The 72,089-nt window shown below is 40.0% G+C and overlaps 1 protein-coding gene across 2 annotated transcripts; it reads right to left on the reverse strand.

Moving 5' to 3' along the window:
- Nucleotides 1–11,088: 11,088 nt before the first annotated feature.
- Nucleotides 11,089–46,447, reverse strand: Galnt3 (polypeptide N-acetylgalactosaminyltransferase 3). Of its 2 annotated transcripts, none has more exons than XM_036183240.1 (11): nucleotides 45,768–46,447; nucleotides 32,230–32,847; nucleotides 27,870–28,042; nucleotides 24,718–24,867; nucleotides 22,769–23,003; nucleotides 22,205–22,322; nucleotides 20,544–20,744; nucleotides 19,400–19,531; nucleotides 19,126–19,227; nucleotides 13,448–13,600; nucleotides 11,089–12,618 (listed from the first exon to the last, which is right to left on the reverse strand). In XM_036183240.1, exons 2-11 carry the CDS (start codon nucleotides 32,742–32,744, stop codon nucleotides 12,496–12,498), a joined length of 1,902 nt encoding a protein of 633 aa, XP_036039133.1. In that variant the 5' UTR covers nucleotides 32,745–32,847; nucleotides 45,768–46,447; the 3' UTR covers nucleotides 11,089–12,495. The 2 variants fall into 2 exon arrangements, with proteins under 2 accessions (XP_036039133.1, XP_036039134.1); XM_036183241.1 differs by lacking the exon at nucleotides 45,768–46,447 and adding an exon at nucleotides 39,691–39,740 and having other exon boundaries at nucleotides 11,617–12,618.
- Nucleotides 46,448–72,089: the final 25,642 nt, after the last annotated feature.

Genomic DNA, 72,089 nt, shown 5'->3' on the forward strand with positions numbered 1-72,089 from the left:
CTGGAAAAAAAAAATGTGGACAACTGAAAATTGGAGTAGGAAGAAGGAAATTTTATTAAGATTCAAATGAAAATGCTGGACATGAAAAAATTCAGCATCCAAAATGGAGAATTTCACTAATGATGTGCACATAGTGAAACACAACATAACACACATACACACACACACACACACACACACACACACACACACACACACACACGATTATCATTAGCAATAGGTGATATCAGTGGCAGGTCTGAACAACAATATCAAACATCTTTTACCCAACTAACATTATAGAATTCTGCATTGAGTCTTCATGAAACACTGAGCAAAACCGATCCCATGCTGGGCTGTGAGATGCCTCAGTAAATCTCATAATGTTAAAGTCATGAGAAGTATGGCACCTGACCACAACAGAGCTGAACTGGAGACTTCAGAGACTAGGGAGTCAGAAGTACTTGCTTATCTGGCATATATGAGAACCATCAACCACAATATTGAAAAGACACTAAAAGAGATGTAACCAAGGAAACTGGGCAGGGAGGAAAATATCAGCCCATTACCAGAACTAAAGCTGTTTCTACTCAACAAAGTCATGGCCTTTTATATAAAAGAAAATTCTGAAGCCTCTATTAATGAAGTCTCAGGACTAATAAGTTCAGCAAGGTTAAAGAAGTTTGGCCAGTGTGTAAAAATTATTTTCCTTTCTATACATAGGCAATGAATACTCCAAAAATGAAAGTAAGAAAATTTCATCTATATTTATGACAGAAACTATTAGAGCTGGTCATTTTAAAGAAAAGAAGTGCAAAATTTATCATCTGTAAACTCTACACCATTGATGGAAGACACCGGATACCACAGTAAGTGGAAGAGTGTGCACCATTACCCATCCGAGGATTTCCCGTGCAACTGTGGCAGTTAAGACACAGTGACATTGAGTAATGAGACCTGCCCAATCACAGAGCAGAGTCCACTGGCTCTCAGAGGTAGCCCCGCTGGAGAAGTTCACAAATGGTGTCAGGAAATGAGATACCTTCATGAAAAATTAAATAAGGACATCTCAACACCCTCGACCATTCCATGCAAAAGTTACTTCAACATGTATTGCTGACTTCAAACGAAGGTGAGGACAGTAAAACATCTGAGGGCAACACAGAAAGTGCTGCATTCGCTGCCTGAGGACACGGATGTGCTAGGAAGAGTACATAAAGCACAGAACATTAAAGAAAATCAATGAATTTTTATGGAAATTGAGACATTTCAGACATGGAAGGGCATTGTGAAATAAACAGGCAAATTCTAGGCCAATATGCAATTCATATGCCTGTATTTAGAATATATAAACATCTATAGTAATAAAGAAATTTCCCCAAATAAGTACTCACAGAAATCCAACTTAAACATGAAAATGTACTCAAAATCATTGTCAGATAAATAAAAATTAAAACCACCACAAATACCATTCCATACTCACTAGACTATCTAAAACCAAAACCTGAAAATATCGAATGTTAGCAAGGGTCTTGGATCCCTAGAAGCTGTGGTTGGTGGCAGGAATGTGAAATATCTTAATTATTAAAAAATTGAAAGGACTTTTTAAAAATTGTGTACATGGGATCCAAGAGCCTGTTCTGAGGTGTGTACCTTTTTAAAAAGTGAAAACAAACTAGGCATGCACTGTAGTCCCTGGGCTTCAGAGGTAGGAGGAGGAAAATTGGGAATTTAAGATCAAGGTCAGCCACGTAGTACACTCAAGGCCATCCTGGCTATAGAGTCTGTTTCACAAATGACAAACAAAAATGTGAAAACACATTCACAATAAGGTTTGTCCTTAACTACTTATAGTCCCTATCCTCAAAACATCAAAAAAAAATTTAAAGAAAAACAATACAAATAAACAAAAACCTTGAAATATCTATCAATGGAAGGAGAGATTGTTAAAGTTGAGAGGCTTTGGAACAACTGTAATGGAATATTACTCAGCAGTGAAAAACAAGAAAGACTGTAAGCAGGCAAAACCTCATGGATTAATCGCAAATGCATTATAATTTCTAACAAAAATAGATATAAAAATATACAATGTATGATTATACTTAGGTGAAAGAAGTAATAACAAACACAAATGTATGCTCAGGGGTGTCACAAAGTAGTGTCTTTCTGGGTGAAAAATTCAAGTCCAAGGAGACACAGGACATTTTCTAACAGAATGGATTTCAACTTGGGTGACAGTTACAAATATCTATAAGCCCAAATTCATCAAGTTGAATCCTTAAAACCTGTGCATTTTAGCAAGTATGATTCATTGTTATAGACATCAGTTTTATGAAAGCACAGACATCTGAAGGGAGGGAGTAAAGCAGGAATATGCTCTCAGCTGCTGTTCAGCACTCATGTCCCCAACATGGCAGTGGTAAGGTGTGCAGGACCTGCCATGTTTCAGAGTTCAAGGTGGAAGCTGGCTAGATGCTGGGAGCAGCTTTCTGGTATGCTGAGTGACATTGACTCTGGAGAGTTAGTGCTCATGAGAATGAGCTGTTGACTTGAGGAAAAGAAGGGTCCCTGAATCCCACCCAGGTCTCCTGTCTCATCTTGTGTTCTCTCTCTCCTGCACCCAGAAGTTCCTTCTCATTTTTTTCCCATGTTGTGACCCAGCTACAGGGAACCTCATTGGTGGTTGAACAGATACTGATGGCTGATCTACGTTCAGCCTTTATATTTATTCATCTGGAATCTAGCGAGAAAGCAAGGAGGCAGCAGGGAACACATTCTGGCAATAGTTAACTCCAGGATCCAGTCACAGTGGGCTTGGAGACAACACTCAGGAGCCAGTGACAACTGGGCCACGCCCAGGAATGAGCCAGGTGCAGAACACCCATCTGGCATTTGATGGCAGATGTAGCAATACCCTCAGCATTTAAGATTCAAAGTGGTTTATTCTGCTCTATCCTGTCTGCCCATTCTTTGTGTTCTTCCCTCTGGGGTTCCAAATTGTTCTGTGAACAACTCAATATTCTTTCAGCAGACTCTTTTTCCATGTAAATCATCCAGAGTTCATTTTGATGCTGGCGCTAAGAACTCCGATGGAAAACTACAATAACAAGCTCACTAACTTGTTATTGCAAGTTAGTTACTACATGCATGCCTAGAAATAGACATGATGTCCCTCCTCATTAATGAGACTTTAGGGCTAAGTAGAAGGTTCTGGATTTCCTGGGGAATGGGGTGGGGGCAACTCTTTCGTAACATCCTGGATTCTATTCACACTTTGAAAGAAAGACACTTTTATGATTAATATCATCTTTTAATGAGGAAGTAGTTTTGAAAGACTTACTGGAAAACTGGACTTAATACTCATTCACATAATAGATGACTTTTAAAGGGACACCTTAAATCACAACATTACAAACTAGAGACAGGCATTCATGGCTAGGCATCCAAGAGCATACTGTGACTGAGACGGATGTAGTTACTAAGGAAACGGTAGCCTTTGCTATGTTGTTCTTTGAAGAGTGTGAAGACATGCTCAATGTCCTAACTTTTTCTCTTTAGAACTTTGTACTAATTATTTGTTGTGTGTGTGTGTTCAGGGTGTGTGTGTGTGTGTGCACACGGCGCTAGTGTGGGGGCCAGAAGACAATTGAGAGTCAGTTCTCTCTTTCTACCATGTGGGGCATGGGAGAGCAAATTCAAGTTCTTAGGCTTGGTGGTGGGGGCCTTTACTGGCTGAGCCATCTTTCTAGGTGGGGCCACATCTTTTCTTACCTCACCTTCATGGAGATGGCTTTCTCGTTAACACAGAGGCAAGTGCCTACACAGAGTAAGGCAGTGATTCCAGATGGCAGCAAGGTTTAATATAGGCCTAAGCATGGTAAGCAAATGTTTGTATTTGCTCTGCCCATGACCTTGGACTATACGGCCTTAAGGAGATCTGCTTCCTGCTGCTGTAAGGAGTTGGAGAAGGGTCACATGCCCCCTTTGCTCCCTGCTCCTGCCTGCGAGGTGGATTCGCACACGGTCAAATCTGAGGACGACTTCTGCTGTCTACTCTGTTCGGTAATCATGAGTGTATTTCCTCAATTTATATCTTAATATAAATTCCGTTACCCATTAAAAAAAAAAAAAAAAAAAAGAGGAGAGAGGTGGTTCAGTGTTTAAGAGCACTGACTGATGTTCCAGAGGACCCAGGTTCAGTTCCCAGGCTGTCCGGTGTCTGATCAAGCCAGGATTAAAAAAAAGAAAGAAAGAAAAAGGGTGAAAAAAGGCCCACGTGACTCTTCTCTCTTTCCTTATTAGAGGTCGCATACAAGGGCAGGAAGCACCACCTCCTTTGGGTCCTGTATAGCCCAAGGTCATAGGCAGAGCAAATATCACTACAGTAGCACAGAGTGGTCTGTCCTGACGGGTGTTGTTTTGGAACCGAAAGATGCAAAGGATGCTGTTATAAATACAGTCAGAGAAAAGAAGTACAAGTTCAAAACAACAGAGTTGTCATAGAAAGGAGGCCACTTCTGAGCCTGGAGCACAAGCTGAGAAACGTGGCTGGAGAGGAAGTAGGCAGGGTTACACCAAGCACAGAATGGCCACACACAGGCCAGGGAGGCTAAGATAGTCAGGGCACTCAAATGTCTCTTAGAACATGGGAGCCACTGGAAGGTTACAAAAGTGGCAGACCAATGCCTTTGTCTTTAAAAGGCAACTCAAGTTGTTGTGAAAAAGAATCAACTAGAGGATGGCCAGGAAAATAATCACAAAACTGCTGGAGATCATCTCCATGTACAGTCTGAAGCAGGGCATTAGGGATACATGGAGAAGCTCCTGGTGCTGTAGACACCAGAGATGAGTTTCATAATGAGGTTGTGCCGATTCTTCTAAGTAAATGAAGGAGGCGCTGGGTTTTCAGTTTGGCAAGAGGTTATGGAAGAATGGGTGTTTTCATTAAGAATATCAAATTCTACTTTTCCTTCCTTCTGACTTATTCCAACCCTCCTAAGAAAATGACAGCGAAGATGTGTAAAAATCAAATCCATAGCAAGCAAGAGCAAGAAAGGGAGTGTCTCCGTGACAGCACCATGGGAAAACAGAAGGCAAACCAAACTGAAAAGGGACCAAAGGAGGTGAGTCCACAGCTACTGCAAGACCACAGAGGAACTCTGTGATAACTAGTACCCATGGAAGACACAGCGCAGGCAAGAAGATGAGCTACAGGTGTGTTGACTGGTAGACCCCCTGGGTCCTCTCTCAGACTCAAGCAGCCACCCCTGGATCCCCCCCACACACCCAAGCACTCACTTACAGATGTACTTGGTTTGAGGTAAGCACAGGATGTGGAGGACAGGAACTATGTGGTCTCTTTTCTTGGATGCAGGCATGTCTACACTTTCTAGGTAAAGTATTAGGAGATTCTCCTTGGGAATTTGACTAGTCAATGAGCTCTGTTCCCATTGCAAAACTTTGTATTGAGATAGACAATTCAAAATCACTAAACATTTGAGGAAAAGTAATTACTCTGAAGTGTAGGGAGGAGAACAGAGATAGTGGAAGTAGATGGAAACTTTAAAAATCCACCACTGTTAATATACTTACAAAGAAAAATAAATACAGGGGATGTGATATTTGCATAGCATGTCTGAAGACCTAGGTTTGATCCCCAGTACACACACACACACACACACACACACACACACACATCAAACTCTCATTTCTAAAAATGACTGAGTCATATACAAGCAGCATTTGAAATGGTAAGGTAAAAATGAAGTACTTAGTAAAACGCATACTGGAAAACAAAATTAAAATACTCTTTATCCTATTCCTTTGATGATGTGGGATATCAGTGAAAAAAGTTACCCAAATAGATTAGTGAATCAACAAATGAGGACTCAAATAATATTTCCAGAAAGAAACCAAGAATACAAGAGATTAAATATTTTGAAAAATTTCCAGAAGGTATGTATTTAAAGGGTACAACAAAATGCATGGTCATATGAGAATTCCTTCAGGACACTGGGACAACTTTAAAAAATCTGTATGTCTTCAAAGAGGAGAAAAATAAGATCACTACAAATGATCAAGGATCAAGACACATTCAACTTTTTAATATCAGAATTTAGAAGATGAAATGAAACGTTCAGCATGATATAAAGATTTCTAACCAAGAAATCTAACAACTAAAAATATTTAAACATCAGTTATCAAACAAAGTATGCATCCTGGTCTTTTCCTCCAAGGGGACTGTAAGATGCACTCTTTTGAAATGAGGAAGTAAACTGAAGGGTGAAGAGATAAAACCCACGAAACAAGAGAGAAAAGGAAACTTACAATGCAAAGACAAAGAGAAATGTGTCATCCAAGGAAAGCAGGTATCTGTGTGCAGGGATATGGAATGAATGTATTTTTTATATATCAAGGGTTCAGTATTTCTGCATCCCATAATATTCTGTGATGGAAAATCAAACATGGGAATTGAGGGAAGAGAATTATTATAATGGAATACTGAAATCATTCTGTATAAGAATGAAAAGTATGGCCAGGCACAGATGTATACAAATGTCATCCCAGCACTTGGGATCAGGATTTCAAGGCTAGCCTCAGTGACATAGCAAGTTCCAAGCCTGACTGTGATAACTAAGACCTTGTCTCAGAATAAAGAATTAATTTAAATAAATAAATAGACCAGACTAACATGTAGACTAGAGGAGCGGTAGGCAGGAGGTTGCAAGTTGTATAAGTGAATTAGGTAGAGCCTGTAATCAGAAACTATGCTCTTCAATTTAACAGGACCCTAGACCTTAGTAGGCCCCAGATCATAGCACAACCGACTTCATGATAGAGGTGCCATTCAGGTCACAAAACTCACCAAGTAGACAGTTCCACTTGCCAAAACAAAAAAAAGACCTAATCCATCTGTGTTATTTGGGGTTTCTATTGCTGTGAAGAGACATCATGGCCACAGCAACTCTTATAAAGGAAAAACATTTAATTGGGCTGTCTTAAATTTTCAGAGGTTTAGTCCAGTATCATAATGGTGCAACATGGTGGCATGCAGGCTAACATGGTGCTGGAGAAGTAGCCAGGTGTCCTTCACCTTGGCTTGCAGACAACAGGAAGTGGTCTGAGATACTGAGTGGTATCTTGAGCATAGATGAGACCTCAAAGCCCAACCCCACAGTGACCTACTTCCTCCAACAAGACCACACCTACTCCAACAAAGCCACACCTCCTAATAGTGCCTGCCACTCCCTTCATGGAGCATTTTCTTTCAAACCACTACACCTTAAAAGTCCATAGTTCTGAGAAGGTCTGTGAATGTACCAACCTTGCTTTTTGGCTTCTGTAGTTCTGTTTCTGGCCCACTGTTCCTGTTAGCTGAAGTGTGTCAACCAGAATATGGTTTTTAGCTTTCACCATGAGAAAGACTCAGGGCTACACTGGGAATCTGAACACCCAGTGTAGTTGCCAGCCAGCTAATAAGATGTTCTGTTGGCTTAAACCCATGTCTGAGCAGTCTTTTCTGATAGATACCACACAACATTCAAGAATTAGAGAAGAATGGTCACTAGCAATAAGTGGGTGTGTGGCTGAGAGGAGAAAATGTGGCAGTCTAGCACTGAGAACTCATGATACAGGAGCCATGGAAATGGGTTATGAAGCTGCCCATGAAAAAGAAGAAATAGCAAAAACAAACAAATGAAACTAAAACAAAGAAATAAGAACCAGAATATTTCCCTGATGGATAGGGTGAGTTCATTGAAATGACCATGAATTCACAACTGGTAGTAGCACAAAGGAGGAAAGGGTGAAATATCCAGGTGGCATGGCTTCAACTAAAGAATGGTGTTACAGGGTATTTGTCCATTGTGTAAAGATGTATTGTTGAGATTGTTGTAATGAAAAGCTGAACAGCCAATAGTTAGGCAGGAGTTATAGGCAGGATTTCTGGGGAGAGAAAGGAAGAGGAGGGGGAGTTAGGTGCACAGGAGACACAGAGAGGAAGCAGGAGGTGCAAGATGAAAGAGAGGTAACATCACGTGATAGAACATAGATTGAGATAAATGGGTTAATTTAAGTTATAAGAGCTAGGTAGGAACACGCCTAAGCTATAGGCCAAGCTTTCGTAATTAATAAGAAGTCTCTGTGTCATCATTTGGGAACTGCCTGGCAGTTCAGAAAAAGACTTGTTACAGAATGAAGTTATTCCCAAGCCTAGCCATAAAAACCAAGAGAGTGGCAGCAAAAAAAATAAAATAAAACACTCCTTCCTCTCTAGAAGTTGAAGGTACATCCTTAGCAGATGTTCAAGGTAAGATAAGGAATACAGTTTTCATGTAAAGTGAGTTTCCTGAACAAGAACTAAGAGTAAGACTTGGCAGAGGAGAGGGTCCCTGGAGGGAGTGAATTTATCAAGTCAGTACAGAAAACAGAGGTAGGAACTGCCAGGAAGCCATGGTGGTAGTAACAGAGGTAGACAGAGATTAATGTCTGGTGATGCCTGAAGTAATAAGGATGTGAAGAGATTACCTTGATGGATGATTAAGAGGGGAGGGCAAAGCCCATTGTGGGTAGCACATTCCTAAGTAGGCAGGCCTGGGCTGTATAAGAAAGCTCTCTGAGCAAGCCAGTGAGTGAGTCACTGACAGAGGTCTTCTGTGGTTCCTGTCTACAATTTCCTGCCTTGAGTTCCTACCCAGTCTTCCCTCAATGATGTACTGCAATCTGGAATGTCCTGCTCTCATTGCTTTGGGTCAGAATGATTTACCACAACAACAGAAAAAGTAACGACAGCACATGCCTACAGGCCAACCCAGTAGACAATCCCTCATTGAGGCTATCTTCCTAGGTAATTCTACGTTGTATCAAGTTGGCAACTAAACTAATGCCATTTAATTATCACTAAAATTTGGAGCCAACCTTCTGTCTTTGGCTGATGGAGCCATCAGCTTCTCATAGAACTTTTTTGCTCTGAAACATCATTGTGCTGTGATGCCATAATTATGGGATGACCACACTACTAGATTATGATCTTCATGAGACAGGGATTGTTATAGTGTACATTACTAGTACCTAATGCTTAATATGGTCAGTGAAACAGAAAAGATGTTTCATGAGTATTATTAAAAACTAGAGAGCATTGTGACAATATGTTTCCCTGTGGCAAAATCCCGAGAAGAACAACTTAAAGGCAGAAATCCCTATTCTGACTCACACTTCAGAGGTTTCAGATCATAGGTGTTGGCACCATCACTTTGCGTGTGTAGTAACCATGTGTTGGAACATAGATCCTTACCTCAAAGCACCCAGGAAACAGGGGGATCAAAGGGGACTAACACTCCTTCCAAGGGCACACAAAACCCTAGTAACATCACTTCCTCTCATCACACCACACTTCTACTGTTCAAACTACCTTCTACTAATGGTACAGGTCCGTGATGATGCTTGGGGGCTTCCAGCCCAAACCCTAGTACTCTGTGTGCAAGAGAAGGGGGATCACTTCCTCAGGGCAACTGTGACGACGGTAGATAATTAAAGTAGTGAATATATAAGTTCATTAAAAAAAACTATATGAAGCATTTTAATTGAAAACATGCATGCATATACATACACCTTTCATTTTCTTCACACCAATCCCCTCACACACATGCTGCTGTAGGGCCAAGGCATTTATTAGAGTATGAGTAAGTTTCCAAGAGCTCTGAGTATCTTTCACACAAGCCACACTGCAACCACAGTGTCTTAATGTATTTATTTCTGTTGTCATTAAAATGAATTGTAAGCTCACAACTCACTTTAAAGCCAACAAAACTGAATTTCTCCTAAGAATTCCAACTTGTTTTCCCAGAAATAATGACTTTTTTCCATTTGTGTTTATTTTGTTTTATTGAGCAGGGTCTTTCCCTTGGCATAGGCTGTCCTTAAATTCTCTATGTAGCTGAGGTTGACTTTAAACTTCTCATCATCCTGCTTCTATCTCCCAAGTCCTGAGATTATAGGCAGGTGCTAACATGCCTGTTGTTAATGTGGTGCTGGAATTTAATCCAGAGCATGCTAGGTAAGTATTCTTCCAACTGATCTACATCCCTAGCCCTTCATGTATGTTTTGATGAATAGATATGTGCGTTCCCTGGTAACACAGTAATGTAAAATTCATCATAACCAGCAGCTTTAGTGCATTATTTTCTCCCATGGGCAACTAAGTAGGCACTTCTCAACTTTTGGTGCACCTGATCATGGAAATGACCTTGACCAGTGCAAGATACTGGACTCAGTTCTGATGGCCTCTGGAATGGTCCTCTGGAATGAAGGCACCATGCCAGGTCTTCAGCAGAAACCAGACCATTTGCCCTGTCAGCTTCAAATTGAGCAAGAGTTCCATAATTTTACACTTGAGTGCCGGCAAATCATGCAAGTGGATGACAGCCAGACTCTATGATTTACTGTTAACACTGTTCCAGAACTCAAGGTAGTTTAAGAGGGAATCTCCCCACAAAGGGCCAATCCCCAATCAAATTGCTGATATGACACTTGAGTAACAGCTTGAGGTGGTTGTATCAGGTAAGGACATTTCTTGTATATATATTTAACATGGCCACAACATAACCCAATTTAAAAGACTTTACTTGGACCACAAGGTACTAACACATGGCTATTTGTGAGGGTCTGCGTATTGGTTTCATTTTTAAAAACATGTTTTATTCAAGCTCATTTATAAAATATCATTGAAAAATTGCTCTGTTTTGTATTGTTTTTAGAGATAAAGTAAGTGTTGAGAGCAGGTTTTGCTCATGACTATTTAAGTCTAGTGGAACAAACCAAGGAACAGAAATTACACTTCTAAGTGGCAAAATACAGAATGCTTAACATGTCATTATTAGCTATAATAATAGAGAAGCATGAATTACAAATGGACTACCAAAGTTAAAAGGTAGGAAGTCATCTCAGTCATACAAAGTAACATGGTGGCATACTGTTTCAAAATTGTGTCTTTCTTTCTACCCTAAAAGAGACAGCTGAATGGCAAAGTCTTACACCCTCTGTAACTTTTGATATAAAGTTAGAAACGTGACAGATGCTCCTTGAACTGAAAACTCGGCAAAGTAACTGCTCAGAAAATGTGGAATTCTTAATTCAACTTTTAAAAATTAATTGATGCTTTGTTACTTAATTAAAGCTCTAATACTAGGAAGTGTTTTCTTTTGTACAGCTGAGACCCTACTGGTTTTAAAAGTTAAAGCAAATTCTATTTTGCTTCTGAAATAATACAAGACCTCTCTGTATAAGATGGCCAAAGAGGAAACGGTGACTTCCAAACATAATTGTATGAGATTATTAAAGAAAGTTATCAGGAATTAATGTAACTACCAGCACCTTCGTTCCTTTGTTCCTCTCTTTACACCTCTGTCGCAGTTTGCATTTTCCTTCCAAGGATCTGGGGCTCCACAAACAGCAAGCAACTAAAACCTAGTACAGAAACCAGATGCTTCCTCTACCCATGATCAATTACAGATTTTACCCCAAACTGGACAAAATTGAAACAAACGTTTGCAATAGTGTTCAGGGTTCTTTTTTATTGTGTTTTCCACATAGATAAAAGTAAGGCTATTTTTTTAATGAGAAAAATCCATGTAAAGACATTCTATATAATGAATCAATAACGACATTTAGAATTGAGTCAAGTATATTGAAATTCAGTATTATAAATATTCAAGATCAGTAAATTTTGCTAAGAAAATAAGACTACTGGAAAGGAAAAAGGAACCCTTGTAGCCATAGCTAATAATTTATAAAGTTTTTTGTCTTTTTTTTTTTTTTAAAGTGCTCTGGGAAAACACACAATGTAGCCACTTCAGAAAAGCCATTTGGGGAAGACGCCTGTGCATCAGGAGGAGTGGGCTTCAGATTAAAAAAGATCTGTAAATTTTCCAAAAATTTCAATGTTAAAAATAATCCTCTCCTTTTCAACGTCATGTTCAAGGAAATATTTGACACACAAGTAAACAGAAGACAACAGAAGTTTACCTGGATTTTAAAATAATAAATTCTAGATCTATAAAAATTTCCTGGTGTGTACAGAAAGGCCAATGGCTGACCTTCATTGATCCATTTCTATATAGTTATAAAAATACAGTATCAAATCTTTTTCTATTCCCCCTAAAATTAGGGGAAACTTTAAGATGTGAATGTGTGGATGTAGCTATGCATATCCCCAAGTGTACAAACACACATCACTTTGCTAGGAAAATTATTTTCTTCATACTGTAAACATCTCTCTTCTATATCTGGACATTTCAGAATAGTCTTTGGTATTTCTAGTTGCTCTGTTTCCAGACAGAAACCCCCAGGATTTCTGCAGCAGTACTACATAGACATCTTAAGACATAAATAAGGAAAATGCACTTGGAATAAGTTACAATTAGCTGCTTTTGCATAATTTTCAACAACTACAGTGTATGCCTAGTCACAGTTTTATGAGGAAGAATATGTCCTTCTCAACTCCTTAACTTTAAGGAACACTTAATTGTTTTGGCTAAAAATCCATTTTTGGAGTATGTCTGATGGGTCACATGGCACTAAGTGTGGATGCTCTCCACTTGCTGAAAGGCACATTTTAAATAATGGATTATATAGAAGTTGATCCTAGGAAAAAAGAAAACACACAACATATATTAAGTTTCAAGATTCACAGTTAAAAGATAAATATGAAAATGACTTTATGGTTTCTCTAAAAGTAAAGGAAGATTTGTATAACAAATGTATCTGATTCTTAACTTTAAATCTAAGATCAACTAAAGCTCATAAAATATTGATGAATTTGCTTATAATAATATAATTCACTTTACTGCTATCTAGTCAATGCAAGACATCTCAAAAATGAAGAGGGAAATAGAGAGCCAAACCTGAAACACATTTTCAAACAAGAAGCATTCCACTGATATTCAAATGACCAATTTCAAAATCAGAAAAACCAGTCACATGATATACTACTATTACACAAAACTAGTTTTAGATAAAAATTACTATAATCAAGCTAAATCTTAAACATTTTAAAGAACAGTCAATCTGCCATATATTCTTTTGATTCTAGATTAAATTAAAATGTACTAAAATGGGGGAAGACATAATTAGCAATTTTATGTGAAAAACACTTTTTGCCCCTTTAAGGAACAAACATGGTTTTCAAAATCTATTATTAAAAAAACAAACAAACAAACAAAAAAACAACTCTGAAAAAGTCAGGAATAAGGTACTAATTAGTAATTTATAGAGGTTTTTCACCTGGATATGCCAGGTTTCAACTTTATTAGTTGTTCCCATGGGTACTTAATCCCCAGATATATTCTCTTATCACATAGGCAGACACATAATAGTAGTGGAGCTATTGAAAGGGAAGAAATCCTGATATATAGCACAGTAAAACAATTAGAGCTACTCAAAGTGAACAGAAGAATTAGCTGCAGGCAGTCACCTTCTGAATCTCCCATATCTGTTCTCCGGGGGCGACTGTCCTGTGACCTTTATAGACACAGGCCTTCAGCTGGACGACACCCTGAGTAGCATGAAGACATAACTCCTTCTGGATGTTGTGCCGGATTTCACGCTGAGCAGAATACTCAAAGTACTGTGGGCAGGAGAGTGTTGTGGTTGACAAAAGCACCCATGTGCCCAGTTGCAAAATAAGACAAGATGAAAACCAACCAGCTACCCCCTAAATAATAAACTCAGGAGTTCTTCAACAAGCACAATAAAAATATCAGAAATGTAAGCAGGGTTGTTATGGCTTTTGTCTATTACCAGCAGGTATTACTTCCTAAATATGCTGCTGCTCCATCCTTTCCAAACTAGAAATTGGAAATTACGAGGCCAGCACAAGTGTACTGCAGGAAGCAGCCTGCAAAGTTCTAGCAAACAGTTAACTAGCTGCTTCTCTCTCCCCCATAATAATCCTCTTATTCATCTCAACTAAGTCATTTTCCCTAGACTACAAACATAATGGACTTTCAGAGTCTGTTTCTGCCCCTGTGAGATGAGTAGCTGTGGTCCCTGACCACAGGGTTACTCAAATCACTAAGTGAATGGGTTGATAGGTGTAGAGCACTTGCAGCCAAGGTTGACGCATGGCCAGCACTTGGTACACTGTAGCTCTTTACTAATGTATCTCTCCATATCCAATGAATGACCCTCTTAGATCTGCTGAATTTTCTTCTCTGATGGTATTTCATTCATGCTTTCTCCTCCACCCACATTTCTTGGACTCAGATTCCCAGATTCTCAGTATACTGTAATGCCAACCTCTGACCCTATGATGCATCAATCCTGTCAGCCGCTTGGGAGCCCTCTAGCTTAGGTTTGATATGCTAACAAATTTGCTTAACAAACATCCCCTCTGTTGCTCAAGGCTATCCTCCTATCTGACACATGCAATGTTCGGGACGCACTCACTCAGACAGCAGCCACCGCCTCAAATGTAGTAGAGGATGCTCATTTCCTATAAATCTACCACTAAAGAATAACCTGAGTTCACTCTATTGTCAGGCTGTTGCCTGGAAATCCTGTGACCCTTTCCTGTACTGCTAACTCCTTTTCATTCTTTAAGGACTAGATCAAGTATTGTTTTACCTCTTTATCTCTCCAGTCTTTTTTATTTGGTGGAAAACTATAACTTTCAAGGCTTCCATAGGACAGCAGCTTATTCTATACTACTAGGATTGTATGTGTAGCTAGTTGGATTCTCTGTGAGCCAAAGCTAAACACTGTATCAACAAATAATATTCACTGCCGTGACAGGTACTTTACTGACTGAACTATTGTCCCAGCCATATAATAACATGCATTATAAATCAAATATGTAATAATGTTGGCAGTCTAAGGATAAAATGAGTTAACATAACTGATTTGCAATAATGCCTGTTAGCACTGATATTCATTGAGTCCTTATTATGTGCTAGGTAGGTACTGTGCTAAAGCAAACACTGCATAGACATTAACAGAATTCAGAGCCTCCATCCTAAGCTCCTTGTCTCAGTCTCATGCTTAATTTCTCTTCTCCTGCATGGAAAATATTAATTGATTTTGTGAGGCTACCTAGAAAACAGGACCCTAAGAAAGACACAGGGATCTAATGACAGAGAAATGAATGAGATCTACATGAACAACCTGGATGTGAGTGGGGGTACTGAAGGGCAAGGTTAGAGGGAAAGAGAGTTTAGGGGAGGAGATCCCAGCTGGATCAAGAACAGAAAGGGAGAACAAGGAATAACAGACCATGATAAATGAAGATCACATGAGACTAGGAAGAAGCAAAGTGCTTGAGAGTCCCCAGAAATCCACAATGATATATTCATTGTAGACTACTGGCAATGGTCAAGAGAAGGCCTGAACTGACCTAGTCTGGTGATAGGATGGCCAAACACCCTAATTGACATGCTAGAATTCTCATCCAATAACTGATGGAAGTGGATGCAGAGATCCTCAGCCAGGGCCCCAGGCGGAGCTCCAGGTGTCCAATTGTCGAGAAAGAGGAGGGACTGTAAGAGTGTGAATTGTTGAGACCAAGATTGGAAAAAGCACAGGGACAAATAGCCAAACTAATGGAAACACATGAATTATGAACCAAAGGCTGTGGAGCCCCCAACTGGATCAGGCCCTCTGGATAAGTGAGACAATTGAATAGCTTGAACTGTTTGGGAGGCATCCAGGCAGTGGGACCCAGACCTGTCCTTAGTGCATGAGCTGGCTGTTTGGAACCTGGAGCTTATGCAGGGACACTTTGCTCAGCCTGGAAGGAGGGGACTGGACCTGCCTGTACTGAATCTACCAGGTTGAGCTGAATCCCCAGGGGAGTCTTTGCCCTGGAGGAGATGGGAATGGGGGGGAGGGAGGCTGGGAGGAAGGTGGGGGTGGGGAGTGTGGGGGAGGTCAGGGGAACCAATGGCAAAGAAAAAAAATAATAAAAAGAAAAAAATAAGAGTTGATTTTGTAACCAACCACTCAGGTGGAAGCAGAGTAAAAAGTAGTTTAAGAAGGAGAAAGAAACAACAATCTAATTATCCCTAAAGAAGTAATTTAAACTAAGATAAACCTTAAGAACTCAAAGATGATTTTAAAAAGGCTAGCTGGTATTTCACATCACTGTTATAAAAGAGTCATTAAGATGAAGGAAAGGAAAATAGCTGAAAAAATACTTCGGTACCAACACAAAGTAAATAACTAATTAGCTGAAATTATGGGAGAGACATGCCACTCAGAACCTGCACACATGCACTGGAGGAGAATGTGCATGAAATACTGGCTGTCATAAGGCTGTAATGACATAACTGCATTGGACCAGAACATTCTCCAATCCAACCACATAACAAAAATAATTACTTTGCTGTGCATTCAGAAATACTGTTATAAAAGGATTATATGTCATAAAACAACATTAAATTATTTAAATGAGAGAAAATGCTCAAATTAAATGAGGCATCTGAATTTGAGTTTTCAAGGAACTAAAATTTGAAAAGTAGTTGGGGGAAATAATTGATGAGAAAGAACAGGACTGCCTGAAAGTGAGTTGAACATGGATGACACCAATGGACAGGCCAAAGTACCCAGGGAAAAGCCCACTAAGGCCTCAACCCTCCACAGAGAACTACAGGCAACTAAGAAAGCTGGGAGCAGGAGGAGTGGCCCTTCCCAGGGAGGAGCACACCAACTGTCCAGTGCCAAACACCCACATGAGTAACATTATACAGACCAAACAGACTATATTTAGGAATATATATGTATACACATATATGCATGCAAGAACAATTAGTGAAGGATTTGAAGGAGAGTGGGCAGGGGTATTTTGGAGGGTATAAAGGGAAGGGAAAAATGTTAAAATTATATTAAATCTCAAAAATAAAAAACTAACAAGTAAAAGATCTAAGAAGTGATTGTGTTCAGATGACAGAAGCCAGAGTCATCTTAAAATGCAAACCAGACAAGATTATTCTCCTGCTCAAAAAACATCCTGATGGCTTCTGTCAAGTTCAGAATTAAATCCATCTTCCTTAATAGGTCTGCAGAACTCTATACAAGCAGGTTCCTTATCACAATCTATGACCTCATTTCCTTTACTCCTTGCCTAGACCACTGTGCGCTGGCCGCACTGGCCTTCTGTGTTCTCTGAACCTCCTCTACTCGGCTGCTCTCAGCCAGGCTTCCCTCAGGATGCTCTTCCTGCCCAATGCTTGACTCCATCTAAGATGACTGTCCCAGGAAGATCTTCTCAAACTCCAAGTCCAACCTCTGAATCCATCACTCACATTATCTCAGTCTGCTCTGTTTCTTTTAGCACCTCAAATCATCTTTTCACTTCTTAAGAAGAAAATGCTTCTGTCACACTGGCTTCTTAAGGTCAGTGGCTGTCAATTCTCGCAACAGTACAAGTTGCTTCATGTATTCAAACAAATATTTTAATAACTGAATTTCCTCCCCAAATCTCTAAAAGACAGTCTATTCTATTGATAATTAAAATTTTTTTATAATTCTCTGTAAGAATATTAACTTGGAAAAGACAATAGAAAAGCATACAAAATAACACACACACTATATTTTTAAGATAGTACCTGCAGTAAATTATTACAAAAATAATAGTAATAATATATTTTAAGATAAATATAATTCTGGAGAGAGCTTGAGAGAAATGTCTAAGTATTAACAATCATTGTTAATATATTTACAAATGAGGAAATAAGCATATTGTTACTTACAAAATAACAACTATTTCTGTAACTATTCTTTTTTTTTCAGAGCTGAGGACAGAACCCAGGGCCTTGCGCTTGCTAGACAAGCACTCTACCACTGAGCTAAATCCCCAAACCCCTGTAACTACTCTTATGTAGAAAGAAAGGAAAAATTAAAAGATTACATATAGTCAAATAAAGACTGAAACTAAATTAAGCTGTGTTTAATGAATAGGAAGATGTATAGAAGTAGATTGGCAAGGAGATACATTGATCCTTTTTTCCTAACACTGATACTTTCAAAGTCCTATCAAAGTATGTACAAAGTAGTACAAATATGTACTGCTGTGAAAATCCTGTTCTAAAATATAGGCAATTCCCAGAAAGAAAAAGTTCCAAATGTTTTTTGTTTTTGTTTTTGTTTTTGTTTTTGTGTGTGTGTGTGTGTTTTTTTGGTTTTTTTTTTTTTGTGTGTGTGTGTGTGTATTTTTCCTCACACTCTTTCCATTTCCTTACCATTCTCACTAAACACATCTCGAGGTTGTACTCATACTCACCTCTCAATATGAAGTCTAAAATGTTATCCTCTTCAGGAAAATCCATGAGTACCTCCCCTAATTCTGATGTAGTTTTATATACCCACCAAGCACCTTACTCCAGACCTAATGTTACTGGCTGCAGATGCTGGGCTTACAGTACAGGTTCCTAAAGGAGCTAGGAGCAAACAGATGAAGCCCACCCAGTGATCAGTTGAGGAAATTGAGGACTGACTGTGGAGAAAGTCTAATCCTTCTCTGAGTTAGCTTGCACATGATAAGGTCAAAATAAGCAAAAAGCCAGAAAATTCATATTTTCTACAACTTTAGTAGGCTAGGTAGGAACATTTCACATTTGCTCTTAATTGGAAAAATAGAGTGGAAACAAGGAGGTCAGTAATCAAAGAAAAACAGAACAAGCAGAAAAGAAAAACACAGCATTTAGATGCAGGGAACTGAAGCAGCATCTCTGCCTTCAAACAACCTTTCAATGCGACTGTGCCAGCATTATCAGTGGACGTAACCTGCTATTACATTTAATACAGTCTTCACCTGTCGGCTCACAAAGCCGCTATACCAACAGACACACACAAATGTCAAACTACCACACACACACACACACACACACACACACACCAACAAATGGTATTATTCCTTTTTTTTTTTTTAAATCCTTCTCCTTTCTATGGATCAAGTGAGTAACTTCAGATTCCTTTCAGAGCCCAAGTGGACGCCAAAGTAACCACTCTGCAACTTCATGTTTAGCTTAGAAACATCTGCACACCACTTTACCTTAGCATCGAGCTGAGTGGTGGCTTCTGAAAACCACCCAGCAAACCACCCAGCCCCTGACCGTGCCTGGAGGTGCTCAAAGGAGAGTTGTCCTAGGCAGTGCTCACCTGGTTTCCGCCGAGTCCATGGCACGTGTACAGGATCAATGGTTTCCCTCCCTGGTTATTTTCACCAACATCCAGACACTGAGGCTGACCAACACTCTTAATCTAAGCCAGAGATTGAAAGTATACAAAAAAAAAAAATCAAATTGCACAGTTTCTGTTTTTCAATTAACTTCGGGGAGGTGGCATTAATAATGTAAAACTCCAAAAGCAATACATTAAAAGGAATGGGGGGGGGATCTATCAAGGAAAAGGGGGAACAAATAAAAATACTCACATATCCAGATATAACAGGATTAAGGTCTGGTACATACACTTCTGGGTAAACAGTATTCAGGTACCACGTAAAATTTTTACACTGAAGGCGTTTCTTTATTTCAAACCTTTTTGAAAGATCACCAAATGATTTCTAGAAAAGGATGAGGGGATGAAAGGCATGCTTAGTCAAATCAGCACTGACAGAGGCTTTGAACGGTGTGACCTGTGTTTACATCTACATGTATTGGATAAAGGTCTGAGTGCAAGGTGGACCTTCAGTGGACCATTCATTCATTCACACACCAAGTGTGTGGCCCGCCTGGTCACATGGGGCACAGTCATACACTTTACTTATGGACAGACCTTCTACAGGGCAAAGGTCTCTAGACCTTTACAGACCAAAATGCTGTGGACACAGGGCTGATTGTGGGAGCATTCGGAATTCATCCCAACTCGTTACATGAAAATGACCCATAAAGCGAGAGGAGAGGAACCACATTCAGATACAGTGCTAAGACCCAATGAGCTCATTGTCTTTTTGCAGTCAAATGGCAAAAAAAAAGAAAGAAAAAAAAATCCCCTAAACTGCACAGTTGGGTGTTTTCTTTTCTAATTTAAGTGTTTTAATCTTAACACAATTCCCAATTGGAACTTGAGTTGAAAAAGGCAATTTTGAGTTAATTGTATTTTATTTTCCTTTATTTTAAAGAGCAAGATAAACAATTAAAAATGCTTGATTTTTATAAAGCTGTTTAATTTTTTCTCTTAAGACAGCAAACTAGCATCATCAATAAGTTATATATACATTTACTATTTTATCATTATTATTTGTGTGTGTGTGTGTGTGTGTGTGTGTGTGTGTGTGTGTGTGTGTGTGTGTGTCTGGGTACATGTGCCATGGTAATACACACATGTAGGGAATCAAAGGACAAGTTACAAGTTACAGGAATACTCCTTCCAAGGTATGGGTCCCAGGGATTGAACTCAAGCCATTAGGCTTGGTGACAGGCTCCTTTACCCACTGCACCATCTTGAGTTTAAAAGCCTACTTTCAAAAATACTTTTTAGATTTTTTTTTTTTTTTCGTGAAGTGATTCAAGCACAGAAAGGCCTACAGACTTGGAATAGTTTAAGTGTCTTTTCATAATTTAGCTCTCACTTACTTGTTTAACGATTTTTGCTGCATCTGTGTTTCTCCTATAAAATATTTCCTTGTATTCATCCATCCAGACTTCCGCAAGGCGAACTTGGTTGCGAGCAATCACCTGCGTGCCTTTTGGAAAGGTATGAGGGCTTTTGCTGCGGAAAACATGTCCAACAACAGAGCAAGGCATAATCTCCAACTGCCCACCACATTGCCACACCTGATAATTAACGATATTTGTTTAAATTCACAGAATTTGGGGAAAAAAAACTTGCTTTAAGTTTACCTTTAAGATACCAATACATACAAAATGTAGAGAGTTATTAGTGTGTCATAAACAGTCTCTATGCTAGTTCAATCTATGCCTTATAAATGTAGACAATGGATTTATTAAATGAAATGAGAAATACAGAGAACAAAAGCACATCTTCAGAAAGTAGGTTTACAAAATCATGAGCTCTGAGTCCTTCATAAAAACTAATTCCAAGTTTTCCTTTTGGCCAATAATTATGCAAGTGTTCTAATATGCAAAGAAAAACAAGGTTCTCTCCAGTGTATCTGACTTCCCCCTTAAACACATGGTCACTTACTGAAACTACACACTTTTTTCCCCCTAATAAATGAAGTAGCCGTCTGGGCACAAAAGAACCCAGACTCTATTTACTCCTTGGACATTCAATTTGGTATTAAAGAAAACCACTCAAGAAAGCCATTATTGCCAAAATATAACCCATTATATTTTCAAAGGAGTTGGTCATCATATTAAAAAGTCCACATCTACATGGTATGTGTCTAAAAGTTTGCAGTAGTTCTAAATAAAATATCTTAAGGATTAGTTCTGCCGTTAACAATCGGTAAGCAAAACACCTAAAATGAAGTCATGCTTAATAGTGGATGCTGAGGCAAGTGGTCGAAACCGCTGCTTCTCCTCATTTAAACAGAACAGATGGCTCGGGGGCAAGTTCAGTTCAACAAACTACACTGAGATTCGGCACGCACTAGGGCTGGGAACACAGAGTTAGGTTTAAAAAGACTCCTGCCCTTCAGCAGTTCAGCTGTAGCAAGGCTACTACTGTTGTATACGATGGAGCCAGAGCCAACACACAAACCTAATTCCCAGGTCTTTTCCCACCACATTCCAATCTAAAGGACAAAAAGTGAGTGACATGGTTATCACAAAAATGCAGTCATTAAGTTGAATATATTAAGCACATGTCATGACTACTAAAACCCTGTTTTGTTTATATTAGCTTAAAACATGCATTATGAAAAGGAGGGGAACAGCTCATATGCTACAAAGAGTTAAGTCTAGTGTTCTTTAGTTATAAATAAATGTTTTCCATACTGACTCCCTTGATAATCAACTCATTTCCTGAAGCACTAGGTTTAATTATATTTATCTTGGCTGGAATTCAGTAGCTACAAGTGCATTAATTGGTGTTATTGCCTGGACACAGGAGTTTAACTGATTCCTCTTGTTACATTGGCAACCATGAATAAATATATCAAGTTACAACTTAAATGGAAATAGCCTCATTGCCAATTTTCCAGCAATTACATTATAGAAAGCACTAAATACATAAAGACAGCATACATCTGCAACAGCCTGTATGAGCTGATCAGAACACAATATATCACCCTGTTTGACATGTATGCTAAATTTAATCTCCATAAACTTACTCTGAATGACATTTCTATATTTTCTCCTCCCCAGATTTCCATTTCTTCATCGTAACTTCCAATGTGCTCAAAATACTCTTTAGATATAGAAAAAAGGCCTCCTGCAAAGGTGGGGGTCCTGAAAAGAAATACATCACCAAAGTTTGATGTAGAAATCAAACAAGCTGAAAGGGGTCATTGAAAGAACTAACTGGACATTACAGGTAAAGAGATATCATATTACATTTGAAATCTTCTATGTAGATAAAGAAGAACTAAAAATTCTTTCTTCAGAGTTAACATTTTTGGGGGAAATAAGTACTTTAAAAAATATCATCTTCCATATTATTGTTTATCTCCTTATCTTGCCTAAATATTCTTAAACTATGAATTCACCTAATCCTACTGGCTGCTTATAATATCATGTAAAAGAGCCTTGTACATTACTAGTCTACATATAGAATGTATGGTTTTTTTTTCTGTTATTAAGAATTACCACACAAGCAACTACTGTGAAAACTCATATACAAATGTAGCATTTGCTACTTATGGTGTGAACGTAAGACTTGGGAGCAAGCATCTTACTTAATTGGATAGGTTTCATCTTTCCTTCTTTGCTTCTCATGATCAGGAAGTGATTCCCAGCCAAAGGAGAGGCTCCAGTCAAAATTTCCACGGTTATGGTTGCTTCCATATGGAGAAGGCTTGTTGAACTCAAATGTATTCAGATCTATAGATGCAATATCTGGACTCACCACTGCTGTGTGGTTCTCAGCTATTCTGGCCAGCAGAGGTTCCAACCAGCCATAGAAGCACTCACCTGCCCCAAACAGAAGCTATGGTCAATTTAATGGAAACATCGAAAGAGTTTTCTTTGATATTACAGGAAAGTTTATAGAGAAATTAGAAAGAAAAGATTATCTGTGTTTTGAATATACATACATGGGTGATTTCTTTCATCTTAATTATAATAGGCAAAAATGATATATTTAAGAGTATACAATGTGTTTTGATACACACACACACACACACACACACACACACTAACATACTGTTAAAAATTTACTATGTTCAAGATAATTAAGATATCCACCACTTATGTGGGGGCAGGGGATACATGACATCTACTTCTGGCCATTTGAAAGTATACAACACATCATGAACTATAGCCACTATGCTGTACAACGGATCATCCTCCGTGATGAGAGGAGGATGAAAAAGAAAAAGTAAAATCAGGAGAATTCTTCTGAAAGATGACATTTTTCTCCTAGCATGGCAGACGGGCACCAATGCACTTACCAGCCTTGTTATGGGAGTCCTTTTCCTTTAAGAATGGGCTATGAATCAAGATAAACTTTCCAGTTAACCCTAAAATTATTCTAACTTATTTAATTTCATGTCTCTTTCACCCACTAAAGTACAGCAATTGAAAGCTTAATTCTAATTTTTGAGTCTTAGGGGAAAGTAAGTCAGCAAGTTAGAATGTTCTGAATTTAGTGGCTAGAGAAAAATCATTTAAAGCTGCTATAGTCCTGATGGGATAGGAGCAGAAAGAGTCCCATGAAGGTCAGAACCATGGTCTTGGGCCACATCACACCATGTCATGCAGGTGAGTGCCTCATTAAGTTAAATTTGTCAGTCATGGCCTGGAAGGATCATTGTCTAGCAGGGAGGAAGATCCTACTACATTTTGGATCAGAAAAAGTATCACTAGAGAGTGATACTATCCTTTGAAAAACATTCCAGACCTCTATTCATGTTTCAAATGCTAGATTAAGAGACTATCGAATGCAGTGGCTCTCAACACAACACAAAGCCCAAAGCCTTTCTGTGATAACCAGTGCAGCTTTCAACCAGCTCTTGGGTGAAGTGTAACCTAAGAGCTGGGCAGCTCAAGTGCAAGCATTCATATGAAGAGTAAACCTCCCCAAACTTACAGCGCTGGGGACAAAGCAAGCACTATTTGTTAAAGCCTAGCATATCCACTGAACAGTGACTCCGAAGGACTTTCTAAAACTATGAAACAGTGCCACGGGAAGCACAAAACTAGCAACAACTGCCCAAGAGGGACAACATTAGCCAAAACTGCGATATTCATGGAACAGGATAGCAGGGTACCGCTTCATAGACAGAGCAGATTCAACAGAAAAAAACAAAACACCAAAAAACCCAACAAACTACAGCAGTTAAAAGTGGCAGTATGGAGACAGTGCTCAATGACAGTGCTGACCACACTTAGATAAAAATTTAATCTCACAGTGTCGGAGTGAAAAATTGCAAGGGAAAATTTTGCTCTTCTTTCTGCTTATGACAGAATGAATATCTGGGGAGGGGGGTGGTCCTAAGCGAGAATCACCCTCAGGGAAAGCTGGGAACTGAAAACACTGAGGAGGCCAGGGCGGCTAGGCCAGCCATGGCTACCATCGGTTAAACATGCTGCTCAGAAGAATGCAATTAGACATCTAAAGACAACTATCTTTGAAATGAAGCGCATGAGGGGCAAAGTTACAAGCCATCTACACACATGCACTTACAGTGAGCATCTAAAAACGTGAGCGTCTCTGCGGTTGCTACTGCTGCCCCTAACAACCGAGCCGTGATGAGGCCTTTTCTTTCTCGTTGTCTGACTATTTTCACTATAGAAAACTGCTTTATGTATTCCTCTAGCTTTTCATGCAGGTAGTCTGTAAAGAAGAAAAAAAAAATTAGAGTTAACCTTTCAAAAGAAATAGTTAGTTTTATATATAACATCTGAAAGCTAATGAAATCATAGGGCATTGACCCTTCTAAATTCATGTCCACATTTGCTCCTTCTACCGGTACAAGTAACATTACATTACCTTTAACTCTTTGAGGACAATGAGACTGTGTCCACAAATTGTAACTCCTGTAATACCTAGTGTTAGAACTTCTGTCCACTCCATACACATACATGCAATATGCTAGGGGCATGTAAGAAGCCTACAAGGAGTGCACCCCAGGAGTTTAGAAAGCTCACAGATAGCTGAGCTGAGTGACTGTAGGAGTCAGAGAAACAGATCTCAATTAAAAAAAAAAATTCAGCAAATTTTTTGGTACTAAAATTTGAGAACTACGACAAGAAATGCCAAGCAACCAATACGGCTCACTAGCTGTTGGTTAGGCAGTGATCAAAATACCTTAATAACCAAATGTCAAGAAAAGGGCAAGTAGGGGATGCCCAGAGTTGTGGCAGGTTGGGGACATTTCCACCGTCAGCAGAAAACCTTAGGTGTCTCTTGAATTCTTTTCCAATAAAATACAGAACTAAAAAGGGGCGCATGAATCAGGCAGTTAAAAACAGACAGAGCTATAGTAACGTACATACTTTACGATACTAAACGGCTGAGGTTGGCTGAGCTAGGTGAGAAGCAAAGGTTGAGACAATCAAATCAATCTGGTACTGTTCAGATGGTCAGGCATCTTCAAGTCAGCTCCTAGATTCTTTTTGTCATGGTGGGTGTTTTGCTTTGTTTCTTTCAGGCATGGTCTTGCCAGACATGGCTGGCCTGGACTGTGTGATCCTCCTGCCTCAGCATGCAGAGTCCTGGGATTACAGGCTTATGCCAATGCATCTAACTTGTCATTAAATTCTTGAATTCTTGTGAATATGTAATTCAGTTTAAGCAACCATTGTCAGAGCCAGAGCACAGCCTCCAATACAAGGGGAATTTACGGAGGACCCAAGTTCACAGGTTGCGTTACAACTGTCTATATCTTCACTGTCAGGGATTGGACACTCTTTTCTGCACTGCATGCATGTGATGTACAGACAGACAGACATGCAGGTAAAATACCCCCACTCAAAAAAAAATGGGAAAATTGTTTTGTTTTTTTTTTTTAAATAAAACAAATATCTGGAATATGTTCAAATTCTTATCTGTTCCCTAAATTTTATCCAACCTATATTCCTTTTGGGGAAGTACAAAATTTCATCAAATCAGAGGTCCTAGATTATAGAACCATTCCTCATAACTGTTTGACCTCAGAAAAGTTGTTTTACCTTTTCTATACTTTAGATCCCTTATCTATAGGGAGGACATGATATCATAAGTGGCACAGATGACCACTGGCAGAGTGAGCTGGGGCAATATTGGACAGCAGATCCCAGGGCCTATCAGGTGGCACCACTCTAAAGATGTTACCTCTGGTTTTTACCTTCACTAGGATTTAATTACCTCTTTGGTACCCCAACTATGCTCATCTTCATTTCACATTTCCTAAACAAAGTGCTATCAGGGACTAGTTTTCACTTCACAGATGTACGGGGGTGGGGTAGGTGTGTGTGTGTGTGTGTGTGTATTTTCTTTTTTAAAGACAGGTGTGCATCCTAGGCTAGACTGAACTCCCGAGCCTCATGCCTCAGCCTCTGCATGCTGGGATCCCAGGCATGTACTGCCACCCCCGGCTTTTCACAGTCTCCTTTCAGACACATGGGTGCTCATTGGCTAAGTTTCAGATGAATTCAGTGAGACAAATTGCACGAGCATTCAGGCATAAATTTAGTTAGGAAAGCAGCTCAAATTTATTGTCAAGTGCTCATGACTATTATAGAAGTGAGTAGGTCTTTTAGCTAAGTAGTCTCCTTCTCTCCCCTTACCTAGCTGAGTGACTCAAGCTCGTGAAGTCACTGTTACATGACATGTGATGATGCTGTGGGGAAAAGATACAAGGAGCCATGGGGAAAATGTGTCTGGCTCATCAAATAGACTTTGGATTTCATGAGGGCATATTTTATGTGGAATCTAACTCCAAACCTGTGTTTGTACAGGAGTAAATTTTGTAATCAATGAAATAAATTGTTTTGTACTTACAGTAATTGTAATTTTGAAAAATTAGAATCTGAATATTTATAGATTTATGATTTCAATGTAAAATATCTTACTTAGTGTCTGACTTATGATTTTAAGTAGAAACAAACATTTAAAAAACATTGCTAATTTTTTGAAAACAATACTGACTTATTTTTTTTTTAAAGCCCAGGTCTAGGGTCACACTTCAGATATAGCAGTTGCCTGTTGTGCATGAGGCCTGGATTAGATCCTCAGCACTGCAGTGGGGGAAAACGCCCCCATAAAACAGAATGGAATGACAGTGTGGCATCAGGTACTTAGGAACATTACCTATTAATTATAATACTTACAAGAACACCTTCATATTTAAAAACCCAGTTATGCTCCAGCTTTAAATCATGCAATGGGATGCTTTATATAATCAATAGCATATTAATTAAACTCACTGTAGTTTTCCTTTTCAGTGGATTAAGGTAATAACATCATTTAAATTTGATCCAGCATGATATTATCTCCATTTTATCAATAAAGAAACTAAGGCCAAAGAATAAGTAACTTAATAAATTCACACAGCTGGATAGGACCAGAGCTGAGGGTCCAGTCCAGACTGCTTTACTTCATGCCCACATCTCTGCTCTTAGCCACTGTGCTCTAGAATAAAAGCCACATTCTCTAGAAGTACAGTTATGAATAATTGTGTTCAGAAAGTCCTACAATCCAAAATGTTCAAATATGGCATCCTAGAATTCAGACTTTACCACTCATCATACCCAAACCCTTCAGGTTCTGAGACAGCACACAGGGAACACGATATAAAACCAGGCAGACTTTGGACATGACCAGAAGGATTTATTGATAAGCATATGCTTTCTTACCATCTGCACTAGCATCATCCACCAAGATGATTTCCTTCAGCAGTATTGCAGGTGAAGAATACAGCACACTGTGGACAGTTCTAAGCAGCGTGGACCACGCTTCATTATGAAAGACTATTATGACACTGGTGGTAGGCAGGGGAGGGCAGCGCTTAAATTTCTGTTCAATGCATCTAGAAGTTAAAGAAGCAGAACCATTATGACTCATACTGATTGATTTCATCATCATCGCACAATTTCTATACCACTGCTAATTTGTCAATATTTAATCATTATCATCCCAAATGATAGCAACTCAAATAAATAAATGAACATCAAAAAACAAATAAATAAGGCAAATCAAATAAATAACAAAACACAAATAAACAGCAACGTTTATTTGCACATGAAAGTATCTTAATGGTGTACAGATATAACTAGGTTAGAGCAAAGTTCTGCAAACAGCTCATTCATCCTAATCACATTCACTGACACAGATGACCAGAGTCAAGTTTTCTAAACTATCTGATTTCAGAAATAAATACAATCTATAAAGGAAGCAACATGCAAGGAGCAAAATGTCTAACCACTCTTCAATAAAAAACAAAATAGTTGCTGGGCGATGGTGGCACATGCCTTTAATCTCAGCACTCGGAGGCCAGAGCCAGGCGGATCTCCGTGAGTTCGAGGCCAGCCTGGGCTACTGAGTGAGTTCCAGGAAAGGCTCAAAGCTACACAGAGAAGCCCTGTCTTGAAAAACAAAACAAATAACAAAACAAAATAGTCTTTTCTTACTTAAGTCACCCATTTTTCTTATTTGATTTAAACTGTCTAACTTCGTTCAGTGAATAGGCACTTTGGTAGAAGTTACATTAGATGTGTTTGTAAGTACAGAATATGTGTTTTCTAAGTATTTCCCAAGTTATCTTAATTAATTTACTTTATATATGGAATTGAAATGGGAATGAAGTATACCATAAAACATAGATTCTTATGGTCATCAAATGCTTAGCACCATTTAACCATCTGTGTTAAGGAATTTACCCTGATCATGTGTTTTGCTGTTTGATTAAGACTTATCATTTTCAAATTGTCTTTTAACACAACATATTTAGAAATTTAAAGATCTATATATTCATGGTAAAAGGTTTGTGCTGGGCCAGCTGTGATGGTATATGACTTCAATACCAGCATTTGGAGGCAAGGCAGGTGAATCTTTGTGATCTTGAGGCGAATATGGTCTACAAAGCAAATTCCAGGCCAGTCAAGGCTACATAGTGAGACCCTGACTTTAGAAAAAAAAAAAAGTTTGAGCATATAACCGTCTGTCATCTGTCCTACCGATGTACACAGGGAAAGGACTCCTAAGTGATTTTGATTTGATTAATTAGTGTTACTGTCAATTACCTAGAAGCATGAATTACAGATTGTTGTGAAATTCACTTCTGTAACATTGTCTTCCTTGAAGAAAACATTATTGATAAACTAATTTGACAGCAAGGTAACAGTGGTTCAGTACAGCCTCCCGACCTTGGGATGAGATGCCATGATGAACAGTCACCAGCCTTTGGAGTTGAGGTGAGGAAGGAGTGAGGGCTTACAACCAGGGCACGAAATTAACTGTGTGTGGTCTGTGCACAAGCTAAGACACTGGCAAGGCAGCAGTGTCTGTAAGGTCCGTGAAAGGTCATTCATGACTGTATCACTTTGGGCAGCAGACCATATCATTTCCCCACGCTATAAAAAACAGTACACAAATAATAAAAGAGTACTGCTCAAACCCAAAGGTAAGGAAGTAAATCACTCACTTGTAGAGACAAGACCCAACACATTTCAGTTGCTTTGAGTGGCCAGTGGGCCATCTCCAGTGTGGCAGCTCAGCCTACAAATGAGCAAGTTCTCTCACGAAAAGCCTTTACCACCATACCTTGGTAGAAATGTGTTTGGGATTCTTTCCCAAAAGCAGGTCAGTAGGGTGAAACGTTTATGGAAGAAAAAAGGAATTAGATCAGAGGTAGCTTTGAATAGGACATGTCAGTAAAGCTGACAGCGTAAGTGGAGAGCAATGATAATACACCGTTGGAGGTAGAATGTCACACAGAATTATAGCAAGGTACCTTGTGAAAATCGAATTCTGAATAAACTGAGTAAAAGTAAAATGTAAACACATAGACTTTACCATAATGACACAGAAATAAATTACTAAATATAAGTTCATATTTTAATACATAATTGTTTATAAGCCAACACAAACTCTAAGACAGACTTGTGGGAAAACCCTATGGTATGGCATTTTCTCCTGCTATATGGAGGGAAGAGAATTTTGGGATTAAGAATTTCCACCTACCTTTATTTGCTATGTAGTCAATTAATACAATATCAATTAAGAATTATATAATATTAAAGATGCAACGGACAAAACTGCACACACACAAACACGCATACGTATCACTAGTAAAATGTTATCAATTTAATTGTGCAAGTTGTTCATTCCTCCTGGTTATTTATTTGCCTAACATTAATGAGAATTAGTAAACAATGATAGCAATAGGGTCACAGCAAAGTGTTGGTTATAATATTAATGCAAGAGATAAAATTTTTCAACAAGACTTTATAAACTGCAATCAATTTGAAACAATGTACATAGTAAATTTATGCTAAAAAACCATTTCATATCATTTAAAATAGTACAATCAAATAACCTGCCACATTGGCTCTATATTTACTGAAAGGCAATTGGTGAAATTCAGCATTTAGAAATCACTTAAATTATAAATCAGGTCATCACCTAGCTTTAGGAGACACTAGACCCACATGACTGATGAGCCTTGGAAAAAACCCTAGTAAGGTCTTCAGAAAATGGGGTCCTGTTGGTATTGGTTGTATTCAAAATAAGAAACAACTGGCCTTTAGCATCCCCACAAATGGTTATCAAGAGAGTAATTGAGAAGCAGATGTCCAACTCCAAACGAATATTGGCTGTTAATGTGCTCAGCTGATTTTCTCTTCTTCAGAAATTAAATTACTGAACATTATTGAAGTTTGCTAATGTTGGAATTAAAACGGTCATCTTGAACTGATAGGAACTGACATCCCAATGAATAAAAATTATGCTTAATAAGTTTTTAGGTGGACTTCATTTCAGTCATGAATTCTCCCAGAATTAGTAGAATGTAATACTGCATCTGAATCTACTGATAAGAGAGAGGGCCCTCTGAAACACTAGGGTATTTTATAGAGCAACTGTTTCTTCCCAAATTTACTTTGAAGTCCTGGGCAACTTAACCTTGAGCCATACTGATTAGAATAGAGTTACATCAGTCTACCTGTGCAACTTCAGCATTCAACAGGGATGCCAGAGGAGTTCACAATCCCAAATCTAGTGAAATCTGAGAAAAAGAATAAATCCATCTACAGAAGTATATATACGTACACACATATATACACACATGTACCTATACATATGTATATATATGTATGTGTGTGTGTGTGTGTGTGTGTGTGTGTGTGTGTGTGTGTGTATATATATATGATATGTATGTATTCAATGGCACATGTAATCTGTTAGAAACAGGAAACATAACATACAGTAGGCACCGGTTGCTTACTATTTGCCTGTCTTGAGCTCTCAAACATTCACGGATGGGTCAAGAGTGCAGGAATCCATCTCACCTTTTGCTGTTCACATACAGCATTTGAACGTCACCTTACAGGTGACAAAATGGCTAATTAAAGGCACCGAGAAAGATTCTGTACAGTTTGTACATGACACTACTTAATAAGGAATATTTGCCTCTAATTCTACAGACGTGAGAGTGCATCAGCAGAGCTTCTGAGTGAATGGAGGTTAGTTGTAACTATCCACTCTTAAAAGAAATTGTACAAAGCTCAGGGCATTCTGAGATAGCATCACGTCTTAGCAGTACTCACAAAGTGTGTGACACATTTTACAAACCAATGAACTACCTAATAGCTTCAAAATCTTGTCACAGTTTAAAAAACATTTCTATTTCATAGCAAATCAGAGCAATGAAAACAATCCCTTCACCTCCTACATTTTCTATAAAAACTGTCCAAGTGTTCTTAAATAGATGAGAAAATTATAGCATTTGAGGAAAAAGAGAGATTTCCCCTTAAGTATCCATCAGATCTAGAATTCAGTTTTCTAATTCAGAAGGTACATTTCATGTCTCCACTGCCAAGCTAGTAAGAGCTATGGATACTCTGCCTCAATAACTATAAACAGGATCAAAGGAAACATCGAATGAATGGCAGTGGCTGGTAATATTTTGCTTCAGGGTGCCTAAAGAAGGAGCCTGAGTTAATGACTCTTCCTTGAAAACCCTTCTGACAAATGGTAAGTGAATATTCTTCAACATACTCAGGCGGGCGGGTGTCAGGTCCAAGGTCACGGTGTAAAGAAATCCTGTCACTCACAAAGGCGTTGAAACAGTGCTTTGTTTCCCCACGCTCTTTCTCTCTCTGCTCCTCTGGGCTGAGGTGGGTGATCTTGAAAGGCCTGCCCGAAGCACCAGGTGCATTGGAATCCTGAGGCGGGCGGTCCAGAACTGGCTTCAGCTCTGCTGCCGTGTAATACCCCTGCAAACAGGGTCTCTCAGGGACAGCGACACTCTGCTTGACAGGTGCTCCGATTTGCATCTTTGGCATTGCGTCTTTAATGTTGTTTACAGCTTCGAGCATAAAGTCAAACATTTTGTTCTTGTTTTTCAAGTTCCTCTCCATCTTGGATTCCTCTTTGGAATACTGAACACTTACTTCCCTTTGCATTAAAATCAAAACTACTAAAAAGAAAAAGATGACTGCGCCAACCTTCCAGAACTTTTTATGGTAATGTCTTTTAATGTGCAATTTTAAAAGTCGCTTTAGGTGAGCCATGCTGGCATTAAATGCTTGTTACTTGACAGATAACAGTGTCCTTTGTTACTTGTACTTTTTATCATAGATGTGCTGGTAAAAAGATTTCTTTAAATAGTAATACCTACAAACAGAGATGATAGATGATATTAGTAGTGATTCTTTCCGATAGTCAGGGTACAATTCATCACTTCTACCAACAACTAACTGAACATGAGCTGCAATGTACTCTTAGGGACTAAAGAATACATGGACATTTTACCCTCAAGAAAATTATACTTTAAGAAGAAAATAGTTACGGTAATTGACTATGATCTACGTGCTTGTGAAAGAAGAAGACTTTCTTGCCAGGAGGAAAAATCAAACCAAACCAAACCACACATTTTGTTACCTCTGTCAATAACTGCTATATGATAGACACAAAATACAGAATTGCAGATATATTTTCATATTTTAAAAAAGAATTCTCTGAACTTCATAGCCAAGGGGTCAAAATGACTTCATTCAGTGAGTTAAAAACAGGGCAGATGCACAGGGGTGTAAAGGTATGCGGGCATGCCCTGCTAAATATCTTCGTCAGTGACTGTCTTCCATGTGCTTGCCCATTAACCAGAGAAGCACCGCTCCAGTTAAGCAAGCTGATCATGAAGCTTTACCAGTAAGTCAGCTGGCATTCTCTCCCAGATCTGCTCACATGACATTCCTGTGAGTCATGACAGAACCTCTACAGTAAGATGAGCAAGTCTTACTGTAGAGCAATTGACAATTTACAATCAATTTAAGTCATTGTTTTCAGCAGCAATTTCAATAACTTGCACAAACACAAAATCTAACAGCACAAGGAAAACTGCATTAGCTTCACTGAAGGTGCCTCTGGGCCTCCAGCATCGAAAGGCACAAGTTGGCTTGATGAAGGGCTGTTTGTAATTGAGCATGAGAAGAGAACACTGTTCGTTAGGTCCTAATGTGAACCCATGTGAGTGGATGACAGCCTGAATCAGGCTGGAAATTGATTGTCTTCTCGAGCCTTTAAAATACGTAATGTAAACTGGGTGGTGGTGGCTGTGGTGGTGGTGGTGGTGGTGGTGGCTGTGGCGGCGGTGGCAGAGCAAGTACCAGGACAGCTAGGACTACACAAAGAAGCCCTGTCCTAAGAAACCAAAATAAATAAATAAATACAATACAATAATAACAACGTAAGAGGGCTCAGTATATGAGTCCATGCCATTCCCCATTATTAACAGTGGCGAAGAAAGGAAAATTGCCTGCTGTCCCCCAGTCTACAAAATAATTAAAGACAATGTCATTTGTGACAGTGAAAACTAACTTGGACACTTTACTCAGCACATGTTCCAATGTTGTTATAACATTTAAAATAAGAGGAAAAAAAAAAGTTAACTTTGGCCCCAGGAGATGCCTCCATTATGATGTCTGTTGCCCATAAAAGTGAGATTCCAGTATGTCTGGGCATTTCTAGCTTCAGGAGCTTCATGTGAGACTAAAGTAACCTGCTAGGTTTTCACCTTGCTTTAAAAACTTGATGCAGTTGTGTAATTTCCTATGTGCCGAATACTGTTCTAGGTTTGGCCACAGCATTCCAGATAACTTTTCCCCCCAGGGAACAGAGGCTAAGGGTCCAAGGTGACACAGGGCAAGCCAACAGACAAAGCAGGAGCCCATGTGCTATGAGGAGACTGGGAAGGCAGAATGCTTGCACAGGCCGTAGGAGAAAGTGCCCTGGAATGACTGATGCAGCTGAACAGACTCTTGAAAGATAAGAAACTTTTAGGTAGATTGCCAAGACAGAGATGAGAGATAAGATGCCATATTTAATGGCTAAGGGGTAAAAGGCCACATACAGAAGTGGAAATGGCAGGAAATGTCACAGGGAGGACAGGTAAAAACCAACCTACAAACAGCCTGCACATCTGGGGAATCTGGAAGACACTCTTTTCTCCTTATTTTCGGAGCTGATGACTTTAAGGCAGGATCATAATCAAGCTTATGTATTAGAAAAATCAGCCCTGGTAAAGGCAATACTCACAGGGGCACTAGAGGGTAGAGAGGGATGCTAAGAGTCCAGCAAAAGAATTACTCAAGAGCATTGAGGGGAGAAGATGAGCCGGATGGCTACAGTGATAGAGTTGACAGAGACAGGTAACAGTTCTGAGACCTGCCAGAAACTCGCCTTTGGGAGTCCTGGAAGAGGCTATTCACAGAGAGGAACAGGTTCCTGGTACTGGGTAGGTGCTCAGGCACAGTGCTGGCTTCTGAAGTCAAGCTCACTTTTCAATGTGTTAGCTGAGGCCAAGATAACTTTGGGCTGGTTGCCTGGGATAGAGGGTGGATAGCTACGTCTACAGTGACCAGTTGTTTCAGACCTTTGTGTAAGCCTGGGAAAGAGTTTGCCAAGCAGTGACTTAGGCTGGAAGGACACACACAGCCGTACTGCCCAAGTCAAGTCCTGGAAAAAGGATGGAGTAGGAGAGGTCAACTCTGGGAAAGCTGTTCCCTGTATGACAGGGGCCTACCTCTGGAGACAGCCATGGAAGGAGTTGAGCAATGGTACAAGTATGTTCGTTAGGAGCCCTGAAGCCAGGAAGGGAAGCCCCTGTTATTCTCAGTGTCCTTGAAGGCCTTTGCCAACAGGGCTGAACACCGCACCAGTTGGCACAGAGGAAATACTTTCACGGTTCTGCTCCAATCCTGCAGAGCAGGCTAATAACTGAAGCATAAATAGCAAACTGGGAAGCGGTAAAGGCTATCCTTTGTGCTATTCTGGGGTTGATGGTGTTCTCTGTAGGTGAGGGACACAGCAGCAGATCTGGCCAGGCCTCCACTTCTACACACCAGGCCCACTATTGGCAGCCATGGAAAAAAGCACTCCAGTAGCTGGGGAGGGGTTCTGGCTGAGGTCCATGGTCCATGGGGTATGTTACTTTCTCCATTTGATCATAAAAAGCTTTCTCTTGAAGTTACAATCCTTTGGTATATTTAGATGAGACAAACCTCTTCAGGGTCTGCCCCTTCTGAAAGGCTTACACACATATCCTCAATTTCCAGCATCGCTAGTTTTCAAGGCTCAAGGCTTTCAAGGCCCTGGCCATACAACCATTGTAACTTCCATTCAACCAATAGTTCTACACCTCTGACCATCTCTCATTCTAAACACAGTGGAAAAAACACAATTTCTACCTATGAAGAGAATTTCTTTTGGTGGGAAGGCATCTTTTACAACTAACAATGGGCAGGGCTAAATTCTGCAGCTGTCTATTCTCAGTGCTACCGGGTAACTGTTCAAACTCATCTGTCAATCAGGTTTATTATTTGGACTAAGGAAAGTCCATCCAAGATGTCATAGATAGGAGCTGGAAGGGTCAAAGTGCTATGGTGTGGGAAAGTGTCACCCAAATAGCCAAGTGTTAAAGTGCCCTCACCCCAACTCATGCAAAAAAGTGAAGCCCAATGTGAGTGCAATTCCACCTGTTACCTGACCCTGGTAAGCTGCTAATTTGATGTTTTCAGTTTCTAGGAACTGATGCAGAAGTCTGAGTACTTCCTTTTCTCCAAAGAATACTCTCTAGTAAATGGCTGTGGGTCCGGCTGGGGAAGAGTTCTGGATCTGTGGATTAACATAGGTTTGGAAAATAGTTGAGACTAAAGCTCTTAGTTCTGACAATTAAGCGTAGCTTATCTGTTTCATTCATTAGTGACCACTAGGGATCTGCCAAGAACATCTCAGCTACTAGAAGTGATACAGAAGGCAAGGCTTGCTGATGATTCTATACCCCCACCTTCCATTATGGAAGATCTATCTACTTTGTCTTTGGTGGCTAATGCTGGCTGCCTCTTTGCTTCGGTTGCTGCAGGATCCCATTAACTCCACTGACACCAGGACGCTCATCTCAAAAGGCCTGAAGAGAGCAAAGGCCCCCACGCATAGAAGCAGTTCACAACACCTGGGGGAAGGAATGCTGACTGACCCTCGCTGGAGGGTGAGTGTCCGGTCTCATCAGCCAGCCCATTTATGGAGGGACACACAAACTCCTAAGTAGGAGGTCACTTCAGTCCACTCTTTCTTCCTTTGAAGGCCCATGAGTAGTAAAGGATGGGGACAGAGAGGGCAAAACAGAAAGACTTCTTGCCCAGCTACTTTCACTTCTCTACAGGCTTACCCTCCACTCTTTCCTGGGTCACGTGCTGGACTGCTCAGTGCCCATCAGCCTGTAGAAGTGACAGGCGACTTTTCACAAAGAGTCCCTCCTTCCCTCCCTCCCATTCCCTTCCTTTCTTTTGGTTTGAAGACCACCGCAGGGCCTCTATTGCAACTACTCAATGCTGGGGGAAAGAAAGATGATGCATAAAGGAAGAAGCATATCTGCGTTCCTATTAAACTGTTTTGTTTTTTGTTTTTGTACAAAAACAGGCTGTGTACCAAATTTGGCCCAGGGGCTGTATTTTTTTTTTTTTTTCAACACTTACTCTAACAATCCTAAAAGTCTTGAATTTCAACGTAGTAAATCTCCCCATTACTCCCTCTCTCGTTCTATCAACTTAGCTCTAGCACAATCAAATCCAAACTTCACACTGTTGGTGGCATTCTTAAGATCAGGTGGCGGATGTGCCTAACATGAAAGGTAAAATGGCTTCGACTGCTCCAATTATCTCTGGTGCCTCTGCATCCCCCTCTCCTGGTGGTTAAGCCATCACAAACTTGCCTCATTGTAAGTTCACATTGGACATAAACCAGTCTCAGCCTAAAGCGTTGCTTCAACAGCACAAGCAGTCAGTTGTCACAGAGTGGGGCTGAGTATCCCTGTGCTGAATGCCAAGTTCCCAACAGGGAAGGGATGGGTCCATAATCCTATGGGATTTAAAGGTAGTTCCTTAAGCAATGGGTGAGGGCCTGGCGGGTTTTAAGCACTAGGATAACTAAAACTGAAAATTAAAATGGATTGCCCTTGACAGTTGCACAGGATATAAATTATTTTTGGAGAAAGAGGAGGTCAGATGGGGGGGGGGGGGGGTAGAGGCAATTATGGGATTATTAAAAATACTTAGAGCAAGAGGTGAATAAAAGAGATATGGAGGTTTGGAAAGGAGACCCAAGAGTCTGCTGAATTCAGCCAATCAGTTGATAGGGAGGCTGTGAGAGTCAATGAGTTAAGGGTGGCGCTGCTTGGTGGAAGAAAGTTGCTGATGAACTCTCTGTTCTCATAAGGAACACTGCATCCGACAACAACAATGAAAGAAAAACCTGTTTTTGAAAACGATGACCGTCATGAAGAGACTAATGACAAAAATAAATTATAAAAAATGTGTGTGACGGTAGTAAGGATTTTGCTAATGCGGTATCTTAATTTTCTTAATTCCACAAACCATTACTCAGGAAGATACATTATACAAAATAATGGAATAAATAGGAAGGGTCACACCTTCTTAAAAAAAAAAAAATCAAAGCAGAACCAAAGGACAAGATAGAGGGGACCAATCAATCATCTGATGTTTAGATTATGTAGAACTAAGGAGACTTTGGGATACAAAGAAGTCAGACTCCAACTAATATATGGAAAACTTAGGCAGGTTGTTTTTCTTAAATTAACTAACGAAGTGTTAAAAGCAATCTTCAAGCTAGGCACGGGACACATCCTGGTAGCCTCAACTATTTGGAGGCTGAAGGGTAACTTACGTCAGAAGTGTTTGAGACTAACCCGGTCCATTATAGACCAAACCTGACTCTGTATCAGATAAAAGAAAAGCTACAAATCAAGACTAACGCCTACCTGAGTGTGGTGGTACCCATTTGCAATCAGAATACTCCAGCCTGAGGCAAGAGAATATTGAGAACGCCTTGGACTACACAGAGAGCGCTAGGCCAAGCTGGGCTTATACATGAAAGTGTGCTTCCAACACCAGACCAAACAACCTCAATAGGCTTGTTTGGATTTGTAGTGAACAATATCTACATAACCATAATAAATAAACACGAAACTGCAAACAAAGAATGAGACTTTCATGCTGAGGAAGGAGTAGCAGAGGTGTGTGTGTGTGAGTGAAAGAGATAACTATTTGTCTGCTATGATGAGAAGTTAGCAGACAAAGCCAAACACCGCATGAGAAACAGCACTAGAAGTGTATTGTTCCAGAGGACACTGGGAGAGGCAGCTAAGGAGAGAGTGGACCAGTAACTGGGGAGTTCTAGTTACAGCTGTGACTCGCTTAGTCACCCCACTTAGCTTTATTCACACGTAAGGTGGATGGAAGTGCTGGTTTATAATCAGACGTAAGCGGCTCTGTGTTCTGAGATGTCAAGAACCTTCTAGATGGAAGTAAGTGAACTAATCTCTCTTTTTTATTTTCCTTTTCTCTAAGAAAGGGAGAAAACCAGGATATACTTCCTAAGTTGCTGTGAGAATTTAATGAGTTACATGCAAATTGCTTAAAATGTGTTGGACAAATGAGGAGCCGTGAACAAGGATCAATCATTACTAAGGTGGTAAATACGAATTATTACATGATAAAAACACAATAGCTATTAGTGACTGAAAACATGGCTTAACCTGTGGGGGAAATATTAAAGTTGGCCACCCTCTTCTGGGAGGAAATTCATTGTAAAGGTTGCTACATACCTGAGTACCAAGAAGCTGGTTATTTCTTTAGGCTAAAGTTTAGTGTGTGGTTAGAAGTGAGGGAGAAGAGAGAGTGCAGATTCCAGAGAGAGAGAAATTCCAGTTACAGTTAGAGGTGGAAACGAAGGAGCTTGGAACTTGAAGGCTGAGTATTAGTCCACAGGCCCAAAGGTAGGGAGGCGCTTATTACAGGCAAAAAGAATGGCACTTGGCAATGACCTGCAGGCAAGAAGAACCTGGCAGTGAAAGAGGCTGCCAGAGCTCAGGCAGGAGGGGTGTGGGGCGGCAGCAGCTGAGTCATGCCCAGGCTTTAGGCCACATTAAAGGGTTTGTCTTACCCCAAGGGTGTGGAAGGGCTTTGAGATGGGGTCACCGTGGCCAAGTATTTTGAAAACTCTCATTCTGGATGTAGTGTGAAGAACAAACCAGAAAGACATCAGAAGTAGTTGAGAAAGCCTAGCCACCTCAGAAGTCCAGCCGAGAGATGGTAGTCTTAACGGGCCTGGAGAAAAATGCATAGATTTGGGAGATGCATATTAAAGAGATAAAATTAAGAGAGTTTGGCCATAGTAAGAAATTTGAAACAGCTAATATCAGGGGCTCTTTTTCTATTTTCTGTCTGCACCCCCACATTTGTTTTAGTCTAACCACAAGTAAAACCTGCCCTCTTATACTCACTTTCTCACTGGGACTAATGTCCTCAATTGGGGAATGTTTACAAACAAAGGCTGCATGGTCTCTCAACCACAAACCACATTTCTCACTTCTGAAAAATGAATCTTAGTCGAACTCAAAAATCCTCAAAATAATATAATTCAAAGGAATGAAATGAGCATAACAGCAGTCTAGGTTCAACAGGCAAGTTCAATGAACCGCTTCTCCCATGTTGGTGGTCATTTCCTAATGCTTTCCCCACCCTGTGACACTTTATTTTTAAGTGGTGTTGGGGAACCAATCCAGGCCTCCAGCATGAAAAGAAGGTGCTCTACCACTAGTCTACCCTCCCAGCCGCCTCAATTCACTCCTTCGTACTCTACACTTGGCTTGCAGAAAATGGTTCCATGTTTTGCAAACCATCCAATGGTGCTTGTGCCTGTCCCTACAGACAGGTGCAGAAGCAGACCTTCCAAAAAGCTCCAATCAGGTGAGACCCGAGAGCTCCAGGAAACTTTTGATGAGCTCTACTCAAAGAAGGAAGTAGTTCCGGTTCATCGTTTTTTTTTTTTTTTTTTTGGTTGTTTTGGACCATCGCCTGAGGGGTTCTGTTGAGGATGCATTTGAAGATGGCAAGAAGAGACATTAAGAATTGAGATAGGAAGTAAGTATATATCCTAGACAAGATAACTCTCTACTAAAGGGGAGAAGAAGGGGAGGCGTTTTAGTGGTGAGGAAACAGTAAAATGTTGAGCAGACCGAATGAGCTGATGATTGCTGTGTTAGTCTGACAGCGCCATGAAAAAGTACTCTGCTCAAGCTAAGTCATAAACAAAATTAGCTTCCCACATTCTGGAGGCTAGGAAGTTCAAGGTTGAGTTGTTGGCAGATCAATGCACAGAGATAGCTCATTCCAACACACTTGTCCTATGTGCACCCACTTAGTTGAATTACAAAAAGCTCACAACTCTCAAACTTTCCTAGCCCCAGTGAAAGCAGAGTCCTCATGACCCAAACACCTTCCAAAGTTGGGTTTTGTTGTGAGACAGTCTGAACTATGGAGGCTTGGCTAGCCTGTAGCTTGCTATGTAAGACAGCCTGGTCTTAACCTCACAGAGATCTGCCTGTTTCTGCTCCAAGGGTACTAGGACTAAATGTGTACAGCATCATTGCTGGCAGCTCTTGTATATTAACACCAACACACATGGAATTAGATTTCTATATATGTATTTTGGAGGAATACAAATACTCAGACAATAATTATTGTGGAGGCTGATAAGGTTAAAAATAACCTCTGTATTTGTGGCCTGATTCTCAAACAGTACTATAGATTCAGAGTCTATTCCTCCCAATTTCTTGAGCCAGATGTGTTTCAAAATTCAGAATGTTTTGGAATGTTAGGATAGTGACATGGGCCATATACCTAATGTAATGCTGTTCCTCATGGGGCCTAGGCAGTATTATCTAATAAAAGTCAGCACTGTTTCTGTAGCAAGACACAGTCTGCCAGTGGTATAAAAGGTGGTTTCCTGACAGTTCACGCGCTCAAATTGTGTTAACAAATGATTCACACGATTTTTTTGTGGGTAAGACATAATAAGATCTATATAACATCTATAGATGAACTACAGAAAGTGAAACTTTTTATTTTGTCTTGAGATGTGATGAAGGTCCTGGTTTACACATGGGTAATCTCCAGTTATTATGACGGTAAGTTAAAGACACATCAGCAGGCAATCATACAGATGAGCAAATTAGTTTACATGGTTTGAAATTCAAACAAGTATAGGGAGGGAAAAGGTAACAGAATTATAAGTCCAATTCAGAGAATGACTCAAGAAGGCTTTTGTCTAGTGGTCAGTAGCCACTAATGACCCAGAATTCTGAGTCTTACTTGCCTGTGCTTTACCATAAATAACAGTCTCCAGACATTGCTGGAACTGATTAAATTCAACACTGTCATTGACAGTATGTTAATTATGTTAAAATTACCCAAGTTATATAGTACTAATTACCCTGTATCAACCAGATGCATAATTGGATAGGTAACAGAAAATACTCCTTCCTTCTTGGCCAGCTTTTAGACTAATAATTGATCTGCTTATTCCAAATGTATTACTATACTTTATGGACCAGAGAACTGAATATATCTGAATGATTTGGGTATTGGCCAAAATATAAAATACAACAATATTTTCTTCAGGAGAAAAGTTCCTTCCACCAAGAATGTGAAGGTGGGTTAAAGTTAAGGTAAAAGTGTCTTTGAAATTAATTATTTACCCCCAATCAGACTTCCCAAGATTAGGGATCTAATCTATTTTTATTTTTTTTTTAAATATGAGGTCTCAGCTCTGGCTGGTCAGGAACTCACTATGTAGACTAGATTGGCCTCAAACATACCTCTGCCTCCTAAGTGCTAGATTCAAAGGTGTATATAACACCCCCAGTCTTAATCTAATTTATTGATTTATGTCAATTTATTTGTTTATTTTTATGTGTATAGATGTTTTGCCTGAGTGTATGTGTGCCCCACGTGTGTACAGTCCCCTCAGAGGCCAGAAGAGGGTGTGAAATCCCTTGTAATTGGTGTAAGTTGTTGTGAGCAGCCACGTGGGTGCTGGGAATGGAGGGTTTTATTGAAGAGCAGGCCATGCTCTTCTCTGTAGAGCCATACTTCCAGCCCTTCAGTCTAATTTCTGAATCTAGTCTTTTATGGAGGAGAGGAAGTGATTTCTTGTAATTCATCTCTGATACCTGTTTCAGAATAAAGGTTAAAATATATATATATATATATATATATATATATATATATATTATGTATATATATGTAAATTAGACTGTGCCTTCCCTAGTAAATATTTTTCATAATCCCAACCATAACTCAACCATAAAACCTAGACTAAAGTTAGCACTGCTGGTGGGAGAAGGACGGAATTGCTTTCCTCAGACTTCCACTTGATAACTGTTACCATCAAAATGCCCTCAGAAAACCTTTCTAGTTTTCTTCCCTGTCTCTAAATATACCACAGCATGAGACCCCTTTTAAAATATAATAATATACAGTGAGATTTTCTGTAGCCCCTGATATTTGAGAGATTATCTAGTCAATATCCTGGAGCCTCAAACTCTCCATCAAATAAGTAGGAATGCAATACAATTTTATGAAATGTGTGTGTGTGTGGTGTGTGTGTGTGTGTGTGAGAGAGAGAGGGGGGGGGATAAGCTTATTATTAGAACAATGAGCCTTAACAGCATATACATTCAAAGGACAATACCATTTTACCATTACAGGTACCAGCCATTAGCTGACATGAAGTCATTCTAGTATATTAAGGCAAATTAAAAAAAAAAGGGGGGGGGCATCTGTTTCCCAAGGCTAGATATTGTTTTGTGAAACTCATTTCATGTATGTACATACACCTTGCCAATGTATTGAGCTGAAACAGAATATTTCAAATTAGAGGATTGTGGGTTTTAAAAAATGTTTTTACAGCACTGGTATTAAAGAAGTGTGCTTGAAACCAAACGTCTAGATTACTGCAAGAGGATGGAAGACATTGGGTCTATGCCTTATAAAATACGGTGTAAGCCAATATAATAAAAGATCAGAACTAGCTAATGTCGTCCAAACTGGCTCAAAAAAATAACTGTGTCTCTGAAATACCAAAAAGGGATTAAAAATCCCAGTCCATATGGCACCATCAATATACATGTGAAATTGTCAGCCAGGCGAAAGCATGATGGCCTCCTGGAGTTGCTATAGAGCAAGGTGGAGATGAGAGGAAATCAGAGCTGGACAGAGAACAACTGGCTATCTTATAATGACAAAGCCCTTACAAACGACAGGAGAGAAAAGAAGACCAGCAAGCCGTGGTAGTAAGTATGTGAGTGGTGAGACAGAATGATAGGAGAGCAAGCCCCTCAGGCTGGCCACCAGAACAGTACTCTCCCACACACTTGCCACATGAAACACCCTTAGAACACAACTGGGAAGCCTTGACCAGACAGCCAAGGCAGCAAGGGGGTCCCCAAGAATGCTAGCATACAAGATATTCTAATGTCCTTAAAGCTTAGTGTAGGAAAACATCCCTGCCCCAATCCTCTACCGATAGAAACTAACAAGAACTCGCTACATTTCCCCCAACTAAGGTTAGAGTCAAGCTAGTCTGATAATACATGCCCAATAGCCAATGAAAACTATATTCAAAACGTAGGGGGCAATACCTATTCAGCGTTCAAACAGTACTTAGCACATCAATTTCTCACTATGGAGACAAGACTAAAAAGGTAGGTGAGGCTCTTAAAAAGCCATGGTTGAATTAACAATTATGTACTGTTATGAAGGTTTTTTTTTTTAGATTTTAATTGCACCTCATAAAAAAACCCCATATGAACAGCCTAAAGCGTTTTAACTTAAATGTACAACCTAAATATATGTTTTAAAAATTAGTAAAGGCAGAACCAAACACTCCTAGGGAGTGGAATTACTATTTAATATTAAATTTTTTTCTATAAAAAATGTTGGTTAAAACAATGTATTAAAAAAATGCTTGTTATTAATACACTGCCCAGAATGTTTCAACTAACAAGTATGTTAGGTTCAGTTAATGGTAAAGGTTAAAAAGAAATAATTATAGGGTTCAGCCTTAAACTTATATGCCTAAGCAACAAACTCAAAGTTAGTTGATTAGACTACAGATTGTTCTCACAACCAGAAACTCTCAAATTCAAATATAACTTTCTGGATTTTAACAAAAGGATTCGAATCCAGATGTTCACCGTGTAGTGTAACTTCAACAGCAAGTCATATTTGTAACGTGGTCTTTAAAAAAAAAAAAAAATCAGAAAAGGGGTGGGGGTGTTAACTTGATGCAGTCCCCAAAACAGAAGGAAGGAATTAAGTCTATGGTTAAGAGTTGTTTCAACCTTAACCTTAATGTTTAGGCTTCTGAAAATCCTAATTAGGTAGACAGGAATTTGGGCTTGGCACTCCCAGGTTCAGACGTGGCAGGATGCTGAAACCAAGTTTTTTTTTTTTTTTTTTTTTTTAACTTTGAGTCATATGCCACAGGCACACCAGATCCGAGATACACTGGTCCTTAAGTCAACAGGTCCTCTAACAGGAGGGCGTGCAGTTGGTGAACCGCAGCTCTATTTCCTCCTGCCACGAAGACCTGGACTCTACCACCTTCAACCGGAAAGTGGGCGCAGCTCTGGCTCGGGGAGTGCACCCGGAAAAGCGCAGCGCGCGGATGCCGGCGTCCCGACCACCGAACGCCTTCCAAACCAGTCGGAAAGCTTCGAGATGCCTCGGAGCTGCGGCGGTTTTCAGTCTAGGACTGTCTGGGGTTGGCGGGGAAAGTTGCCCGGCACAGCCACAACCCTCCCCGTCGCGAGTTTGGCCCCACTAGGTACCCGGGAGCCGGCAGGCAACCTGCTAGCCCAAGTTGGCGAGCCTAGCGCAGCGCCTGGGCGGGAGACCCGCTTTCCCGAGGACCAGCTGAGGATCAGCCGGACTTTCGGCCCGGGGGTGGGGAGATCACTCAGGCTAGACCCTTGCCCCGGGGGGCTGCCGAGGGACATCGGCGACAGGCGTGACCCGTGTCCCCGCCGGCTTCTCCCGAGAGGGGCAACTGAAACCCGCTCTCGAGACCGCGTCCAACCGGCCGCGGGCAGCTTCGGGGCGGTCCCGCACTCTGTCCCTCGCCCGGATCGCGGGGTTACCCCCCGCCAGACCCCCGCCGGCTGCGAGCCGGCTTACCTGGCAGGTGGGCAGGACAGGCGGCGGGAAGCGGTGGCCGGGGGGGGGGGGGGGGGGGCGCTGCCCGCGGGGCCCGGGGCCAAGTGCAGGTGGCGGCGCCGGCGACTCGGGTGGCTGCGGGCTCCCGTGAGCCGTTCGCTTCAACTCCTCCTCCGCCGCCGCTTCCTGCCTCGCCGCCGGGCCTCCCGCGTTGCCAGGCGAGGCGGCGGCGAGCCTCCTCTTCCTCGGCGAGTCTCCCAGGTGAGCTCCCGCCGGCGACGTCGGCAGGGGCGAGGCCGGCTCCCGCGCCTGCGCGCCAGCCCCGCGCCCCGCCCAGGTCCTACCTGAGCGCTCCAGGTGAGCCGCGAGCCGGGCCCCGCGCGCGCCCCGCAACTCCTCTGCAGCCCGCGCGCCTCCGGCCGGCCCCGCAGCAGCGTCCGGCTCGGCGCGGTCCCCCGCCGCAGCCACCTGGTACCCGGAGCCCTCCGGCGGGGACCTGGCGAAATCTGAGCCGCACTTCCCCCTCCCCTCCGCGCGGCTCCCCTTCCTCTTGGCGTGCTCGGAACCCAGGGAAGCGGCTGGGACCCCTGTGGGAGCGTGTGGCTCCCCCAAGGGGACCCAGAGAGCTTGTCACCAGTGAGGTCGGTGAGCTTCCTCCCCTCCGAGCCTTGATTTCATCACTCCACTCACTGGAGCGCAGCTAGTGGTTTCCGTTTCTGGCCGCGGGCGCTAGGGTAGGGAAGCCTGGCGTCCCAAGGAAGCGCCTCCCTCTTCCAAAGTAGAGCTTCTAAAATTTGGTCGAGTTTAGTTGATTTGAGGGCTACCCGCCTCCGCCTTCCAAGGTTGCTATCTATTGCAAGGCAAAGCCATATCCACAGGAGAGGGACAGCAGCGCCCTCGGGAGAATCCCCTCTGTCAGGGGTTTGGGACGAGTTAGTGGTTTCCTGGAGAGGGATTGTTTTCATTGAAGAGTGGTTTAAAAGGACAACATCTGTTCTGCAAGGTGAGAACCTACACTCTTTTAAACATGTTAGGTTTTGCCAGTGTGTCTAAGACACTTAAACCGTGTTTCCCCTTTTCTTTTCCACTATGGCTTCTGTCCTTGGGACGCTGACACCCAAAACCAGGACTTCAAATTGCTTTTACACATTTCTATGAACTTGTTATTTGACGTTCTCAAAAGTATGTGGGGAAGTGGAAAAACAGCTAAAGACTTTGGGCAACGTGTTTGATCACACAGGGGTAGGTTTTCCTATAAAACACCACAAAGGCCTTCGCTCTACATTTTGAGTCACATACCGCTTATTTATTAGCTTATGAGTTTTATGTGACCTGCAACTAAGGTTTAAATCATTAGTACACTGTCAACAGGTTTTAGTTTTATTTCATTGTGTGCAATATTGGTTTTTAGCATAGCATCATTTTATAGTCCAACTCCTATCGTTAGATTTAAAACTCAGATAATTCTTTGTTTTGCATATTTCTGCTTGTTTTGTAGGCATCCGGGAAGTTTTGTGTGACATTTTGGCATTAACATTTTTAAGTTCTTTCTTCCTTTTTCCTCCAAAAATAAAGATTTAGAGACACTTGTATATTGTGTGTATTGTCATAATAACTCTCTATTGTGTGTCTATAGGCGCAGAATAAAAACATTGATTTCCTGAATCCATTTGATTTTGTTGGCTCTGCGATTTATTTTATTTTTACTGTTTACATTTAAATGGAGAGAGATTAATGCTCATCTTTGGGGGAATTTGGAAGAAATCCCAGTGCATAACCACAACATTCCTACCTCTTTGCTGTGCACTATCCACCCTGAATGAAGCAGGAGCCACAGATGGTCAGAAGCTTTACTCCTCACCAGTAGGCTAAGTGTGACAAGAGCAGGGCCAAAGCACATGGGAAAGGATGGCATCCCAGAATCACAGTGGAGATACAGTGATGCAAAGGCTAGTCACACCAGAAAGCATCTGGGAAGAGCAGTTAGGGCAGGCTGACCCAAAGAGAAGGTGAGATAATAGGTCCAAAGCTGCAAAATGAGTGGACGGAAAAGATGTGAAAGATGTTCCTGAGTTACTGGAAAAATTCACTTCCAGTTTCACAATGACAGAGATGGTACCCGAGTCATCAGTATTTCCGAATGTAGCATTTGTTCCCCTTCACACAGTATCTAAACTGTTATTTCATATCATTCTGAAAGCAAAGTCTTAAAATCAATCTAAAAAATTCTGCCTCACATTAAAATTAGAACGCTAAAGGCTGAGAAAAACAATTATTGTACTGAAAACTTTAATATCCTGTCTAATTAGATATAAGAATCTTGAAAGTGTCATCCTATTCAAAATTATAAAATGGAGCATTTATTTCACAGAAGTAAAATTAACATTTCATCATAAAACAAAATCCAGAAGGCTCAGTGTATCTATGTGTCTCTGAAACAAACCTACTTAATAGTGTATATTTGGCACACGATACACTTAAGTTAGGAAAACTGGGCAGATTTTACACAGGAAAGAAGTGCCACAAACATCTCTTCTCTCCTCAACACATACATGTATGTTCAAACATGTAAACTCAGGCACAAACCGCTCAGTTATGTAGACTTGAGACACTCACTGATTAATCATTTCTGTTAACATTTAAACTATTACCAAGATCAAGACTTGATATGTAGTAGCTTCTCAGGAAATATGTGCTAACCAAGTAAGTCCATCAAATGCTATGAAAAAAAAAAAATGTGTCTGCATCTTTACATATAGATGTAAAGAACGGCAGACTTAAAAACACATATAGGGAAATAATCTTGGGTAAGAAAAAATAGTAGGTGGGTTGATAATCTAAAGGACATGGTTTAAAGAGCAACCTATTTTCAGATACCTCTCCTTTATAAAACACTATGTAAAGCACCTTCCACTCTCATGAGGCACATTCCTTTCTGTAAAGTAAAATGTGAGTATGCACAAAATTCTTTTACAGTTAAATTCATCTAAATGCCATACTGTGAGAATCATCATGAATTTAATAATATATATATATATATATATATATATATATATATATATATGCACACATAACAAGGAAAAATTGAATTAACTTACATAAATATAAAGTACTAAAAAGTGATTGTAAAAATTGTATATTTTAATAAATAAAATTGTGACCTTCAACCCAGCATTCTGTTTTTTTAGCTTGTTGATTGTTTAACTGCTGATTCAACAAGACTAGTCACTGTAGTTGAAGCATATGCCTTGGCTTAGACTTTAGAACAGTTTTACCTCAAGGAATCCTCCTTCTGAGCTCAAAGTCTAACTGAGAGATTTGGCTCAAAGACTAAACAGATTGAAGCAATTTCTACCAAAAGGAACAAAAGATCTGAAATGCTTTTGATTCAAAGAGGACAACAGTGGTGGCATGTCAGGGAGGTGACACAAATGGGTGACCATTTAAAAAATTTTATTAAATAGTCAGCATGATTAAATCATCAGAGTGCATTACTCATGATTGAATTGTTTTGGACTTCTTGTCTTTTTTTTTGTGGGGGGGAGCAGTGTTCTGAATATCATCAGAATAACCATCCTGGATTTAGAAAAGAGATAGATAATTTCGTGAAGCTGTTTATTGACTTAAATTGCAGTAGAACTATCTAATTATATTGTTTCCTTGATGATTGGCACATAGTAGGTGCTCAATAAATATTTGATGAAATATATTGAATAGAGAGCAGAATTTCAGGCTTTTAAGCATTAGCATAAAAGCAAGAAGCAATGTGATGCTGAGTCAGACTAATATTCAATCTAGCTTAGCTCTGAGTTCTGACAGTGGCACAAAAAGACATTTCATAGAAAAAAATATGGCAGTGGTCTTGAATGATGTTGACCTCTGAGATCTACTCCAGCTATCCCTCTCTGGCTTATATTCTTCCTAGACTGATCTTTCTTTTTCTGGACAGTGAGGGCTTTTGTTTTTCATTGCAAAAGAATCTATACTCACCGCAGAAAGATTTGTTTATAGCAAGATGCATGAATTTGTGGTGTGTGTGTGCGTGTGTGTGCTGAATATTGAATATTGAGTTGAGGATCTCTTCACATGCCAGACAACAAACAATCTACCACTTAGCTACACTCATGGCTCCTCAAACATTTTCTATTAAATATATTTTCAGATGTATTTATTGTTAAAGGCATTGCTAAAGTTGAACAATGAATATAGAAAAGAGCATGCCAAATAAAAAGGCAGGATTATTTTGGGGAACTTGCTTCATAACCACAATTCTTTTTTAAAAAAATAACTTTCTCAGTCAATAGACTCATTTCAATATTATTTCAAGTGGCTGCCTGGTATCTCGATGTCTGGTTTCATCCATTTGTCAGTTATTGTTGGACAGTGAAGATCGCTTGCAAACTTTGTCATTTCAGACAGTTCTGGAACAACCACAGCCTTCATCTCTTGAAACATTTATAATAATTTTCTTTATTTCTCTTAAGATAGCTGGTGGATACCACAAAAGAAGTGTGTGGGTTGGATGGTATAGTAGGAAAGACACTGAGGACCTTGGGTTATAAATGACGAGTGGAAGAGTAAGACCCAAACCAATCATCCATGCGGTTTATTCTCTGAAGGCCTGAGGGGACCTTTGGGACATGTTCCACACCAAGGTCTAGTCAAGGAGGCTTCATTTCAGAAAGTATACAGAAAAAGAGCTAAACCAGGGATGGTATCAAATTTCTTCAACTCTGCACAGATTTGATATAATTGCTTCAACTTTGTAGTTAGGATCTTAGGCTTCATTGGAATCCTATGTATTTGGTTCATGAAAGGATGGTTTCTGAGGTGGTTTGAAGGAGAATGGCCCCAAAGGCTCATAGATTTTAAAACTTGATCAGGGAGTAGCACTACTAGGAAGGGTTAGTAGGTGTGGTCTTGTGGGAAGAAGTGTGTCACTGGAAATGGACCTGGAGGTTTCAAAGAGCCCATTTCAAGCCCAGAGTCTCTTCCTGCTGCCTGGTTGTAGAACTCTCAGCTACCTCTCTAGCACCATGTCTACTGCATGCTGCCATGCTTCCTGCCATGATGATAATGGACTAAACTACTGAAATGGTAAGCAAGCCCCAATTAAATGCTTTCTTTTATGAGTTGCCATGGTCATGATGTTTCTTCACAGCAATCAAACAATGACTATGACAGTATCCAACAAGGCCTGTGTGTTTTTGATGGTTAGTTTTGGTTGCCAACTTGATGGAATTGATAATAACCATGGAAGAAAGTCCTTGGGAATGTCTGTGAGGGGCTATCTAGATTCAATTGAAGTAGAAAGACCCACCCTAGACGTGAACAATGCCATTCTATGGGCTGGGGTTCTGAACGTTTGTGAATAAAAAGAATAAATGGAGCTGATCAACAATATTCATCATTCCTCAGTTCTCTGCATCCTATTTCTGCAGCTGTGCTGTCCCTGCCTGAGTGGACTGTACTCCCTAAAACTGTAAGCCAAAATAAATCCACCCGTCCTCCTTCCTCCCCTTCTTTCCTTCCTTTCCTCCTTCTTTCTTTCCTTCCAGTAGCTTTTGGCAACCCAGCAACATGACAAGTAACTAATGCCATTGCTTTCACTGCCTTATATGTACCTTAGAAAATGTCATCAGTGGGTATGGTGGAACTCCATCCTCCAAGGGTATGGCCATCACTGTCTTGAAATCAGAATAGAAATAGAACCTCACAAGACCCAACCGATTAACATTTCTCAGCTTCTCTCCCAGCAGTACATAACCATGTATTTGCCTTAAATTGCTAGAATATATAGGAAATGGAATATTGACTAGACTCTACTGGTTCAGATTTCATGAGTTTTTTCCCCATGCTAAGTTGAATGTTGGCCGTGAATCTGACCGAGAGTCAGTAATTTCTCGCTAATCCTTTTATAAGGAACCCCAGTCGCTCGCTGGTTTTCCCAAGCTGGGCTTGTATGAAGTTGCTTCTTTAGTTTGTTTGTGTCCTACCTGGAATGAACAAACATATATGTAGACATCCCCAAGAAAAATCATGAAACACTGTAAAGTTCACATGGAGGCAGGTTCAGGATTTGGCAAGTGAATGACCATTTTCCCTTACCCGAAGTGATCTGGTGAGGCTCTGCTGGCTGAAGGGAAGCTGGGTTGCCTCTCAGCCCCAGTCTTCCTCTTACGAGATACTTTCTCCCCATAGAGAATAACCTCCCATCCCAGCAGGTATTTATCCTTTTTCACAGATAGCCAGCAATCTTCAGGCGACCACTGGAATAAAAAGTAGCCTCCAACTTTGTCTTTGAATGTGTGGAAGATATTGGATACAAATTGGATACAAATTCTTCCTACTCCAGGAAGTAAGCACCATCTTCATACTTCAGCTTCCACTGTTCCTTCCACCAAGTAGACTACATTTCCGTGACTGGTGACCTTTTACTAGGTACACAACCAGTAAAACATGGTGGAAGTACTCTTCTGAATTGCCGAGCTAGAACATAAGAGAAACATTTTACCTTTTCCTTTCTCTTCCTTGAAATGTACTGTTGTTGTTTTTTACTCTTTTGGGGGGCCCACCACCCAGCTCTCTAATAAATCACACTTACTATTATTATTACATATGAATGCCCAGCCTTAGCTTGGCTTGGCTTCTTGCCAACTTTCCTTAACTCTAAATTATCCCATCGATCTTTTGCCTCTGGGCTTTTCCTCTTCTCTGACTTCTGTAAATCTTAACTCTATTTCTGTGGCTGGCTGTGTAGCTGGGTGGCTGACCCCTGGAGTCTCCTTCTTCTCTGGCTCTTCTTCTTTCTTCACTCCTTCATCTCTTTTCTTCTTCTTCTTCCCCCCTTTCTCATAGATTTCTCCTTCCATATATTCTCTCTGCCTGCCAGCCCCGCCTATCCTTTTCTTGCCTTGCCATTGGCTGTTCAGTGCTTTATTAGACCATCCGGTATTTTAGACAGGCAAAGTATCACAGCTTCACAGAGCTAAACAAATGCAACATAAACAAAAATAACACACCTTAAATTAATATTCCCCAACAGTGCACTCCTGAGTTGGCTGTGCCAGAAAGCATGGGGTGAAAGAGCATGTATTTGTGTGGAGGGGGATAAAAGAAGTAGAAAAGGGATGGAGAGAAGAAAAAGGGAGATAGGGGAGAAAGACCCCTCTGTCTTAGAAGTTCCAGTTGAGCACAGCTCCCTGCCAAGTGCCAGCTGAGTGTAACCTGATGGATAACCCTAGGCAATGACTCACCAAAGAACCATGTGACCAGCTCACCAGTCAAAAGAAACATTAATTTGTTGCTGTTTTAAGCCAGTACATTTTGGGGTTCATTTTAAGTACTTAAGTTCGGTATCTCAACAAACACAAACAGAAGGCTTCTAAGAAGCAAAGGATTGGCTTTATTACAATGAGAGGAGGGTAGGCACTAGAAGAATGCCTATAACTTCTCACAATTTCAGAGTGTCATTGCTTAACTACCTAAGATACTGCTTGTATAGACCAAGATAATCAGTAAAATGAATCTGATCTTTGAAATCACACTGGTAAGAGGGTGCCAACAGAAACAAAAAGAAGTTGGTTTAATTGACCATATCATGGCAAGAAGTGAGCCCCTGATGCTACACATTGCCTAATGTTGATTAAGAACAGAAGGCATCTTGGATAGCATAACCACATAATATGCCCAGAAAGACCTACCAAGTTCCCCAAATATATCCAATTGCAGATAAAATCACCTTTGTAAATCATTTCATTGAAAGAGTGGAGTCTCCATTCATATATATGTATGTAGTCTACAGCTGCTTTGATGTGACAGTGCCAGCTTTAAGGTGTTATGACAGAGACCACATAGTCTGCATAGTCTACTAAGATATTTACTATCAGTGCCTGGAGAAATCTTTGGTTTAGAAGAAGCACAAGAAACTGAGAAAGCATGCATCTTGTGTGACAACACAAAATAAAATAAACCAGGTCGATAACGGCCAAAGCCACACTGAGGCGAACATCAGAACTTGACAGTCTGGATGTCTGTGATGGCTAAAAGCCCCATAAAATGTAGTTGCTAAGATTTGATTACCACATGGTGTTGCAGGGATGAATGTGAGAAAAAAAAATCATCCTTAAGGATAGACATCGAGGACTTTAGAGAGGGATCAGCCAGTGAAGGGCTTGCTGTGCTGGGCAAGCATGGAGAGTGGAGGTGAATTCCCAATGTCCACATTAAAAAAAAAAAAAGAAAAGCCCAGTGCCTCTGTTTGCACTTGTGATCCCACTTTCAGAGAGGCAGAGACAAGAAGACCTCTGGGGTTGCTGAATCACTGAATGAGACTCTGTATCAAAATATACAATGGAAAGCAACCCAGTAAGACATCTGACATCCACCTTGGCCTCCACATGCCTCTGTACACACATGTTCACACACAGCACACATGCATACACAACCAGACATAAAAATAATGTTACCCCTAAGTTTCTTATAACTTACTCTGTCTTCAGAAACTCACATACCCCCTATTGACTTTCACCGTGAGAAATAAAACAATTAATGCAAAAGAAATGCATGTTGAATATCTAGCCTCCATGCTGCAGGAGAACACTGGCGTTTTGCCAAGACTGGATGGTGGACTCCAAGCATGCACATGAGCTTTCACCAGTGAAGTTCTGAGACTGAAGGGGGACAGCACACTCTTGGGCTTCCATCTTTTCTTGATGCAATCATTCCCTCTCTCGTTTCTCAAATGCCAAGGCTAAGAGAAACTTCTGAATGGGAAGACCACTGTCAAGTAAGAAACAGTAGAACAAGGCTCATGACGTCTGAGGTTGGTTGCTAAAACAAAAACAAAAACAAAGACACTGTTAAGTGCCTTAGAGCCTAAAGAAGTGGCATGTAATATTTTGCCATAACCTTGTATTTCAAGAAAGTTTTACTTCTGACTTTGAACTAGGGCGTGGGAAGAAGACTATTTGCTGACATCTAACACCATGCCAGGGATTATCACTCCATTACTTTACATGGTCCTTGCAATTCTCATGTGCAATTGTTCCGGTGAGGAGGTGCAGGGCCATTCTCAGAGACATCCAGCTAACAGCGGGGTAAAGTGAAAGCATTGGGAATGTGCTATCACCTTTAGTTTGTCCCAAGATTTCTGTCCCATTGTGCTTTCTGTTGCCATGATAAAACACTGATCAAAAGCATCTTGGGGAAGGAAAGATTTATTTCACCTTATTGGTTATAGTTCATTACCGAGGGGAGGCCAGGCAGGAGCTTGAGGAGGAATGCTGTTTACTGGCTTGCTTTTCCAGGCTTGCTCAGCCTTGCATTCTTATACAACCCTGCACTACCTTTTAAGGGATGGCACCGCCCACAGTGGGCTGCGTCCTCCTCCATTAATTTCCAATCAAGTAATACTTCACAACATGCCCACAAGCCTGTTTGATGGAGGCAAATCTTCATTTTTGGTTCCCTGTTCATAGGCATGTCAAGCTGACTACTAAGAATAGTTATCACAACATTCACTGAAATTTCTGATTCCCCCAATTTCTACTTTATTAATTCAGTAACAATACATGGGAAAGTGAAGCCATATAAGTTTATTTTTACATACACATTTTATAATACATTCACTTATATCAAGCCCAAATTAATTTTTCGTTTAAACATAAGATATGATCCTTTAAGCATAAGATATGATCAAATGTAGTAGCATACAAAAACCAAATATACTGATTTCCATAATGAAAGTATTAAAGAATATAGGATCCAGAGATATAAAAGGAAGTTAAAAAAACTATGTCAGTACAATGCTCCATTTGACGGCTTGTTTCTTTGGGTACATTAAATGTACATGAAGGGCTGGAGATGTAGCACAGTGCTGGAGTGCTTGCTTAGACTATTCAAGGACCTGGACTTGACTACTAGCCACACACTCACATACACCCACAAACACACACTCACATACACACGCAAACATGTGTATCAATAGTTATAGTATCTCTATATTTGTGTATGTACATAAACTATAAGAATAATGAAGATTTAAGCATGTATTTTTTATAACTATCTGGCAAAGCAGTATATAATATTTTTAATGCATAAATAATAATGTTATAAAGTAATGCTTTATAATGTTTAACAGCATAATTTTTTCCACTTAGGTATAATTAGAATATATAAACACAAATTTACAACTCATAGTTTGATGTAAAAGTAGTCTTTATGTTAAGTAACACACAAACTGTGGTTGAAAAAGAACAACTGTTAGACAAAGTATTCTTGACAGCAGCCAAACTAAGGTGGGATAAGAAAATCCATTAATATAAAAGAGAAATTGTGAGTTTGGGAGTTTAATCATACTGTAACACATATTAAAAACACTAGATTTGTGGAATTTCAGAGGCCAGGTTGCATTTGTGGAATGATTCCACAAGTATATAACATAAAAATGATGACATGGACTAAACTAGAAAAAACATCCTCACACTACTTTATGAGATTTCAAAATTTGATGTCTGAAGATTGTCAGGCACTGAAGACTGGTGACAGCTTGTTAGTTTTCTTTGTGGAATGTGACCTCTTATGGCATCAGAAACCACAGTAAACTGGATTTACTAGTTTGCATCTGACCTTTCCCTTTCTCTTACAGTAATTAAATCTATCTATCATCTCATAGAATTCATGAAATGATGGCTTAGGTAAGTTTCCAAAATTTATTTTTATTTCATGTGCACTGGTGTTTTGCCTGAATGTGCATCTGTAAGAGGGTGTCAGATCCCCTGGAATTGGAGTTACAGACAATTATGAGCTGCTATGTGGATGCTGGAAATTGAACCCGGTCCTCTGGAAGAACAGCCAGTGCTCTTAACTGCTCAGCCATCTCTCCAGCCCCAGAAATTTAAAGGTTGTGTTACTTCAAAAGCATGTTCCTTAGATGTAAGAGTGGAAATGGTTTCCTTATATCCCTTGTATACTTTTACTAAATATGGAACATATTCTAAGGGATATTCATTAAGCACATGAACTATGCAAAGAATCATGGGAAAATGAAGAAGTATGAGCCTGGTTAGACAGAGTTTTGCTCTCTCCTGTGAGGTGCTCAGGTCCCCACCATTCCCAGTTCTGAGTCTTGTGCTTTTCATTTTCTTTGCCTTCCTTCAAAATTTGGCCACATTTGTATTTAACACATATAGGTTAATTTGTACATTTTTGAACTTAGTACATCAGTCACATGCATGGTGCATGTCATATTTTCCCCTCAAAAATGTATACATTATATTTATTCAAAATTTACACATGCCGTTGTATGTAGCTGTGACTAATTTAACTTCTGCCATTTTGTTTTCTTCTGCACCATTCTGCTTTTAATGGATATTTAAGAATTTTTGTTACATGTGTTTGTAAGAAGGAGACTAAAGCTGTGCTTCTACTTGGCTTCTGGTTACAAAGCATGGGAAAGCCCCCTCTTGAACAAATACCTAGGATTAAAGATGCTGAGTTATAACTGACTTAGCAGATGATGCATAGAGTGTCCTTACAGTCTTAAGTGTACATTCTTTAATAATTTGTTATACAGATATGGTATACGTGTATATCCATATATGTATATTAGAAATATGTCCTTTTGCACAAAAAGGTTGTATTTTCCAGAAATCTGAACAATAGCACCAGAGCAGCCTTTTAAAAGAACCAAACATTGTGAAAGCTGTGGTTGATTGAGAATTTTGTCATTGGTTGCCAGGAAACAAAATATTAAGGGAAAAAATGGCAAGTATGTTTTCATTGTGTCTCAACAGATGGAAAAACAAATGCATCTATCTTTCACTTCCTTCCATCACATGGCAGATGCCTTCATTTCAGAAACTAGAATAGGCATTTGCTCCTGTTTCAATCCTGGTCCTCTTTTAAAGGTTCAAAGGCTGTTTAGAGACATTCAAATGTGTGTGTGAAGCAAGAAGCCAGTTTTAGGAATGGATTGTTCTTCTTCAGCCATAACTCAAAAAACAAAACAAAATATAACATAACCAAAAAATCAGAACACTGGAAGATAGTTTATTATATTTTTATCTCGACCATAGCCTTTTTGGGCAGATATTTTCTACTGTAATAATTACATGCTTTAAGTTGATGGAGACACACTAACTGTACTATTGAGTATATTTCAAGTATTCTGAACCTTTAGACTTTACTTAAATAAGACCCTCAGGGTACAATACCACCAGAAGTACATGCTTCTTATTTATAGCTAAGTTTCTTTAATCAGTGCACACTCATAAGAGTGTTACTCTTTTAAAAATAACATTTGGCAAAATACAAAATGGGGGAGAGGTTCCTACTGTGTCCCCTTGAGTAAGCCTACTATTCCAAAGCTTCCCAACGTTACAAGAACTCCAAACTGTTTAATTAGAACAAAGCAAATGATAGTATCTTGAAAATTCCTTGAGTGGGTCATACTAGCTCTAATGTTTTTCTGATTAATGTCTGTGCCTTTTACGGTCTGCTGCGCTAGGGGTAGGTATTTCATCATATGTTCAGTTCAGCAGGGCAGTACATTCACTAATGTGCTTTTTAAGTACCAAATAAGTAACCAGAAATACTTACGAACAATCATTGCTAATTATTAGCTTTGTGAGGAATTTATTGAGTACTAGATAGTACAGTTAGAAATACATCACAGACCTCTTACTACTAATTACATGGAGAATCACAGAAAATTTCTGAATTTTCAAAGCAGAGTATATTGGATCCTAAATTATTTGGTGGTTGTTATTAATTTGTTGTTGGAGAGCTACTCAAAGCAGTGATGGATTCTCCAATCCAATATTGCACAGTGAGTATATCAGCCATTAAAACTTCAAACATATTAAATGCAAATAATGATTACATTAAATGAATATTAAGGATTGCTGTTCATGGGTACTAAGAGTTTTATGTATGTTTTCCTATAATTTTCATAAATTTCTTGAAGGTAGTTAATATTTTACTATGTCACAGATGAGGTTTAGAAAATGGCACAACTTACCCAAAGATGCAAAGCAAATGAACAGATGAGTGAGAATCCACCCCATGCAGACTACTACAGAAGACTGTGTCTATAATCACATGCAACTTTAATAATATGTGCCTTATATTAGTACCTTCTTCTCACAGCAATGATCTCACATGGTCTAAACACTAAGCAGTAGACATATACAGACATGAGTAACAATAAATGCCTTGTATATTCACTGCTCCACAGTGCTATTCACTATCTCTTTCCCCAAGGAGCTTACAGTGCAGATTAAAGGACAATACATGATGACAATTATATGCAATCAAAAGCAAAATGTGGCAAGTACCATAGACAACATGCTAAATCAGTGTACAAATGACAAATCTCCCAGTGGCTGAAGAGATGAATGAGACTTTATAAAGACAGGGATGTGATTTTTGGGAGAAAGGAGAAATAATCGTGATTTTGTAGCAAGCATGTCTTTCATTTAAAGAAGAGGAGGAGGAGAGGAAGAGGAGAGGAAGAGGAAGAGGAAGAAGGAGAAGGAGAAGGAGGAAGAGGAAGAGGAGGAGGAGGAGGAGAAGAAGAAGAAAAAGAAGAAGAAGAAGAGAAGAAGAAGAAGAAGAAGAAGAAGGAGGAGGAGAAGGAGAGAGAAGAGAGGAGGAGGAGGAGGAGGAAAAGAAAAGAAGAAGAAAGGAAGAAGAAAGAAGAAAAGTTTGTATGTTATGGGTATGGCCGTTTCTTATAGTTCTGGTTGGACTAAGAGAGGGTTTGTATAGAGGTGAGAGGGAAGAATTTGTGTTATATATGAGAGAATAAGAAATTTGCGTAGGTTTGAAAACAGCAGTATCATTCATTTAGCAAATATTTGTGTGGTTTCTGTTGTGCCAGGTATTGTGATACATCTGGAGTGAACAAGGCAAGTCTATTCTGTTTCTTTCTGTAACTAGTATAGGTTGATGACAGAAAAAGAAATCAGGTTTCCTCTTACTGAGAAAGTAATGGCTATATATCAACCAGGGACAAAACTCAGGACAGAGAAACATTTGGGTGCATTACTTAATACTTCTTAAATAAACCTCCTTTAAAATCTAAGCATTTAGGAATGACATCAATAAACATGCCAAAGTGGTTGGGAAAAGCCCGTGAAGCTTCAACCCTACACAAAGAACTACAAGCAGCTAAGAAATGCTGGGAGTGGGAGAAGTAGTCTTCCCCAGGGAAGAGTGCATCAACTGGTTGTCCAATACCAAACCGTCATCCCTGTAAGCATACACACAAGTAACATGACACAGCTTGAGCAAGTTATATTTAGGAATATGTATGCATATACCTATATGCAGTTAACAACAATTAATGAAAAGAGAGGCCATGCATTTGATACAGAGCAAGGAGGGGTAAGTGGGGGTGTTTGGAGGGAGGAAATGTTGTAATTCTAATCCTCAAAATAATCCTAAGTATTTTGTTTTGGAATAGCTTTGGGTCCTCTTGCTGTTTTAAACTTAAGAACACTGTGCCGTGTTTTTATTCAGAGAATGTTATAATGATCCTGAACATAGTCATGTTTTCATGTTTACAATATTCAAAACATTTTTTAACAGTGGTTTTTTGTTTGTTTGGTTTTGGTTTTTTGTGACAGAGTTTCTCTGTGTAGCCCTAGCTGTCCTGGAGCTCACTATGCAGACGAGGCTGGCCTCAAACTCATAGAAATCCACCTGCCTCTGCCTCCCGAGTGCTAGGATTAAAGGCATGCACCACCACTGCCCAGCTTGACAGTGTTTTCTAATAATGATCATTTAGATAATTTATCTCAGTCGCAATTAGAATTGCTGTTTGGGGGCTGGAGTTGAGGTCAGTGGCAGAGAATGTGCTTGGCATGTGCAAGGCTCTGGGTTCAAACCTCAGGACTAAAGACACTAATATCAGTATTTCTCCCCTGGAGCCCCTCCCACTCTCTTCCCACTGTCTCCTAATAATCTACATTCTCTATAATTTAAGAGATTAACAATGAATCAATTTAATAGCATTATTGCTTGATTATTAGAGCATGCCTTTATGTCAGAATTCTTGTCAGTCAAATTTTGGAAAAACAAACACATTTACACATTTAGTTGCAAAATCCAAACTGGTGTCATGACTAAACAGACACACATATTGAGAGATGTCTTTGGTACATTTGAATTTGGCTCTGATACCTCCAAATAGAACTAACCAAAATGTTATTTGAATTAGAATTTTCTTTAGTGAGCAGATAATGAGTATTAGACATGTAGGAGGCACAGTCTACATGGAACTCCAAAGAAAAGAGTTATGAACTGTCCAGCTTTGATTGTGCAGTTCTCCCGTATCAAAAATGCAAACTGGCAAGATTGCACTAATGGTTTTCTATAGAGTTAGGAATACAAAGCATGGGTATTTATGAAACCAAAGATTTAGACTGCTGAGTTATTATTTCTGAGAATACCATTGTCTCGGTAGAAATTAACAGTAAGGGAAGTGCTTCAAAACAATCCAATTAGCATGGAGACAGCTCACAGGAAGAAGAGAGTAATTACTCCGAAAGAAGAAATTAGACTGCAGCCAATTAAAAAAAAAATGAAGTGGAATGTACTAATGCTTACTTTGTTTTAGCAGCTCAGTGCATGATATTGAAAGATGTGGGGACAGTGGGTAGGATGTACGCACGAATCACCTGCATCACATAACCAATATTTACTGTAAAAGTTTCCCAAAATAACTTGATTTTCATTAGAGAGCCAAAAAAAGCTATCACTTTATGTTTTGTCTTTTTAAATGTATCTTGTTTCAAGATCAAAATAGAGGATTTTATGTTTCTTAAAGTATGTACTTTCGAGCTGGCCAACGTGGTGGCACACACTTAATCTCATTAATCAGGAGGCAGAGGCAGGCAGATCTCCATGGTCTGTGTAGTAACACCCTGTCTCAAAACGCAAATTCTAGATGGTCAAGATTCTCTTCTATGAACAGCCCTGCAGCTGCCTTTCGTGAGGGTTTTATTTGATAAAATAAATTATGTTTTTATCACAAAAACCTTCTGAGAGAAACGCCTTCTTTTCTACTGTCTCCATGTCGGTGACATCCTATCCCCTGGGCCTTTTTATTCTGAAATGTCACTGCTCTAGTGACTCTGTTACCTGGTGTTTGTTAAGAGTGCATTTGGTTGCAACTTGAAAAAAAAAAATGAGCACAAATATTGACCTAACTAGAGGTTCATTTTCTCAAGTAAGAAGTCTGAAACATGTAGCTGCGGCCATTGGTTCGGTTACGAGCCAGTTTCAGTATGAGCTGGTGCTTTTTACTTTCTGCATTCCCACCTTTGTTAATGGCTCTGCTGGCTTTCCTACCAGATGGTTGCCATATGGGACATCTTCAATTCCTCACGCTGGGGCTTGAACAAGAACCTTTTGCGTGTTCCCTAACTATTCTACCACTGACCACGTCTCCAGCTTCTGGTTGTCATATCAGAAACACAGAATGCAGGCAGCAATATGTGCTTGTCAAGCAAGGGGAAGCTGCGCAGACAAGCTGTTAGCCACTTCTGTCTTTGAATTCCATAAATACAAAACACTTCCCACTTTTCCTCAATGATATTCTTATGCTTAGGCCACCACGACCGTCAGAGAAGACACGGGAAGCAGAAACAAGTTTCTGCGGTTTGTGTGCTCATCAGCAGATATATGGATAAGGACACAGTACATATACACAATGAACATCTGTGCAGTCTTTTTAAAAAATGTCAAATCATGGCATTTTCAGGAAAATAGATGTAACAAGAAAGCATTTTGTGAAAAGAAATCAACAAGACCCCAAGAGAGAAGAATCACATATTTTCTCTCATATGCAGAACCCAAATTTAAATATATACATATATGTGCACAAAACTATATATCATGAGGCAGAGAAAGAGGTATGTTAATAGGACCTGTAACATGTAATAGGAAAGCAGAAGACAGGACGAACTGGAGATAGGAAAGAACGAGATGGAGGGGACAGGACACACAAGGGAGGATGGGGGAGGGCAGAGCATGAATGAGAGACACAAGTATGAAGATGGTGTGATGAAACCCATTACTTGGTGTGGTAACTTACTAACTTTAAAAACAATTAAAAATAAAAATTAAAAAAAAATTTGTGGGGGTGGGGTGGAGAGGAGAATGTTTCTATGTGAAGCCTGACTGTCCTGGAACTTGCTCTGTAGACCTGGCTTCAAACTCAAAGATCCACCTGCCTCTGCCCCACAAGTGGAAAATTTTTAAAGATTAGGATTGCATTTATTCCCTTACATACAGGACTGGAGTCGTAACCAGGGGAGAATTCCCAAATTTCACCCAATTCTATAAATGTGAGAGGTTTTATTTGGCCACAGATAGATAGATGATAGATAGATAGATAGATAGATAGATAGATAGATAGATGATAGATTGACAGATGACAGACAGACAGATGATAGATAGATAGATGATAGATTGATAGATAGATAGATCTTTAGACATATTTTAATTATTACTCATTATGGTTGGGTAACTTGAACAGCAGAACTTACTTCTCACTTTCAGAGGCAGATTCAAGTTTTGATGGGTGCCCTTGTCTAGATTTGCAGCAAGCTTCCCACTATTTTCACACAAGGTGCAGAATGTAATCTGATGTCTCTTCCTCATTTCATAAAGAAAATAACCCTGTAATGGGGTTTCCAATCTCATTTCATAGTTTATACCTTATCAATTTCCCAGAGGACCCCCACCCACCCACCCATAGTTCATAATGTAGAATGTCTGAAAAATGTGGAAATACATGAGTGCATTTGGGTTCCATGTCTCATATCTAACAATGTGCAACAAAGCTGTAGTGCAGGAAAAATAACGACAGAAAACAATGCTTTTCATTTTAATGCAATTTAAGTGGAAATGAAGAAGTAGCTAGAACCCAAGATGTGCTGAACTTTACGCAGTCTGCATGCTGTTAATCTCTTATCTGATAACTCTTGCGTGCTGACAATATGACCCACTTTACTGAATTTTCCCAACAACCCACCCAGCCATGAGCCATATCTTTTTTTTTTTTTTGAGACAGGGTTTCTCTGTGTAGCTTTGCGCCTTTCCTAGAACTCACTCTGTAGCCCAGGTGTGCCTTGAACTCACAGAGATCTGCCTTCCTCTGCCTCCCAAGTGCTGGGATTAAAGGCGTGTGCCACCACCGCCCAGCTGAGCCTTATCTTATGAATAAGAAAACTGAAAGCTGAGCCTCAGCATTAGAAGGCCAAGGCAGAGGAACTGCCAGAGTTCATGGTCAATATATATTATATGGTGAGTCCCAAGCCAGCCTGAGCTAGAGTGAGCAAAAGCCAAAACCAAGTAAAGCAGAGCTCCAGTTTGGACTAGAACTTTTCCGTGTTCAATATGAGTCATGTTTTCACACACAGCACATACTACTACAGACTAAGGGATTCAGTTTGTGGGGGCATTTTACAGGCCTTCACTTTAACCCCTGTCATTCCTAGATTTCTCTCTGGTGGTTTTGGTTAGTGGGTAGAAAGAAACAAAATTAGATTAGATTCTTGAGAGAGAAAATAAGCTTTTTTCTTTTTCGTGTGTGTGTGTGTGTGTGTGTGTGTGTGTGTGTGTGTGTGTGTGTAATGGTTCTGGAGTTGAAGTACTGCTTACATCCATGTGAGCTTATGGAGAAGGATGATTAAGATAAAAGGGTAGAAGGAAAGAAAAAATTGAAGACTGAAAATAAGAGACAGAAAAAACAAGGGAGGTATGTCTCCAGTACCCTGGACCCTTTGGCACAGTACTATCCTGTGCTGTGACTCTGTCATCTCTGGTGTCTAGCCAAGGAAGTGGTTTGGCACAGTCCATCACAGTTAACAGAGTCCCCGGGAGTCATGACAGTGACTGAATTACTTTTCCAAGCTATTCTTGCATTCTAATCCTGCCCTGAAGGCCTTTGGTTGTTAATCTCAAACCATATAAATATTTAACTCAGAGTTGTGGTTCAGAAGCCTGCTTTCAAACAGGTGTTGAGTTAATACTCTCAGTTTAAACAGCAGGCTGAGATGAATGTACTGCAATTTCTCTCTTGTTCCTCTTGCAGTGAATATAAAGCACAGGTGTTCAAAGTTGAATTTATTTTGTATCTACATGCAGGTCCTGTTATATGGCATAGAATCTCTGATATAGAAAAATGTTTAGGAGCTGGAGAGATGGCTCAGAGGTTAAGAGCACTGAATGCTCTTCCAGAGGTCCTGAGTTCAATTTCCAGCAACCACATGGTGGCTCACAACCATCTGCAATGAGATCTGGCACCCTCTTCTGTGTACATAATAAATAAATAAATCTTAAAAAAAAAAAAAAGAAAGAAAAAAGTCTAAGGTCCAAACATACATCCAAAAGTTCAATCTACTTTTCTTCCACACTTAAAACAAAGGGAAAAAAATGTCATTGATATCTTAGCTCTAGTTCAGACTTTTCTCCATCCTTGTACGATTCTGACATTTATCAAGTCCTTTCCAAATGACCACTCAGGCTAGTTCAGGCATTCTGAAGTAACAAATGTTCTTCAAATGTCCATGACCTAAAATGAAAAGCTGCTTTCTTGCAATGTTATGTGCCTATTACGGATACAATTGGCTCTGGTCTCTGATCCTGACTGAGTAGAAAGTCCCTCTCTGGAACGTACGCAGTCGCAGGTCAGGAGACTAAACTGTCACATTCTGGCCTTTTAAGTTTCCATCTTTCATTGGCCAACACAAATACATGGAATCCTGCCCCTAGGAAGTCTAGAAAGGAGGCAGGGCAATCCAGAGAAAGACCAAGGATGTTTTGAATAGCATAATCTTCAATCCCTTTATCGAGACAAAATACTTACCGAAATATATTCAACCTGTGGTTTCTACTCGTTACCTCTTGTTTTTACCAACTCTGAAAATATTAAGAAATCTCACCAGTCATGTTTTTTATTTGTATGTGTGCGTTCTTTTTTTTTTTCTTTGTTTTTGTTTTTGAGCCCTTTTCTCTAAGCTAAGAGGCTCTTCTTCCTCTATAGACCACTGTATTTAGTGGTTTCACCTCATATCATTTCTAGTTATTTTGAGTTAGTGCATGGGGACAAGACAAGTTTGTTCTCCAAAGTAGGCTATCTCTTGACATAGTTGTTTTAGGGTGTTGGCTTTTTTTGCTGGGACCAGTCTTCTAGACTAAAAGGCTTTCCAGAAGCAATGTTACCTAGTACATCATCCAATTTCCCAGCAGCACATATGGTCACAAACTTACAGCCTCTTTGCCCGTTACTACACACATCAGAATTTAGAGGTCTTTGATCCCTTCCAGAGGGCCTATGTCAGATTCTCTGACTGTTTTCATTCATTTGTCAACTTAAGGATGACTGTGAATTAAAAAAAAATATTGGAAAAATGTTGGCTTTCTTATTGAATAGGAATAATTGAGAACGTGGGCTTTGAAAGTGATTGGCCTTACCTCAAACCCTAATTCCTCTAAATGTTACCTATATGACCTCAGAGAAGCAGATTCATCCCTATGCTTTAATTTCTGTATACCAATAACAAACACATTGAAAAAGAAATCAAGGATGCTACCCCACTCACAATAGACATGAAATAAAATAAAACAATAACAAATAACTAGGAAGAACTCTAACCAAGAAGGCAAGAGCCCTCTGCAGTGCAAACTTGAAATCTCTGAAGAAAGAAATTGAGAAAGACTTCCAATCTCATGGGTTAGAAAAATTAATATTGTGAAAATGGCCATCTTAACAAAAGCAATCTACAGATTCAGGGCATTCCCAGTTGAAATCCCTGTGCCATTCTTCACAGAAATGAGGAAATAATACTAAAATTTATATGGGAGCAAAAAGACTCCAGGTAACCAAAGGAATACTTATTGAGAAGAATAGTTTACCACTGGAAGGTTTACCATACCTTACTCTATTCAACTTATAAAAGAGTAAGAGTAATAGTTTCCTTATGTAAGGAGACAGAGCTGAACGTTGTCTTTATCTGTCTTCATTGAAAGGACTAAATGACAATGGGACTCAGCAAATGGTTCAGTGTAGGGTCTAGAGTTCTCATCACTTTCAAGTGAAAATCAAATGCTCTATCATTCCCTTAGGTTCCCCTCAGCTAAGCAGACTTCCTCTTTCAGGCATTCTGCTGTCCTGAAATCCCACTGCCACCAGCATTATCCAAGCTTATCCAGTGTCTCTGAGTTTTTTCCAAGACTAAACTGTACCACAATCAGCTGGAAGTTCTTAGCCCCGCCACCCGATGCCTGGCCACCTGCCCACCCAGCCCCACCCACCCCCATTTCAGAGCAAGAACAGAGTCAGAATGTGGAACTGGTAGAGCATGTACTAACTGCACACAGTAGGAGGTTTCATTAGAACATATGTTTACTGTGATCCTATTAACCCCTCATCTACTATTCCTTCCTATCCCACTCATTTCCTCTTCCACATTTTAATATCTGTGCTGTTAATTTTATGTCCCTGTTTGCCCCACTCATTCAGAATCTGAGAAAAAACATGTGACACACTTGTCTTCGTGAAATAAACTTATTACACTCACCATGGTGATTTTCACTTCTCTCTATTTCCCACCAATAACATAATTCCATTTCTCCTTACGGCGAATGAAACTCCACCATCTACATGCCACTTTTTGTTTGTTTGTTTGGTTTGTTTTGTTTTCCGAGACAGGGTTTCTCTGTAGCTTTGCGCCTTTCCTGGAACTGGCTCTGTAGACCAGGCTGGCCTCGAACTCACAGAGATCCGCCTGCCTCTGCCTCTGCCTCCCAAGTGCTGGGATTAAAGGCGTGCGCCACCACAGCCCAGCATGTCAGATTTTTTTTTTTTTTATCCTTTCAGCCATTGATGAGTAGTACCTAAGCTGATTATGCATTTTAACAAGTTCCCTAGATAGGACTGCCAGATAAAATAGAAGACTTGCAGATTAATTTGAATTTTAGATAATCAACAAATGACATTTAGTATGTCCCATGCAATATTTGATTTGAACATAGTGAGAAATGACTTGTTGTTTGTCTGACATTTAAACATAAGCAAGTGCTGTAGTTTTAATTGCTAAATCTGGTGGGCCAATCCTAGGAATTCTAATCTTCCTAAATTTGAAGACCACTGACCTGAGATATTTGACAAAAAAAAAAAAGTAAAAATAAAAATAACCCCTCAAATTTGACTTTCTGAGCTTCCACTCAAGCAAGGAAAACAGAAAGGAAAAGTATTCCTCAAGCACTGAAAATAAGCATGCTGAAAAATAAGCATACAGGTGTATCTTCTTTAGCGGATCAGCCTTTGTCTTCAGCAGCTCCGACAGAGAAGATTGGCAATCTAGTGGCCAAAGAGAAAGCCACTTCCCTATGCCCTGTCTGCTCTAGTTTTGAGTTGGCTTACACTGTCTCCTCTGTCTCTTTCTCTGCCTCCTCCTCTCCTTCCTGCTCCTCCCCATCTTTGTCTTCCTCTTGTCTAGACATTCTCACACCATACCAACCATCTTTCATCTCGTCTTTTTTCTTTCGTCTTTCTAGAAGGCATCTCAGGGGTACTTCCTCCTCTGTCTGCTTTTCCTTCACAGATATGAGAACACCTTAGCACATAGCTATCTTTCTTCTCACATGTGAAGTCTGGATTCCCTCGATTTCTATCTTCGAATGGGAACTTCCTAACCCTCTACCCTTCCTGGTTCTCCTGTGAGGCAGAATTATAGCGGGTTTATGTACTTTGTGTACATGTACAGAAGTAAATACTATCTTGATTTCACAATAACCCACTGCTTTTATTAGAGTTCCCCAGATGAACAGAACTGGCAGAATGAATATATATTACAAAAGGGGATTTATTACACTGGATTATTAGGACATGGACTGGGTAATTGTCTTAGTTAGGATTTTATTGCTGTGAGATACCATGGCAACTCTTATCAAAGAAAACATTTAATTAGGGCATGCTTACAGTTCAGAAGTTTAGTTCATTATCATTATGTTGTGAAGCAGGCAGCATGCAGGCAGACACCGTGCTGGAGAGGTGGCTGAGAGTGCCAATCAGCAGACAGCAGAAAGAGAGATGAATACTAGTCCTAGTTTGGGCTTTTGAAACCTCAAAGCCTACCCTCCATGACACACTTCTTCTAACAAGGCCACACATCCCAATAGTGCCACTCTCTATGAGCCCATGGGGGCCATTTTCATTGTATCTGCCACATTCCACTCCCTGGCCCCCAAAGCTTTATAGCACTATCAAATGCAAAAAGCACTTAGTCCAACGTCAAAAGTCCCCATAATTTATCATCTCAACCCTGTTTAAAAGTCCAAAGTCTCACCTGAGGCTCTTGGTAATCTCTTAATTGCAAATCCCTATATAATGGCACAGGATATACATGACCATTCCAAAAGAGAGGAAAGGGAACATCATGAGGAAATACTGGACCAAAGCAAGATTAAAAATCTATCTGGACAAACTCCAAACATCATCTTCATGTCTGTTGTCAAAACACTCTTCTTATTGCCAACTCCTTTCAGCTTTGTTGACTGCAACACACTTTTTTCTCTTGGGCTGGCACCACTCACTGTTAGCAGCTTTCCTCAGCAGCTATCCCATGACTCTGGCATCTCCAACATCTTAGGGTCTCCAAGGCAATCCAGGCTTTACCTTTACAAAAGCTTCATGCAATGGCCCCTCTAGGCCTCCATTCAGGGACACCCCTGACACATGCCCAGCCTCAGCAGCTTTCCTTAGTCTCAGAAGAGATTCTTTAACCCCTTTCTTGTATCCTCAACTTTTAAGCCAAAACCACTTGCTTGAGCTGGAATATGGTCTCCTCATTCAAATACATTTTCACCAGTTTTATGTTTTTGATGGATTCCTTCACTGTCTAATATTAGCTGTCCTGGAACTTGCTCTGTAGACCAGGCTGGCCTTGAACTTCAAAATCTACCTGTCTCTGCTTTCCCAGTGCTGGGATTAAAGAAGGGTGCCACCATGTCCAGCCCTAAACATTTTTTAGTTTCTTTTCACAAGCTAGAAAATTAGCTAGGTAGGGTCTTGCCTTGAGGCACCACTCCCTTTATCCCACCTAGCATCAGGCTTTTTTTTTAATCTTTTTATCTCCTTGAACACAGAATTTAACTCCATTAAACTTCCTGGTGTCCTTTTCTCCTCAAACTGTATTTTCTTTGCCCGGTTTGGTCCTTTTCATTATAGATCTTTGTAAGACTGACCACCAATAGCCCCATGACAGTCAATGCTGCTTTGAAATCTCATCTGCCAAAGCCATTAATCCATAACTCTTCAATTTAACCTCAGACAGATTTTTTTGGAAAAGGGCAGAAAACAGCCACATTCTCCATCAAAATATCACAAGAAGGATCTCTAGGACACATACTAAAATTCTTCTCCTCTGAAACCTCTTGAACCAGATTCCTACAGTTCAATTTACACTCAGTACCACTGTCTTCCATGCTTCTACTTGTTTGGCTCATTAAGCCTTACTTAAATCATTCAACTGCTTTTCTAATTCAAAGTCCCAAAATCTACATTCCTCCGAGCAAAAGCACGATCAAGCCTATCATAGCAATGCCCCAGTCCCTGGTAACAACTTCCATCTTAGGGTTTCTATTGCTGTAAAGAGCTTCCATGACCATGGCAATTCTTATAAAGGTAAACATTTAATTGGGGCTGGCTTACAGTTCAGAGGTTTAGTCCATTGTTGTCATGCAGGAAGCATGGTGGCATGCAAGCAGACTTGGCACTGGAGAAGTATCTTAGAGTTCTCCTATGGATCAGCAGGTAGAAGGAAGAAAGAGTGCCACTGGAGGCCTGGCTTGAGTTTCTAAAAACCACAAAGCCCACTCCCAGTGACACACTTCCTCCAACAAGGCCACACTTCTCAATAGTGCCACTCCCTAAGAGCTATTTTCAATTCACACCACCACAGTAGTCAACAGTGACTTTCTCACGCTGGATGGACAGAGAGCCCTGCAGCTACTCTGTCCACAAAGCTGTATTCCTCAGCAGTACTGATCTGGCACTGGAGGCCTGGAGGGTTCCTGGAGAGCATCTGGTCTTCAGTCCACATTGGAAGGCTGAGGAACATGGGTTTTGATGCATGATAGCAAAAACAGTGGGGTGGTTCACCATCAAGGAGGGGAGATGGGCCAGAACCAGCACTGCTTCACTCATGGACTTCTGGTTAGCCCAGCATTGCCCCTAAGTGCTGCTCACTCTTGGGGGAAAAAAATCAAACTCTCAGTTAATCCTTCCTGGAAATACTCTCATAGACTCAGCCAGAGGTATGTCTCTTAGTTGGTTCAAAATATAGCCTAGTTGGGGATCAAGATGAACCATGGTATCCATAATTAGCCTGATGAAATTAATTTCAAAACATTTAATAGAATTTGAAACTTACATCTGGATCTTTTTATTCCAAGAGCAAGACCCTTCACTTAGCCATTGCTTTTTCTTGGGTTCTTAAATGGCACTGTTTTTATTATTGAGGTTATTAACTATACCATGGCTGTGCAGCCTTGGTCAAATGTTTTCCAACTCTATGCTTCCATTTCCTCCTTGGTAAATTTAGTTTGTCATTGATGCCTATTGCATATTGTACTAGATATAAAGAGATGTCCAGGCAGTACTGAGGAAACACGAGCCATTGTTAAAACTCTCACTGGACTGGTTTCTTTTAAGGCATGGTTCTCATACTGTCTTTTCATCAAGAAAAGCAGATGATGGGAAAATTGTATGAGAAATAATAAAAGGAGAAGTATCAAGAGCTGTGCAATGAGATAATGCAAATCTATGCTAGAGTCGCTCCGGGCAAATACTTCCTTTACGATCCTGTCACCCTCCCTGTACTTATCACTCAACTTGCCTACCATTTCATGACTGTGCCTAGTAAAAAATATAGCAGTCTGGAGAATAACCCATTGTAATAATATTGTCCTTAGTAAAAAAACAAGATCTAGAGTGTGGCACTAAGAACAGCAATTAAATGATTTGTATCTTGTCTAACTTCCTCCTTTTATTTTTCCTTTGGTCCATGTGTCCTTTGTTTTTCCATTTTGATCTTGTTATAATAGGCAATGTGCTATGACATTACAAATGGATCTGTCACAGGAAACTTTATAGAATATTTTGTGTTGCAGCTAACTAGGATAATTTCCTTGACAAAAAACAAAAACAAAAAAAAAAAACAAAACAAACAAACAAACAAAAAAAAAACACTTAGGATAATGTTGGGATTGGTAACAGACATGAGGTCTAGGTTGTTTTTTGTTTTTTGTTTTTTTTTTTTTACACAC

This window comes from Onychomys torridus, chromosome 4 (assembly GCF_903995425.1).
Source record: "Onychomys torridus chromosome 4, mOncTor1.1, whole genome shotgun sequence".
Taxonomy (NCBI): domain Eukaryota; kingdom Metazoa; phylum Chordata; class Mammalia; order Rodentia; family Cricetidae; genus Onychomys; species Onychomys torridus.

What these genes read in the sequence shown, in the direction of transcription:
- Galnt3 (XM_036183240.1), bottom strand. Translation starts at nt 32,744, where the DNA reads ATGGCTCACCTAAAGCGACTTTTAAAATTGCACATTAAAAGACATTAC. An exon ending in GATGAAACCTATCCAATTAA is followed by an intron (nt 22,323 to 22,768) that starts GTAAGATGCTTG and finishes ATTTCTTTTCAG; the next exon opens with GACCCCCACCTTTGCAGGAG. An exon ending in ATCCTGTTATATCTGGATAT is followed by an intron (nt 19,228 to 19,399) that starts GTGAGTATTTTT and finishes TCTCTGGCTTAG; the next exon opens with ATTAAGAGTGTTGGTCAGCC.